The 72,089-nt window shown below is 42.5% G+C and overlaps 1 pseudogene; it reads right to left on the reverse strand.

Annotated features, from left to right (window-relative positions):
* Window positions 1-31,092: 31,092 nt before the first annotated feature.
* Window positions 31,093-31,181, reverse strand: LOC126008021 (uncharacterized; annotated as a pseudogene).
* Window positions 31,182-72,089: the final 40,908 nt, after the last annotated feature.

The raw sequence follows: 72,089 nt of genomic DNA on the forward strand, positions 1-72,089 counted from the left end.
GGGTCCCCCTCGTCATCCAGGAGCAATTTCTTTTTGCAGAGCCAGGAATAACTTCTGAGCACACACACACACACACACACACACACACACACAAATGACCAATTGTAAACAATTAGAATATGAAAAGGACTATGCTTTCTATGTACTCAAGGGTAATAGTGAATAATTATTTCCCTATACATTTTCACTGAAAATAATTTTCCATGAAGAATTCATTGCTACTCAATCCTAGAATTTGCCTCATTAAAAACCACACAGAAGTCTGTTCAGTCAACCAGGAGCTAGAATATATCATAAATTTCTCATTCTAGACTCTAGAGTCTAGACAATCAGAAAATGGAACTTGATTTACAAAGTTAAAATAGAAGTTGTAATAAATAATTACTACAAGAAATCTAAAAATAAATCTTACTCTTAATTACTATAAAAATAAGACAGGGAAATGTTGAGGTCCTTTTGTTTAGAACTTCCTGACTAGGCAAATGCCAAAGTGTCACTCGGCAACAGTTGGACAGTCTCGTATCAGTCAAAACAAAGCAACGGACAGTCCCTGAGATGCCTAAAGCAGAGGATGTGGGTGGAGGAAAGAAGCTGCTTTATGGGCAAGAGGATTGGACCTCTATCCTACTCAACTCTTTTACATTTATCCATTTTCCCAAAAGTTACTTGTTAATTTCCCATTAGGCTGAATCAAGAGGAAATGTTCTCAATAAGCATATGGTCATAATGTGAAAAATAAAAGTGTTGGTGAATCAGCACCTTTCTAAAATGGAGCTTGATCAATGAAGCAGACAGTCTAGAGAACTTTTGTGTTTAACAACATCTGTCATTAACGGAGAGATTTCCAACTGCTCTAAATATTCTATCTGCTCAATAGTTCCCAGATCACAAATAAATGCAATCTGACTTTACCAAACTAAATGCCCTTCTGTAGAATTATCTACTAAGTATGTGTTATCCGGCAGAATAAGGGATGCTGGGTTTGAACATTACCAGACTGCTCACAGCTCTATGTCCCTAGCCAAGCCACTCAGTCTGGCTGCAGCAATGGCAAGGTGAAGATGACAACAGAATCTATTTCATAAGGTGGCTCTGAGTTTTAAATAGCACAATGAGCATATAATGTGCTTGGCACGTTATCAGACATAATTGAAGAGACCAGGAAGTGTTGGTCATTGTTATGGTTATCATTGTTCTCTTACAATTGTTTTAGTTATTAATATTATTTCTATTGCAAAATTATGACTTCCTAAAATTCTGACTTCCTAAAATGAATGCCTTGTGACTTGCCCAAATGTAAATGTTTCACTAGAAGATTGCAATAATAAAAATCTACCTATTGAACTGGAGTACGTATTTGCAAGCAACTCATACAACTCAACAATAACAATAAAGCCCACCTGATTGAAAGATGGTCAAATATTCAACCAGCCATTTCAACAAAGATGATCAGAAGATCATGAAAAGGTGTCCATCATCACATATTATAAGGGAAGTGAAGTTAAATGAGTAAGATCTCACACTGGTTAAAATGGCTATTATTAAAAAGACAAACAGGGCTGGAGCAGTGGCGCAGAGCGGTAAGGCATCTGCTTTGGCGGCTCTAGCCTAGGACAGATCCCCCAGCGTCCCATGTGGTCCCCCAAGCCAGGAGTAACTTCTGAGCATCACCAGGTGTGCCCCCCCCAAAAAAAACCCAAAAAATAACTAAAAAGACAAACAACCTGAGTTGCTAAGGATGTGGAGAAAAGGAACCTTCCTTCATGCTAGGTAGGAATGGAAATTGGTGCTGCCGTTAAGAGAACCAGATAAAATGGATAAAAGGGGTTTAGTTCTTGGTAATGAGTGAAAATAATATTTTGAAGTCAAACTATAATGCTGTACCTAAAGCCTTCACATAACTATAAGCCAGTGTTATTTCTAATTAAATTTTAAAGTCACATTATCAAAAAGCACACTGCTCAGATCCATACATGTGTATGATTCGTCAATCTTTACTGAAGAACTACAACATAGGTGCTATGTTCTTGAAATCAAGCATACGGAATTTCTTGTTTCATTTGTATCAGGAAGTTGTTTCTCCCAATATTCTTTATAGATGATTTTACATATACTGTTACAACACATTCCGTCTTCTTTAAAATCAAGACTTCTATATTCTGCATAGTAATTTTCAACTTCTTCCGTGATAGAATTCACAGTTAAAGTGATGAAAAGAACTTTTAGAAACTTATCTCCAGAAAATGAAACCATCGCCAACAGGGATTTTATCATTTATGCAGGTCCTTATCCAAATTAAGATATGGAGATGCCAATAAAGGAAACCCCAGAAAGCTTTAGTTTAACTCTTCCAGAAGAAAAGAAAAAATGGAGGCTCTGAAATGAAGTCTTCAGAAAAGCTGCAGGGCAAGTCAGCTGATAGGTTTTTAATGGAGTAAAGTTTAATCCAGTTACATACTAAATTACACCCAAATCAAATCATGATCTCTCTTGCTTGCTATAAAAAGAACTTAAGAGAGTATTGTCATGTTGCCCTCTGTTTCCTAAGATATTCCTGCAGGGTTTCATCATAGTTCAATAAAATACTGAAATTATTTACAAGTGATTCTTAGAGTTAGGATTTACATTTAACCAAAGACTTTTTGATAACAAAAAAAATCTCTGATCCTTTTAGTATCAGGAATAACCCAAGACTCTTTAAAATAATATAAAGAAATTCTTTGTAAGAAAGTCATAGGAAATACAAAAAGTCTTCTATTTGCACTTGGCAAAAATTGCCGGTAAGTAATTGCCAGGCTTCATATTCTTTTTCTTTCTTTTTGGGCCACACCCAAAAAGGAGTTCCTCCTGGCTATGCGCTAAGAAATCGCTCCTGGCTTGGGAGACCATATGGGATGCAGGAATATAGACCCACGGTCTGTCCTAGGTTAGTGTGTGTGCCCTACTGCTTGTGCCCTATGCTTGATAGTCTTACATAACAAGATGACTGTCTACAAGATGGGTAGAAATCATCTGGTCATAATTTTTTTCAAAAGAACAATCATTTTCTAATCTTTCTTTAAACACCACGATTATAAACATTACTGTAGTTGGGTTTTAGTCACAAAAAGAATACCCCCCTTCACCAGTGCAACATTCCCATCACCAATTCACCCCATATCCCTCCACCCACACCTCCTGCCTGTATTAAACACAAGCATTCTACTTTTCTCACTCAATATTGTCATGGTAGTTGTCAGTGTTCTAACTGCACTCACCCTCCTTGAGGTGAGCTTCATATGTTGAGCCAGTCCTTCTGTCCCTCATCTCCAGGCATTATTACAATAATGACTTTTATTTTTCTTAAAACCCATAGATAAGCGAGACTATTCTGTGTCTCTCTCTCCCTTTGAATTATTTCACTCAGCATAATAGTTTCCATGTCCATCCATGTATAGGAAAATGTCATGACTTCATCTCTCCTGACGACTGCATAATATTCCATTGTGTATATGTACCACATTTTCTTTAGCCATTCATCTGTTGAAAGGCATCTTGTATGTTTCCAGAGTCTGGCTATTATAAATAGTGCTGCAATGAATATAGGTGTATTTTGTTTTTGTGTTTCTAGGGTATATCCCTAGAAGTGGTATAGCTGGATCATATGGGAGCTCACTTTCCAGTTTTTAGAGGAATCTCCATATTATTTTCCATAAGGCGGCATTCTCACGAGCAGTGAATAAGAGTTCCTTTCTCCCCACATCCCTGCCAGCACTGATTGCTCTTGGTCTTTGTGATGTGTGTCAGTCTCCGTGGCATGAGATGGAACCTCATCGAACAATTAATTTTTAATTGTTTTAATGATTTTTTTATTGTTTTTGGGTCACACCCGGCGTGCTCAGGAGTTACTCCTGGCTGTCTGCTCAGAAATAGCTCCTGGCAGGCACGAGGGACCATATGGGACGCCGGGATTTGAACCAGCCACCTTTGGTCCTGGATGGGCTGCTTGCAAGGCAAATGCCGCTGTGCTATCTCTCCGGGCCCTAATGATTAATTTTTAAGAGCTTAACAATAGTTTGAAATTAGAAAGTAGTCTATTTGCTCAAGTAATTTAGTAGACTAATTATTTACTCTTTAAGAAAGGCTAATGGTGAAAGCACTGCCACGCATTTGAAGGATAAAGGAAACCAATATCTAAGGAACTTAATTGACTTGTCCACAGTTACTAATGACCAACTTTACACACTGCCATTAACCTACAAATGTGTATGGCACATGTCTCCTCACCAAAAAAAAAATAAACTTTTCAACTACTTGTCCTTGCTCAAGGTACCCTTACAGTATCTCTGAAGAGGTCTACAGATATTCTTAGAACCCTTAAAGAAACTTTTCTTTTCCACTTCAGCCATCCAAAGGAGTTCTCATGTTCCCCAAAATTTGCCCTGTGGCACAGCATTTCTCAAGCTACCATGAGAAAATATTAAAGATTGAGTTCTACAATGAAGATTGAGCCTACACAATTCTCTTTCATTTGTTGCATTGATGGTTTGAGTTTTGGTTTGGGGAGCCATATCAGATAGTGCTCAGAAGGTATTTCCAGGTTAGCGTTTGGTGGTCACTCCTGGTAGTGTTCAGGAGACCATGTGGTACTACTGGGGTCTCACTGGAACATCTCTGTAGTCCCATTCTCACAGTGGTGGAGACTGGCAAGTCCAAGATAAATATGGTTGATTTCTTCTGGGCTGGTAAACAATTTTCTCATTTGTTCTCACTGGCAGTGGAGAGCTGGCTCTGCTCTCCTCATCTTCTTATAAAAATGCTAAATCTATGTGGTTTTACCACCACCACCATTTTTATAAGCCTCACTGACATAAAATTAGACCCCAAAGGTTCCACCTCCAAAGATCTTCAAAGCATAATCAAGTATCAACATAGCTTCATTCCCAACCACCAACCTCCAAAAAGTCACTTCTTCACCTACTGATCCCTTTAACTCTGAAGTTCTATGACTGGGACATAGTAGCAGCCAGTTCAAATGCTATGCTAATCTAAAAACATTCTCATCAGCACACCTACAAATCAAGTTAAATTTGCTATCCAGGCATCTTTTTCCAACACATAAATTGTATCCTGATACTCCACAAGTGGTTTCTAAATAAAGGAGTGATAAAGTGGAGGACTAAGTAATATAACAAACATGATGTCAAAGAAACTCCAGGAACCCACTGGGAGGGAAAACTAGACAACTAAAATGAAACTAGACAACTACCCTCACCAGGAGGAGGAGTTGCCAGACTCTGCTGCACTCTTCCAGCTTCACACACACAGCTTACTCTACACTCCCTACCTGCCATCTTGATTTACTGTTTCTGGAGTGCCCAGTTTGCCTCCTGATGTCTATGCTTGCCTCTTTCCATCTGATTTTCAGAAACCAGATTAGCCTCTTCTGATGGTATCACTTCACTCCCCTCAGAAACCTGAGCCAGTGGACAACCAGCACCTGGCCTGAATTTTCAAAGCTTCTGTTCTTTATTCTAGCCAAACTGGTTCCTCTCCCACACGTGCATGACCATTCCTGCCTCTGTGGCATGCTCCTTCCGTCTCCTGAGTACCAAACTGCCTCCCCATCATCCCACCACCACCTTGAAACTTTCCGTCCTTCCAGGTCAGTTAGATTCTGCTCTCTTTCTGGAAATCAATTCTGACAATTTCCCAATGGATTACCCCTTCTCTGCCTTTCAGTCATATATATTCCAAGCCACACAGTAATGATATATCTCAATGTACTTTCATCCCGTCTCTCAAATGAGATTGTCAACACCTGGCACCAAACCCATCACAGAGTTTCTCCAAGTCTTAAGTAAATAATAAAAAAAAGATGAATCATTGAACTGGTTGTATCATCATAATCTTGACCTCACTTGAAACAAGTCATCCAAGTAAATATCAATACACACATACACACACATATATATGTAAATATATATACATATATGTGTATATATACATATAAATATATATTTGGTTTTGGAGCCACACCCAGTGGTGCTCTGGACATACTCCTGGCTCTACTCTCAGGGATTACTCCTGGCAGGCTTGGGGACCCTCTGGGGTTCTGGGGATCAAATCTGATCAACAAGTGCCCTACCGCTGTACTATCTCTCTGGCCCTGTGAAACAGTATTTTTAACCTAAAGCAATCATAAAGTGTTTTTCCTGGTAGCACTTAGAGGAGCCCTGTATAATAATTGCCTTCCTTTCCAGAGCAGAGCAAACAAGTAAGAAAGAAAAGACCAAAAAATAGAAAAGGGTCTATTGAAAAGTCTGGCTCTTTAAAAGCTGGGAAGATCGGGCCAGAGTGATACACAGTGGAAAGGTGCTTGCCTTGCATGCAGCTGACTCAGGGTAGACCTGGGTTCAATCCCTGGTCTCCCAGATGGTCTCCCAAGCCAAGAGCGATTTCTGAATGCATAGCCAGGAGTAACCCCTGAGCATTACTGGGTGTGGCCCCCCCCCAAAAAAAAAAAACAAAAAAAGAAAAGAAAAGATGAAAAGATCATTGTCTTTATTGTGATCATTGTGAACTAATGGCTCACTACATAGGACAACAGAGTTTAAGGCAGACCTCAAGGTAGAGAAAACTGTCCACATCTCAGCTTGTATAAGAGAAGGGAAAGCAGAGAGCAAGGCTAGGAGGCACAAAACTTCAGCACAACTGAGCCCTCATGGAGATTGTCCCTCAGATAGAATTAATGAGCCTGTCCAAGGTGGAGGAGAAAGTAGGGGCTTGTTTATGAATGTGTTGATTGTAACTCACTGTATCTGACTATATAGTATCGATTCACTGATTCCAGGTGCAGTGTGTGGGATCTATGGGTGAGTCATTTGTTCATTTACTAGTTCATTAGGGACTAGCTATTTGTAAGATTCCCTGCCCAGTTTATGCTAAGGCTCGCAAAACACTGAATTGGCTCTCAAGATGCAAATAAGGTAGAAGAAAATGATGGTGCTAAACAAGCACATGAGGTCTTGAGGGCAGGACAGAAAGTCACCCTTCATGTGTCCAATAGAGAAGAGTGCTGGGGTGTTGTGGAAAGTGTTCTGAATAAACAGCTATTGAGCCAGCTCTTAAGAATACTCAATGTTTTGAGTTAAGTTGTCCATCTTATATGTTCTTGTGTTTGATATCCCAGTAAAAACAAATCCTTCAATGGCACTTACTGGATGCCAGAATACAGTCTACGTGCTCTGCAAATGCAGATTTCCTTACAGTGCCATGGGTGAGCTTGATTGATCGTCAGCACCATTTTACTTGATAAAATGGAGGGCCAGAGTCAAAGCCTTTGCCCAGGCCCAGGTCCAAAGGGTTTATCAAATGTCAAGTAGCTCTGATCATCCCAGGAAGAGGGACTTTGACCCTGTACACATAAGGGATCCATTGAAGGGATAAAAGACATGTGCACGGGGATAGGCCAACCTCAGACCCAATAAACCAGAGATGCATGTGATCAGTGAGGGCCCTGAAACCTAAGAAGATACGCAGTATCTGTAGATCCTATGTTGAGTTAGGTGTGATTTATTGAATTTTTACCCAGTTATGGCAGTTTGGGTGACTACCATGACCAGGGTTCTTAAGTAGGTTGCTAAGTAGCGATGAGGCCCAAGCTATGCCTCTATGACATGTTTCACTCAGAACTGGGATAATAGAGAAGGCCAAAAAGGAGCATCAGTTTTCACTTCAAAGCTCTTGCCTCAGGAAAGTTACTGGTCCCTCCGACTGGCACTCTACTGTCACTCAGCCGAATCATGCAATCTCTACACCCTCAGGTGTTTGGGATAAGAATAAGGCATAAAGGGATTCACACAGTATCTGGCACGTGGAGTGCATTAATAATCATTTCAGGACCTATACCGTATAAGGACAGTTCTCAGCCACCAATTCCAGGAAAATAAGCATCTTTAATGCTCTTAGGATAAACTCCAGTGCAGGGATCAAAACTTTCTCCCAGGTATTTTAAGCAAAAGTGGATTTAGTCCAGAGATGGGGGCTAACACTACTGGATAGGATCTGAGAGAATCTCCCCGGTGTAACAACCCAAGACAAGCATCCCTGGCTGATAGGCTGCTGCTGCAGCACAACTACAGCGCAGCCATACTCGGAGGTCTCTGTTGTAGCGGGAAGCAGACATGATCTTGGGATGCTGTGCTCACAGCTGAGAAGTCAGAACCAGAAGTCGTCCTACTACCACTGTCTCTCCACCTCTAGGGAGCTAGCGAAGATGGAGGCCAATGTAGGAAACCTAAAATCCTGCTGTTCCACAAAGACAGCCAGAATCCTTCCAAAAAGAAATCGGTTTTCCTTATTCTAAATCACCTGCAAAAACCACATTGATAGACAGCATCTTAGCTGCTAGGGAACCTGAGAAATGTCATTTCTAGGGAAGCAATCATCTCAAGCCAAAACTCTAGTATTATGAGATAATGGGCATTTCAACAAAGTGAAAATCCCTTTTGGTACAAAATGGGAGAAGGCATGTGTGAACAAGGAACAATGCCTCTGAAGACATTGTTCAGGAAAAGTAAATAGAAATAAGCAAGAATAGCTGAATAATACTGTGAAGGAAGAAAAGGACCTGCTAAATACCTATTAAAACTTGAGGCAGGGCTCCCTGTGTGTGACACCAGGCGGGGAAAATCCGCGAAAGTACACCGGCCCAGTGGGGCTCAGCTGTGAAAGACTGTGAGTGTGACCTGTCTATGTCTGTCTACTGTCCTCTTGCGTGAAACTCTTGCGAGTGGGGCAAAAAGAGGCTCAGAGGAGCACGGCCGCTCCGCTTCGCTACGCGGCCGTGCACTCTTTCTAAGGAAAGAACTCCATTGCAACAAGAAGGAAAAATCACACTAAGAACGGCACTATATCACAGAAGCAAACATTCCTCTCTGGACTGTCTTCTCTGTTGCATGCTCGGGCCTAAGATTTGACCCAGTGTGAGGCTTCATCCACGGAGGACTCCCCTCCCATAGAGGCAAGTCAGCCCATCCAGAAAGGGAGGAGCCAGAGGAGTGTGCTGCCTACATCATATAGACAATGAATACCACTACAACACGTAGAAAAACCCACAATACAAGTGTGACAATGGGGAAACAACGCAGGCCAGCATCAGACATAGAGAATGAAGATGACAATTCTGAGGACCAGATAATGACTGAACAACTAATCAACCTCTCAGATAAGGACTTTAGACTAGCAATATGGAAGGTGCTCAACAGACTCCAAGAAACCATGGATCGAGTTGAACAGAACACTAATAAGAACCAAGAAAATATGAAGGCAGAAATGACAAAACTCCAAACTGAAATAACATGTCAACTAACAGGACTGAAAAAGTCAGTAAACGAAGTGAATGACAAAATGGATAAGCTCTGGGACAGGGTATCAGAAGCTGAGAATAGACTTGGTGCTGTGGAAGATGAGATACATAACAATTCCATACAGCAGGAGAGATTGGACAAAAAACTTAAAGCAAATGAGCAGACAATGGAAAAATTAGTCAAAGAATGGGAACAGACGAAAATAGAAGTCTATGATAAGATCAACAGAAACAACTTAAGAATCATTGGAGTCCCAGAGACCCAGGAAGAAAATTTCCAGGAAGAATCAATGGTCAAGAACATCATTAAAGAGAAACTTCCAGAGCTAAAGAATATATGTGATCAAATCCTGCATGCCCGAAGAGTACCAACCAAAAGAGACCCCAGAAAAACCACCCCAAGACACATCCTAGTTACAATGACAAATCCCACAGATAGAGACAGAATTCTGAAAACAGCAAGATCAAAAGGGGAAATCATGTTCAAGCAAGCTTCCCTGAGATTTACAGCAGACCTGTCACCAGAAACGCTCAATGCCAGAAAGCAGTGGTGGGATATTGTGACAAGACTGAATGAAATGAATGCTTCACCCAGAATACTATACCCAGCAAAACTCACTTTCCGGTTTGATGGAAGAATACATGGTTTCACAGACAAAAAACAGCTCAGAAACTTCACAGACACAAAACCAGTCTTAAGAGAAAAACTGAAAGACCTAATCTAAGACAAGACTACCCAAAAGACACACCAAATTTTGAAATAAAGATGGCGTTAAATCCCAGGACAATTCTTTCTCTCAACGTCAATGGACTAAATGCACCAGTTAAGAGACACAGAGTGGCTAAATGGATCAAAAAACTCAATCCAACCTTCTGCTGCCTACAAGAAACGCACCTGAATAGTCAGAACAAACATAGACTCAAAATAAAAGGCTGGAGAAAAGTTATCCAAGCAAACAACACCCATAAAAAAGCTGGAGTGGCCATACTAATATCAGATAATGCAAACTTTATACTCAGGAAGGTTGTAAGGGACAAAGACGGACATTTTATATTAATCAAGGGGTACGTAGAGCAGGAAGAATTCACTCTCCTAAACATATATGCACCGAATGAGGGGCCAGCAAAATATTTAATACAACTGTTGACAAATCTGAAAAATAATATCAACAACAACACAATAATTGTGGGGGACCTTAACACGGCTTTGTCAACACTGGACAGGTCAACCAGACTGAAACCCAACAAGAATATACTAGACCTGAGGAGAGAAATGGAAGAAAGAGGCCTAGTGGATATATATAGGACACTCCATCCCCAGAAACCTGGATACACATTCTTCTCCAATGTACATGGGACATTCTCCAGGATAGACTACATGCTGGCACATAAAACATACCTCCATAAGATCAAGAGGATAGAAATTTTGCAGGCTACCTTCGCTGACCACAAGGCTCTGAAATTATTTGTGAACTCCAAAGGGACTCAGAAGAAACACTTTAACACCTGGAAGTTAAACAGCCTCATGCTCAATAACCAGTGGGTCCGAGATGAAATCAAGGAGGAAATCAAAAGGTTCCTGGAAACAAATGACAATAAAGACACAAACTCTCAGAACTTATGGGACACAGCAAAAGCAGTACTGAGAGGAAAATTTATAGCTTTGCAAGCACACATCAGGAAGGAAGAAGGAGCTTACCTGAGTAGCTTAATGACACAGCTAATAGAACTAGAAAATGCTCAACAAAAGGACCCAAGAATAGGAAGACAGAAGGAAATAACAAAGCTGAGAGCAGAAATCAACGAAGTGGAAACTCAAAAAACAATCCGAAAGATCAATGAAAGCAGAAGTTGGTTCTTTGAAAAAATAAACAAGATTGATAGACCACTGGCAAACCTAACAAAGAAAGAGAGAGAGAGAAACTTGATAACTCATATCAGGAATGAAAAAGGAGAGATCACTACTGATATGACAGAGATTCAAAGGGTAATCAGAAACTACTTTGAAAAACTCTACGCCACTAAAAATGAGAACCTGGAAGAAATGGATAAATTCTTGGACTCTTATAATCTTCCACGGTTGAAGGAAGAGGATGTAGCATATCTAAACACCCCCATCACCATTGATGAAATTAAAACAGTAATCAAATGTCTGCCGAAAAACAAAAGCCCAGGTCCAGATGGATTCACTAATGAATTCTATCAAACTTTCCAAGAGGAACTACTGCCAATCTTGGCAAGACTCTTTCATGAAATTGAACAAACAGAAACACTTCCAAATAGCTTTTATGAAGCCAACATCACCTTGATACCTAAACCAGACAGAGACGCTACCAAAAAAGAAAATTACAGACCAATATCACTGATGAATGCAGATGCAAAGATCCTCAACAAAATCCTGGCAAATAGGATTCAATGCCTCGTTAAGAAGATCATCCACTACGATCAAGTAGGTTTCATCCCAGGAATGCAAGGCTGGTTTAACATCCGTAAATCTATCAACATAATACACAACATCAATAACAAGAAAAATAAAAACCACATGATCATATCAATAGATGCAGAGAAAGCATTTGATAAGGTCCAACACCCATTCTTGATCAAAACTCTCAGCAAGATGGGAATGGAGGGAACCTTCCTCAATATAGTGAAGGCCATCTACCACAAGCCAGTGGCAAATATTATCCTCAATGGAGAAAAACTGAAAGCCTTTCCTCTAAATTCTGGCACAAGACAAGGCTGTCCTCTCTCACCACTCCTATTCAACATAGCACTGGAAGTACTTGCTATAGCGATTAGGCAAGAAAAGGATATCAAGGGAATCCAGATAGGAAAGGAAGAAGTCAAGCTCTCACTGTTTGCAGATGACATGATACTCTACTTAGAAAACCCTAAAGACTCTATCAAAAAGCTTCTAGAAACAATAGACTCATATAGCAAGGTGGCAGGCTACAAAATTAACACACAAAAATCAATGGCCTTTCTATATACCAATAGTAATAAGGATGAAATGGACATCAAGAAAACAACCCCATTCACAATAGTACCACACAAACTCAAATATCTTGGAATCAACTTGACTAAATATGTGAAGGACCTATACAAAGAAAACTATAAAACTCTGCTCCAAGAAATAAGAGAGGACACACGGAAATGGAAACACATACCCTGCTCATGGATTGGCAGGATTAACATCATCAAAATGTCAATACTCCCCAAGGCATTATACAGATTTAATGCCATCCCTCTAAAGATACCCATGACATTCTTCAAAGAAGTGGATCAGACACTTTTGAAATTCATTTGGAACAATAAACACCCTCGAATAGCTAAATCAATCATTGGGAAAAAGAATATGGGAGGAATTACTTTTCCCAACTTTAAACTGTACTACAAAGCAACAATTATCAAAACAGCATGGTATTGGAATAAGGATAGGTCCTCAGATCAGTGGAATAGGCTTGAATACTCAGAAAATGTTCCCCAGAGATACAACCATCTAATTTTTGATAAAGGAGCAGGAAATCCTAAATGGAGCAGGGAAAGCCTCTTCAACAAGTGGTGTTGGCACAATTGGATAGCCACTTGCAAAAAATTAAACTTAGACCCCCAGCTAACATCATGTACAAAGGTAAAATCCAAATGGATTAAAGACCTCGATATCAGCCCCAAAACCATAAGATATATAGAACAGCACATAGGCAAAACACTACAGGACATTACAGGCATCTTCAAGGAGGAAACTGCACTCTCCAAGCAAGTGAAAGCAGAGATTAACAGATGGGAATATATTAAGCTGAGAAGCTTCTGCACCTCAAAGGAAATAGTGCCCAGAATACAAGAGCCACCCACTGAGTGGGAGAAACTATTCACCCAATACCCATCAGATAAGGGGCTAATCTCCAAAATATACAAGGCACTGACAGAACTTTACAAGAAAAAAACATCTAACCCCATCAAAAAATGGGGAGAAGAAATGAACAGACACTTTGACAAAGAAGAAATACGCATGGCCAAAAGACACATGAAAAAATGTTCCACATCACTAATCATCAGGGAGATGCAAATCAAAACAACGATGAGATACCACCTCACACCCCAGAGAATGGCACACATCACAAAGAATGAGAATAAACAGTGTTGGCGGGGATGTGGAGAGAAAGGAACTCTTATCCACTGCTGGTGGGAATGCTGTCTAGTTCAACCTTTATGGAAAGCGATATGGAGATTCCTCCAAAAACTGGAAATCGAGCTCCCATACGATCCAGCTATACCACTCCTAGGAATATATCCTAGGAACACAAAAATACAATACAAAAAACCCTTCCTTACACCTATATTCATTGCAGCTCTATTTACCATAGCAAGACTCTGGAAACAACCAAGATGCCCTTCAACAGACGAATGGCTAAAGAAACTGTGGTACATATACACAATGGAATATTATGCAGCTGTCAGGAGAGATGAAGTCATGAAATTTTCCTATACATGGATGTACATGGAATCTATTATGCTGAGTGAAATAAGTCAGAGAGAGAGAGAAAAACGCAGAATGGTCTCACTCATCTATGGGTTTTAAGAAAAATGAAAGACACCCTTGTAATAATAATTTTCAGACACAAAAGAGAAAAGAGCTGGAAGTTCCAGCTCACCTCAGGAAGCTCACCACAAAGAGTGATGAGTTTAGTTAGAGAAATAACTACATTTTGAACTGTCCTAATATTGAGAATGTATGAGGGAAATGTAGAGCCTGTTTAGGGTACAGGCGGGGGTTGGGGGGGGGAGGAGGGAGATTTGGGACTTGGGTGATGGGAATGTTGCACTGGTGATGGGTGGTGTTCCTTTTATGACTGAAACCCAAACACAATCATGTATGTAATCAAGGTGTTTAAATAAAAAAAAAAATTAAAAAAAAAATAAAAAAAAAAAACTTGAGGCAGGAGAGATAGAGGTGGGTTAGGTGCTTGCTTGTACACAATTATCCCAGGTGTGATCTCTGGCACAGCATGTGGTTCTCTGAGAAACACCAGGAATGATTCTTGAGCAAGATCCAGGAATAAGTTCTGAGCATAATCATCAGGTGTGACCCAAACAACATCCCCCACACAGAAAAGGGAGCAAACAACTGAAGGCCAGAGCAATAACACAGTGGATTACACTTGCCTTGCATGAAGCTGACCTGGGTTCCATCCCCAGCACCACAAATGGTTCCCTGAGACCTGCTAGAAATGATCCCTGAGCTCAGAGCTAGAGCAACACTGGGCATGGCCCTAAAATCTATTTCAAAACAATGTTCGAAACTAGACATCTGAGCTAACAAATGCAATACAATCACCTTCTTTCCCACTTTTCCTCTTCCTACTTTTTCCTCCTGATTTAGACAAAGGAGTACAAGAAAGGACACAGATAGCAGATGACAACTCTATGCTGCAAGGCAACTGATCAACATATAATCTCTCTCCAAGTGCAACCTTTGAAGGCTGCAGTCCTTTTCCTTAGTCCTATAGTGCCAGGCAAGCTCTGATTCCATAGTAAAAATGGGTAACAGAAGCAAGTAAAAAAAAAAAGACAGTATCCTTTTTATTTTGCACTAAGGTCCTATACAGAAGCACGCATTTCTAACATTTGCTTTCTCAAGGCTGTTATTGTCTTCACTTCCTGTTAAAAATCAAGCTCGTGAGGTCAGACCCATGAGATTCCATTAGAAGACTGAAAGCTGTGTCTTACAGTACCAGGCAGGAGAGAGGAATCAGACAATAAGTATAATAAGGAAGGATTTACCCACAATGAAATCAACATATGCTATAAGCAATGACCATTGCAGAGATTTCACTATAGCCACATTGAAAATATGCATAGCAGAGAAAGTGTTCCACAAGCAAAACAGGAGAAAGTGAGGATACATAGAGAGCAAGCAGAAACAATAAGGACATCTAGCTCTGTCCCAGCCAGTAATCCCTGTCTCTCCAATTTAATTCAGTCCTGCACCACTAGGCACAAACTTAGTTAGCACCATAGAACAGTTTTGAATAAAGCTACTTTTAAAAAAATGCCCTGGATCCTTCAAATAGGTAAACGGGTTTCAAATCTTTGGCCATGTTAATGCATTTCTCTGTATTATGACCAGGATGACATCTCAAGATAATACCATCAAATGCCTAAGCTCTTCAACTATAAAATAACCTGTCAGGGCTGCAGTGATAGTGTAGCAGGCAGGGCATTTGTCTGGCATGCTGCTAATCTAGATTCAATTCCTGGCATCCCATATAGTTCCAGAAGCCCACCAGGAGTGACTCCTAAGGAATAATCCCTGAGCACTTCTAGGTGTGGTCCCCCCAAATAAATAAATAAAATAACAAGTAGGGCTGGAGTGATAGTATAGGGCATTTGCCTTGCATTCAGTTGACCTGAGTTTGATCACTAGCATCCCATATAGTTCCCCAAGCCCACCAGCAGTAATTATTGAGTGCAGAACCAAAAGTAACTAACCCCTGACTAAACAAACTAAAAAATAACTTTAATACTATTATAAACCTTGATGTCTCGATAAAAAAATTAAAAATTATTTAAAATTAAAACTTATTTTTAAAATAAAATAATAAGCAACTCTGGTCAGGGTGGGGCAAGAAAAGAATCTTTCAAAAACATAGATGAACTTTAGCATCAGTTCATAAGTATCAATAGCTAGATTCCTTGACCCTAAAACAAATTTAAGGCTAAAATAAGACCAGCAAGTAGATAAACATGCAGGTAAGTGATTCCTCAGCTAGAAAAACTGTGCTGGGTTATTTTCTAGTAATTATGGATTGCCATCAACACATCCCCCTATTTGCCATAAGCCTTGTCATAGAGAAGGCTGCCATTACTTCTAGAAAGAAAGCTTAGAATTAATCTTTGCATAAAGATATTTATCCCAAGAAAAGTTAGCCTTTCCCACATCCTCTGCTTTGTACAAGTGATGGTAGGCCTTTCAAAAAATGTATCTTAATGATCTATGGCATACAAACCTCAAAATTATCAGAAGCTGAAACAGAGAAGGTAGTTCTATTTACTCATTTTTATTGGTCAGTGAGTGGAAACTATGAGATAATGCAATTCAAATAAAATACTTTTGCCGAAAGATATATGGAAATGAAAGCATTTTTGTCTTTTTTTGGGGGGGGGGGTCACACCCGGCAGTGCTCATGGGTTCCTCCTGGCTCCATGCTCAGAAATTGCTCCTGGCAAGCACGGGGGACCATATGGGACACCGGGATTCAAACCGATGACCTTCTGCATGAAAGGCAAACTCCTTTCATGCTATCTCTCCGGCCCTCATTTTTGTCTTTTGATATTTTTAGATTTTTAAATAAATTTATTAAAAGAAAGTGTATCATAGTTGACATAGCTTATCATAATACATTTGTTTCAGGATGACAAGTAGCAAAATTATCAAAAAATATAAAGAAAATAGATCTAAAATAAAAAAAATAAAGAATTGGAAAAAGAAAAGGAGAGCTCATTAGAAGATATATTAGTGACAATCATTGTATCATCAATAAAGTAGTTAATACAATAGCAGAATCGTTTTTGTTTTTTCTCAGGTAGTAGATGGACTAGATAAAAAGAAAGATGTGTGTGTGGCAGTAGTTGTTTGCATAGGCACAGGAAAATATGGGAGAAATTGGGAGGAGAAACCTTTGGCCTAAAAACAGGGAGACCTCACTCCTGAAGCATTTTGGCATAAGACCAACTCCAGACTCCAGGACCACTAAATTGTCAGACCCCTTCGACATTTTTTGTGGTCCCAGAAACAGTTCTACACCATCACAGTTGTTGCTGTCTGGTTTCTGTAGTTATAGATCCTGGTTTCTGTGCAGGTCCTATGTTGAAGGCTGCGTGGTGTATGGCATCTTCTGGTTTCGTCTCACCATTAGGAAGCATTGCAGAGACTCCTGCCCTAAAAGCAGACTGTTGTTGTTCCTAGGTTGTCATTGTGTCATCAGTACCATCTTTGGAGTAAGTCAATGCCATGACGGTAGTGGGGCCTTCTTTGTTAAGAGTTCTTATTCCTGGTGATGGTGTAAGAAACCATGTTTGTTTCCGCAGATGGTGTTCACAGTTCAGGGGTGAATGGTCAATGTCGATCAGCTGAAGTCTAAGCCAAGTTACTATGCCGGGAGTTCAGGGTGTAAGGCCCCATTGCAGTTTAAAATGTGCTTCCCCCTCTATTAGATAAGAATTTGTTTGCATGTGCATTCTTTTTCCATTTTAATGTGCCTATGCAGAAAAGGAAGAACGACAAAGGATATTATTGGTGCATATGGGGCCGAGGTATCAAGACCAACAAACCCCATAAACTTTTACTTACATGCCTAGACTTGCTTACTAGAATTCTGTACTAAACAGATTCCGAGGATGGGGGAAATTGTCACTACGTGAGAAGATATTCGGTCACGGATATGCTTATTGGAGGAGTGTAATTCAAGAGGTAGTCAAAGGAGATTTGTGTGTCCTTTTTGCGTCTTTTGAAATAGGCAGGGAAGGGGTAAGATCCGGAACCCAGCTTCAACCTATGAGTTGTTTCTTGGAGTCTTGAGAAGATGGCGCCCAGGACTCACATACCAGTGAGTGTCCTCAAGCACAGGGCTTCTCGGCCGCCTAATCCAGTTACCAGTTGCGAGAGGAATGGTGAAATCTTGATATCTGGGGTCTGCAGAGCAGGTCCGACAGTTTTAGATTTTTAACATTTATTTTATTTAAACATCGTGGTTTACAAGGTTTTACAGTTATTTTTTACAGTTACGAAGTTGTTCATAATTGAATTAGTGTACATTACCCACCAACAGTGTTCTCTCCTCCCCTGCCCTTCTCTGTGGCAAATATTTCTCCTTTCTTCTTTCTTCCCCTTCTTCGATCTTTCTTCTTCTTTTTCTTCTTCTTTTCTCCTTTCCCTCTTCTTTTTTCCTTCTTTCCTTCTTCCTTTTCTTCTTCCTTACTTCTTTCTCCTTTATTCTCCTTCCTTTTTCCTTATTTCTTTCTTCTTCCTTATTTCTTCTTTCTCCTTTTTCTTCCCTTCTTTCTCCTTTTCTTCTTTCTTCTTCTTTCTTCCATATTTTATCTTCTTTCTCCTTCACTTATTCTTTCTTCTTCCCTTCTTCCTTCTTCTTTACTTTTCTCCTTTTTTCTTCCCTTTTTTCTCCTTTTGTTCTTTTCTTTCTTCCTTACTTAATCTTTCTCCTTTCTCTTCTTTCCTCCCTTCTTTCTCCTTCTTCCCTTCTTCTTCCTTCTTCACTTCCTTCTCCTTCTACCTTTCCTTGAAAATGAAATCTTAAAACTTTACCAAGGAATAGTACAGAAGATTGTGATAAATTGGAAGGGCATGACATAGAGTGAGGTAAGTAGGGTGCGTCACAAAATAAAGGTCAATTCGTTCCAGAGTGATCTGTAAATTCAATGTAATCTTAAATTAGACTTCAACAGTCTCTATCATGGAACTGCCACAGTAAGTTCTCTGGATTTCTGTGGAAAAGAAAATGTACAAAACAGAGAATAGCTAAAGAGTAAATGCTATAGAGTAGCTTCCAACTTAACCCCTTGCTTAGAATTTGCCCTAAAACCTCTAGGAGCTTGGGAGGGGGGAATCTTCATGTCAAGGAGATTTTCTCACTCCTAAATCAGAGGCAAAAGTCCCATCCTGGATAGGATCTTCCAGGTTCCAAAGGCTGATTCCTGACCCAACCTTCTGGGTTTATCTGCCATTGTGTCCAACATTCCCTGGGTGTCAAGTGTGCCTCTGCAAAAGTATTGATGCTCCCTCCTAGCATCATGCTTTTATTAGGTTCCTGGAAAGCCCAATAGCTCTTATCTTCTAAGTTCCTTCACCCTCATCTTTCCTAGTGCCATCTAGATTCTGAATTTCCTGGAAATTCAGACTCAGGGCCAGCTTTGTCCCTTGGGGAAACCTCTCATGACATCTTGGATTAAGCCCTTCCCTCTAATAGGTCTTCTACTCTGGACCTTTCCTTCCTATACTTTGCCTCATACCTATGCTTTTGGCATGTGATTCTCTCCTGTAGAGTTACTGCACCCCCTGAGGGGAAAGAAAATGTCAGCATTTATTCACGGGGCATTACTTTTGCAGGAACGGAGCTGGGTAGTGGTTAATAATGAAATTTTCTCTAAAAATATTTATTGGCGGAGCTAGACACACAGCACAGGGGTTAAACTGCTTGCCTTGCATGTAGCCTACACTGGTTTCTCACCACACAGAGGTCCGCAAAGCACTGCCAACAGTGAGTGACCTGAGACTTCAGATGTGACCTAAACTTCCCCACCCCATCATCAGATTTATTTGTACTTTTCAGGCTGGAGCATAGCAGGGAAAGAATTTATTTGCCTTGCACACTGCCCACCCAGATTTGAACCCGGTATCCCAGATGGTCTCCCGAGCACTACCGGGGATGAAGCCTAAGCACTAGAGTCAAGAGTAACCCTAAGCACCTCCTGGTATGGCCCAAAATTCAAAAAAATATATATTTATCTGTAGTTTTTCATCTATATTTTTGTTTCACATAAAAATTTCTAGAATGATAAAAGCTGACTTTTAAGCAAACATTTTTCTAGCACTTGGGAGAATTTTTTACTTTATTTGAATTTTAACAGTGAGTATCCATTGCTTCTATTATCTAATAACATTTTTTTTTCTTTTTCGGCCACACCTGGTGGCGCTCACTGGTTACTCCTGGCTCTGTGCTCAGAAATCACTCCTGGCAGGCTCTGGGAACCATTTGGGATGCTGGAAATTGAACCTGGGTTCGTCCCGGGTTAGCCACATACAAGGCACATGCCCTACCGCTGTGTTATCTCTCTGGCCCTCAGCTAAAAAATATGTTTAAGTTATTGTCCTTTGGAAAAATAGTGCTACAAATCAGAACCTCTCTCTATATTTATAAACTATATCAACACTGGGATAACAATGATTCTATTTCCTTTATGTCAGTGACCAAGAAACATAAGAAGCTTAGGAAGCTTCCTGACACCTTAGCATTTCCAGGTCATCTGATGCTTCCAGACTTAGCTCATTCTACATTGCCTTAGTTCTCCGTCCTTGGTTATTGTTTTTATTCTTCTTATTATTATTTTATAGTTACTAATTATCCTTCAAAATTCTGTGAAGTACATTTTAATTGCTACATGGCAAATTCCACCCACCTACCTGGCAAAAAAAAAAAAGCCATTCTTACTCAGTTTAGAATAACAGCCTAATTAAAAATGATGCAAACAAACAAGAGGGGAGAGGGGAGAAAAAGCAATGGAAAGAATAACAGAGAGAAATGACTTTCAGCCACTCGTGGCAAAGATGGCTCTTAGTTTTGAGCAGCTGTCCTACTTCAGAAAGGTGGTGAGGCTCAGGTAATGACCAGCCTGCCATGGTGAGGGCATCTCCTCGAATTCAGAGAAGCAGAAGGTGGAAGGAGGGACAGTGCGGATTTCCCCATTCTAGGTGCACAGTGATTTTCAACCAAGAAGGAACAGGACTGTGATTAGTGAAAGAGAAGGCAATCAGAACTGTAGGTGAAAATTTTTAGATTTCCTCCCCAGCTTTTGTAAGATTTTGTTCTTGAAACACTAAAAACCTAGTGCTACATCTTAATAAAAATAAAACCATGTAGCAATATCATGCCACTGAGATTCTTAGATATACAAACGCTTGCTCTCATTTTTATAGCTATTATGAAATTAGGGCAAATCTCACCTTAAACATTAATAAGTGACACTATACATGCATAATTGCATTGTTCATCTTTTCATAATCCTTAATTCCCCTGCAAGTAATAACCTGAGCACTCCTTGTTGCCCAGCTGTTTCAAATAATTGCTTGCTGTCCTACTGAGAAAACTTTCACAGCACGCCAAGAAGTGCAACTTCATTCTCAGGGCCACAGAATCAGAAGTGGCCTTTACCCAGATTGTAGACTTTCCTTTACCCATTTGAACAATAATAACTCATTGGGTGGGTTAGGAATGAGAAGGGATTAGAAAATTTTCATTAGAAGCCCCATAGTTCTTTGGGAATATGACCAAGATTTTACCACCAACTGAAGCAACAAATAACATGTGTCTTTCCTTTAGCAGCTCTTATTTTTTTTCATAGACTGTTCTCCCAGCAACTTTTAAGAGATGCTTCCCCTTGAAATATGACATCACATAACAGGCCCATCTGAGATGGCAGTTTTGCACACAAACTCAGTTCATTCAGAGTCAGAAAAACATTTTTTGTTTTTTTTTCCCCTAGGGCTAATCACATTAATAAACTACCACAACATCTCTGTATGTTACCACCACTGCAAGGGAGCAAAACTTCTTAGAGACAGGGCACTCAAATTCTTGAAAAGGCTTTGATATTTACAGTAAATTAAAAAAAATGTAATGTAGGGGCCAGAGCAATAGCACAGCAGTAGAGTGTTTGCTTGGCATGCCGCTGACCCAGGACATACCGGGGGTCAATTTGCCAGAGTTCCATATGGTCCCCCGAACCAGGAACGATTTTTGAGCACATAGCCAGGAGTAACCCCTGAGCATCACAGCATGTGGCCCCAAAACAAAACAAAACTAACAAAATAAAGCAGTAAATGTCTATTCAAACTGAAAATTTTTTACTTTTTGTTTGGTGAGTGGTGGTGGCACAGCCGGTGGCACTTAGAGCTTACTCCTGGCTCTGCGCTCAGAAATCACTCCTGGAAATGCTGGAGGGACCATCTGGAATGCCAGGAATCGAACCCAGGTGTCCATGTGGAAGGTAAACACCCTCCCCACTGTGTTATAACACTCCAGTCCCCACGTTTGACTTCTTTTTTTTTTTTTAAAGATATCCCTTTGGAATAACATCTGACCTTTCTAACTCCGTCATATCTAAATTAATTTCTTATTGAAAGATGAAAGTTTTCCTTTAAGTCAAATACCACAGTGGAAAGGCAGCCTCTGAAGACTCCTACTGGCATAAACAGCCTGGAGAAAGTGTGAGAATGCAATATATTGAAACCTATTAAAAAGTTTTAACTCTGAAGAGCAGCTGAATATATTCCTTAAGTAGCCATGTTCCATATCTAAACTCAAAGGCTCATGAAAAATGTAGGAATCATTCAAAACACTGGGTACTTTGTAAAACAGAAAAGCCAAACCCTGAGGCTCAAACAAACGATGAGCCCCCAAGACGGGCCTGGAAAGAAGCCGTAACTTAATATATGGTGAGGTAACCATTCTCTGGAAAATTCAAGAGGGTTTCCTTATCCTGTGTAGCAAAAGGACTTAAATGGCAAAGTCTGGTGAAATATCAATTATCTGATATGTTGTGTGTGTGTGTGTGTGTGTGTGTGTGTGTGTGTGTGTGTGTGTGTGTGTGTGTGTGTGTGTGTGTGTGTGAGTAATGAGATCTTGTAAAATTCTACTCCTGCTTAGAATTGTGCTGGTCACTACAACAATCACAAGTCAGTTTTTGCTTTGCTTTTCAGTCCACTCAAAGGGATCAAACCTGGCGAACCCTATCTCAACCTGCTCTGCACTTTCCATTAGTTCTCTCTTAGGACATGATGCTAAATCAACAGTTTCTCATCCAAGTTTAGCTACATTTTTTGTCCTTAAACATCCAAAATAAGTATGTTTCCTGGCAAATGAAAGAGTGTGGAGGGGAATGACTTTAATTAAAATACAGAACCTAAAAGTGACATGAAAGTATTGGGTAATAGGTTTGCTCTGTCATTAGCTCAGAGGGTCTTCATTGAACCAATGATTGTCAATGACAGAATAAGAAGTCCTTTCTTTGACAGTCTTCAGGGCTGTTGAAATGTGAATCTTACTACAATGCCTACATGTGGAGGAGATAGCAAGTGTCTTCCATAATAAAAATGGTTACTACACTCAAGGAACATTCAAAGGAGACTATGATATTTGCGGAATGTTACGGGCTATTTATCTTTTTATAATAATAACATTTTGGACACAAAAATCACTACTTTGCAATAGGAATACCTGAAAGTCAATCTGCCTCTGTCAACATATGTCAGTGCTTCTCAATTATTTTCTGTCATGCCCCCCTAGGAAGAAGAAAACATTTTTGCACCCCCCCACGCAACTGTAAATATTATCTTTATTAAAAAAAACTTTAACCTGCAAAACAAAAATATATAAAGTAATTTGAGCTGATTTTTTAATCAGAGTTGATGTCTGGATTAACGGCTACAATGAGCACAGGTCGCAATGCATAGCTTTTTTGAAGCAGGGTTGAAGCAGGACTCAGCAACTCTCAGTTCCAGAGACATACAGAGACATAAACACGGGGCTTAGCTTGTTATGACATTGTTTGCTGATGTCAAACGCGCCCCCTTTATGGAGCCACTATTTGAGAAGCACTGATATGTTTAGAAAGCATGGTTGCTTCTTATTTCATTAAATCACTCCATCTGAAATCGGGCACATTATGCTATCACACAGGTCTTCTTCTAGCCTAATGTTCTCCATAAGTGCTGACATTCATTCTTGTTTGTTTGTTTGTTTTGTTTTTGAGCCACAGCCAGTGATGCTCAGGAGTTACTCCTGGCTATTTGCTCAGAAATTGCTCCTGGCTTGGGGGACCATATGGGACACTGGGAATTGAACCGTGGTCCATCCTAGGTTAGTGCATGCAAGGCAGATGCCCTACTGGTTGCGCCACTGCTCTGGCTTCATTTTAGTCCTCTCTCCCATTTCCCTTCATCAAGGCAATTACCTATGATAGTCAAAATCGCCTGGGTGGTGTCATTTTATAATCCAAGAATATAAGAGATCACACAAACGCTTTACAGTCAACTTTGGGAGAGGAGATCACAACCACGACACTCTCTTGGAACCAACAGTCACTATCACAGAAATAAGGCAGTTAACTTTCTTGACTGGTAGGAAACTTAATGAGCAGAAATGCCTTCACTTGCCTGTGGTTGAGATCCTTGCATGAGGTGGTCCAGCAGCCAATTGAAAGTTCCCCAAAGCACCCTCCCCCCACCAGTGGTACGTCCCAAAGGATCTTTGGGAGGCACAGCATCCTTGCTGAATAATGTGCCACATCCCTGGAAAACTCGGGCTTCCTGTTCAGAGTGGTGACTGAGCCCTTTCAGGGAAAGGAAAGCTAGATCTGCAGAATGAAGGCTTTGCAAAGGCCTCCTTGCAAAGGGAGGGGAGGGTCACACACAATACAAGCATTTTCTCTCTCACACACACACACGTGCGCCCACAGACACACAGACTCACACACACACAACACACACACAGACACACACAGACACCATACTGTTCTGATTTGGATTCACCCAGAGCATAAACAACTGACAAGCAGAGCACATTAGCAAGCTCCTCTGAGGCTTGATTAAAGGCAGTTTGCACTTTCACTAAAATCTTCATGGTGTGCCACATTCTCTGGCACATCCTCTACCCTGTCATTTTGTTCCTTGATTCGACAACACTCAGAGACCTGCACCCCCAGGGCCATGGTCCTGGCTCTCAAAAACCCACATGATGTCCCCAACTCTGGTTCATTCGAGACGCTCTGCTTGTGCGCCTTGATTCTCAGTGTGCCTTTTAAGTTGCTCAGCAAGCTGACAAATGGAAAGAGGGAGTGACGGGTTGGCTGATGGGAAGTGAACGAAGGTGTCCGGTTCTCCCTGGCTGACTGGAGTTTTTCAAGACAGCTCTTAAATGACTTCCTAGATCAATGCAATGAGATGTATGAAAAGGGACAGGAACAGTGGATGTTTTCCTGATGATTGTTTTAGACAGCTCACCATTTCTGTCGAATTCACAGAAATAATTCCTCCGCCCACCCTTTGCCCCTTTGTTCAGCGAAACAGAACCCAGCTATATTGCAAGGCAGCTGGGCAGAAGCTAAGGATTTCATTGAGTAGCTTATTTAAAATTATAGGGAGACATAATGAACCTGATTGTGTTATGAGAGTTTAACCCTGACTGATGCAGGAATATTAGTGGCAGGTAAATATACCATACTATATAAGTAGTGGAAGATCATTTTGCGGTGGGGGAGGGAGTACAACCAGCTGTGCTCAGGACTTACTCCTGGCTCTGTGCTCAGGAATCATTCCTGGTGGGTTCAGGGAATCATGTGGCTCACATGAGGTTCCAGGGATCAAACCCAATCAGTCATGTGCAAGGCAAGAGCCCTACCTGCTGTACAATCACTCAGGTAGTTTATTTTTTAAGCATCTCAAGGAAAATTCCTTGTTTGACAAACAGGATCAGGGTTCCATCCACCACAAGGGCTGGAGTAGTGATGAACTGGTAGAAATCGAAACTCACTTCTCATGGCTCCTGTGTAGGATTAGGTATGGAGCAAGAAGACAGAGTGGGGAGAGGGGTTTGGAAGTAGAGTCTTCTCAGCCCCTTGGAGACATGTGGTCCTAAGGAAATTCTCAGCCAGGCATGGGGAACACAATTTCATGGCAGAGGCCGACATGTGCAAACACTCATGTAAGCTCAGGATTTCCTAAACCAGTGACCACTGCCTCAAGTCAACTCTACTTCCACACCTCAGTACTCCAGCCCAACACTGACCTCCAAGGTATACACAAGGCAGCATTTTGGGGGGCTGTGTGATGCCAAGAGACCACTAAAAGTAATTTTTTAAGAAAGAAATCCAGGGCCAGAGAGCTAGCACGGAGGTAGGGCATTTGCCTTGCTTGCAGAAGGTCCGTGGTTCGAATCTTGGCATCCCATATGGCCCCCGAGCCTGCCAGGAGCAATTTCTGAGCATAGAGCCAGGAGGAACCCCTGAGCGTGGCCGAGTGTGATCCATAAACCAAAAAAAAAAAAAGAAAGAAAGAAGAAAGAAAGAAAGAAAGAAAGAAAGAAAGAAAGAAAGAAAGAAAGAAAGAAAGAAAGAAAGAAAGAAAGAAAGAAAGAAAGAAAGAAAGAAAGAAAGAAAGAAAGAAAGAAAGAAAGAAAGAAAGAAAGAAAGAAAGAAAGAAAGAAAGAAAGAAAGAAAGAAAGAAAGAAAGAAAGAAAGAAAGAAAGAAAGAAAGAAAGAAAAAAGTAAGAAAGAAATCCAGGGCCCAGAGTGACAGCACAGCAGTAGGGCATTTACCTTGCACGTAGCTGACCCAGGATGGACCTGGGTTCGATCCCCCGGATCCTGTACACCCCCCCCCCCAGCCAGGAGCAATTTCTGAGTGCATGGCCAGGAGTAACCCCTGACCGTCACCTGGTGTGGCCCCCCCCCCAAAAAAAAAAGTAGAAAAGAAAAAGAAAAAAAGAAATAAACACAAAGACAGAAAACATGAGAAGGCACAAAACTGCAGACAATCTGGGAAATCCACAAAAATCTCAGAGCCACATGCATGAGACCACGGAATCATCCTGGATTCCCAGGGCACAGAAGGTCTCAGTGGCATCAGAACTATAACTTTCCCCTCTCCCACTATTTACACATCTCTCTACTTTTGTGTCTTTTTTGTGTACAGAAAGATAGTTACATACATGCAGACTATCAAAATCAACAAAATTAATTGGAGGTAGTTTCTGTTCCCCCTATATTATACACACACAATTGGGGTTTGGGGGTCTTCATTTCCTTGCTTTCAAAGGAAGTGTTTATTTTCAGATAAATCTGCCTTTTAAAGCTAAATGAGTGGGACTGGAGAGCAAGAACAGGGCGTAGGGTGTTTGCCTAACTTGCCTGATTGAATTCAGTCCCCGGCACTGTGTTTGGTCTACCAGGCATGACTCCTAAGCGCAAAGTTAGGAGTAAGCCCTGAGCACATCCAGGTGTTCCCTCCAATTCACCTCCCACCCCCCAAAAATACACTGACCCTGGATCCATAGAGTGAGAAAACAGCAAATATCAATAAACCAATATGGAAAGTGATCAACAGTGCTTGGTAGTGGCCAGCATGTAGGATAGCCATCAGCCCTTGTCAGACAGTAGCCAAAGCTCACCCTTACTGGGCACTAAGAATGAGGGGACTTGTATCACGCAATCCTTCAGCCTATGAACATGTGTTCGATGAGCCCCCTGAACACACTGCGTTTCCAAAGCAAGTGCCTAAAGTGATTTTTCAATGAATCCAATTAACAGCCAAGTAAAAATGTTTCTATACCAAGAATAATCTCCCATTAAACGTTTGTTTTTAGCCATCTAAATTTAGCCAGCGGGGATTCTTTTTATAGATGCTATTTTATTCACCCTTTAAAAAGGAATTTGATTTTCATGCGAAATCTGCATTTCATCAAAGCTGGGACATGGTGTCCTTGGCTTACTGATTCACTGGAAATCGAACACCTTCACTGCTGAATGCTTAACAGGTAGCAAGACAAGCAAATGGCAGGAAATGAGCTTGACGTTTGAAAGCTAAATCCCAGGCTCCTCTCTGCACCGCTCGGTCAATGGGCAAGCGTAGGCTCAACCTTACGCTCACTCTTGCATCATTACAAGTATGGTCGTGGTGGTCCGTGACAGCATCTCCGCATAATGCAAACAAGGAAGCAGAGAATGGAGAGCAGGAACAAGCCAAATCTTCTTTTCTCTACTGAGTCTTCTATGAGATCGTGTATTTACTGTTTTGAACAATCTTACATTGGTGGTTTATAAGAAAAATTCTTGTAGTTCAGTTTATGCCATTGTCAACTTTTTTGTGTCAGTTACTATTTAAGATCTCAGTTCTGCTAACACAGCCCCACAGGACTCACTCTATCCCAACCCATCATAAATGTTCTGGAATTTAATAAATGTCTAGAGCTGTTTCCACAAAAGTGTGTTAAACACCTGAATACTAAATGGAAAAGAGAAATTCTGAAAACTTCCTACATAATTAAAAATAAAAATAACCAGCCTCTCGTTGCATTATCTAAATTCTGCCTTGGTCTTTGTGTTCCCCCTCTAGGAAATCTGTTCTGATGATGTTTGCTACTCAGCAAAGCCTCTAAGCTTCGGAGCCATAAATGCACTGTCCCGTTGTGTGCAGTGAATTTGGATCCAGGCACACTGGGAGTAGAGCAGTATTGTTTGACTTTGTTTTATCAGGGCCAGATCTGGGGCCCTGGTACCTTCTCCTTAGCTTCTTTCTGGATACTCTCTCCTTTATCCCTTACTGCTGGGTGTCCCTGGCTCAGACCTTCTCTCTCTCTCTCTCTCTCTCTCTCTCTCTCTCTCTCTCTCTCTCTCTCTCTCTCTCTCTCTCTCTCTCTCTCTTTCGATTTCTCTCTCCCCTCTCTCCTTCTCTCTCCTTCTCTCTCCCTCTCTCCCCCTCTCTCCCTCTCTTTCCCTCTCTCTCTCTCTCTCCCTCTCTCTCCCTCTCTTTCTCTTTTTCTCTTCCTCTCTCTCTGTCTCTCTCAACCTCTCTCTTTGTTTTGTTTTTGTTTTTGTTTTTCAGCCATACCTGATGACACTCAGGGGTTACTCCTGGCTAAGTGCTCAGAAATCGCTTCTGACTTGGGGGAACCATATGGGATGCAAGGCAGACTCCTTACGGCCTGCGCCACCACTCTGGCCCATCACTCTCTCTCTTTTTCTCTCCCTTCCACCCCCCCCCCATCTCATCATTTTAAATGCCATTGATTTATGAAAAGCAATACCCACATACATCTCCTTCTAGAACATTCACCCAAATTTCTCTCTGCATCTCTACTTTGAAAGTTCAGTGGAAAGCTCATACACTCCAAACTTAGTCTTCATTTGTTCTCTCACCTACCCATTTTCTACCTACACACTTCTGCTCTAATCCAGTAGAATATCAAGTTCATTCCATCCCAAACCTTGTTCTCACTCTTTCTCTTACAGATAGCCCAAATCCCTGCTAGCAGGAAGTCCTGCATTCAAACTCTGACCACAACCCCTGCAGAGTTTCAAGCTATGGCCACTGATTGCCTATGTAGCTGAAATTGCCTGCTCCCTTCCTCCCACTTCTTCTACTCCTCTCCTGCCATATCTCAACAGTGTAACCAAATTATCCCTTACAATGCTAGTCATATCATCTCTTCTCTGGGAAAAACCTGGCAAGGTCACCCATTTCAATTCCAGAAAAATGAGAGGCTTCATACATTTAGGTACTTTTAGATAGACAAGTTGCTACATGGTTTGACTCTGGGTTTCTCCTGTGACCTCACCCTCTATTGTTCTCTTCCTTTGCTGGCTTTGGACTGCAAACATTCCAGGCATGCTCCTACACAGAGGCCTTTGTCTTAGCTTGACCTCCTGTGGACTGAGCCTCATCCTGATATCTGAGAGGCGTATTCTCCTATTGCCATCCTGCCCTTACTTCTAGCCCATCTCCATCCTCCTCTCAACCCGTGTGAACTGCCTATTCCTCATTTTTCTCAACCTGTTTTCTAGAATGTATTCTCACATCATCTAACAGATTATCCACTTGTCATTTTCATTTCATATCTACTGCTTATTCTCTCTTATTCCCTGCTTAGAAGGTAGGCCTCACCAAGAAGCTCATGGGTATTGGTTTCCTTTGTTCATAGATGTGTCCTCTGGTTCTGGTGGTAGGAAAAAATGCTTAACATAAATACTATATCAAGACAATGACAAAGACAATGAATCATTGGAGGAGTGGGTTAAATCTAGTGGTGCTCAAGGACTATTCCTGGTTCTGTGGTCAAGAGTAAGCCCTAGTGGTATTCAGGAACCATATGCGGTATCAGAGATTGAACTGGGGTGGGAAGAATGCAAAATGAGTAAACCCCCTCCCATCACCATACTAAACTCCCTGGCCCCACAAGGAATCATTTTTTAACAAATGAATGATGTGGAGACAAGATATGTGCAGAAATGGAGCTAAGAAAAACTTAGCTGAAATGACTATAAGGATTTCAGAGAAGTTAGGGAGGCTACTTGTCCCAAAGGACACTTCCCACTTATGTCAAGGCACCACCCATCCTCCCTGGCCCACCTGATTACTCTCCCTTTACAGGTTCAGAAGAGTGAAATGCACACTGACTCAGAGAGGTCAGCAGGAGCTCAGAGAAAAATTGGGTCAGGACTTGACATGAAAAGATGAGGGAGGCAAGAGATAGAATAATCAACTTGAAAGGGTATTGGGGCTTGAAGAAGTCGGCTAATATTCATTTCCCATCCAAAAAATTAAAAGGAAAGGGCTCTTGTCGCCAGGTTTTATCCACGCAATGAAATAGAATGAATAATTATGAGATTGGAAATCAGAGAGCAGAACCCAAATCCTAGTTTTCTCATGTAGTAGCTTGACAACACACCCTTTCACATCTATTCTAAATACTGAGTAACGCAGTAATACACAAATACCCAAACACACACATAAACACACTCTGAATCTAAAAGAAAATGCTCTTAAAAACAGAAGGGGTATTGTTTTTTATTCGAGGAAACATGAGATTACAAAGTGTAAATGTGGGGCCGTAGGATAGCACAGTGGTAGGGCATTTGCCTTGCCTGTAGAAGGACAGTGGTTCGAATCCCGTCATCCCATAAGGTTCCCCAAGCCTGCTGGTGGCCATTTCTGAACTTAGAGCCAGGAGTAGCCCCTGAGCGTTGCCGGGTGTTACCCAAAAAACAAACAAAAACAAAAAAAGTGTAAATGTTTTTACATTTACACAGTACTGACTTATCACATCACACCCACCACCTAAATACCACTATCACTTCATTACAGACCATTGGCCATTTAGGTACACACACACATATACACACACACACACACACACACACACACACAACTCTGTGGTCAGAGTCTGAGGGAGTGTTAGCTACTTCAAATATAAATACCCTTTACTGTACCTCCTCTTTCTATACAGTCAGTGTAAAGAACACAGCCTGTGGTAAGAATTGGGAGGCCTGGGCCCGGAGAGATAGCACAGTGGCGTTTGCCTTGAAAGCAGCTGATCCAGGACCAAAGGTAGTTGGTTCAAATCCTGGTGTCCCATATGATCCCCCATGCCTGCCAGGAGCTATTTCTGAGCAGACAGCCAGGAGTAACCCCTGAGCACCGCCTGGTGTGGCCCCCCAAAAAAAAACAAACAAAAAAAAAGGAATTGGGAGGCCTTATCTTTTCTTTTCTTTTCTTTTTTATCTTTTAAAATATATATATATATATATATATATATATATATATATATATATATATATATAAACTTTCACCAGTGCAACATTCCCATGACCAACATCCCAAGTGTTCTTCCTCCCCACCCCACACCGGCCTGCACTCTAGACAGGCTTTCCACCTGTCTACACAGGCCCTTTGCCTGGTCTGTATTGTGAATTGGGGGAGAAAAAATAAAAGAACTGAGAGTAAAAAGGGTAAATAGGGAAAAATAACAGATCAGGGTGAGAGAATAAAAGGATAGAAAAGGACTTAAAAGTAATGAGTTGTGGAGGGGGAAAAAAGAAAAAAAATCAAATATAAATACCATCATCTTGAAAATGTCCTTGTTTCAAAGAGGAGGATGAGGATAACTGGGTTCTAGGAAGGCAATCTGGTGGAGGGTGTGGTGTTGCAATGTTGTCTGCAGCGAAAACCCTATTATTAGCAGCATTCTATATCATGGTTCCTAAAATTTTACCCCCCAAAATTTAAGAGCATGAGTCACATTTATTGAAAATACAAGACTATATAGGAAACACAAAAGGAGTCTTAACAGTATTCAGTTAGACCCATTTCCTGGGGGATCCCATGATTCAGGGCCCTCAGAACCTCGTAATGCACTGCACAGACAAAGCAAGTAGGCTCAGAGCTTTTATTTGTTTTTGATTGTTTGTTTTGGGGTCATACCTGGGTTACTCCTGGTTCTGTACCCAGAAATTGCTCCTGGCAGGCTCAGGGGACCATATGGGATTCCAGTGACCAAACATGTGTTGGCTGCATGCAAGGCAAATGCTCTACCCACTGTGATTTTGCTCCAGCTCCAGTTCAAAGATTTTTTTACTGTCAATTTTCTCATTTAAACAAGGTTTTAGATACTCAGGGACTGGTTATTATAGCTTGTGTGCAGTCTTCAAAACCTTGCATGGGGTATTTCACTTTCAGAGTAGCTACAGACAAATGATCCTCCCAAACACTCTGTCTCTCTACCTCCTTCCTTCCCTGTCTCCTTTCTTTTGGGTGATTGGCTACAAAACCATCACAATGTGGTTTTCAGAATCACTGGGATTCTGAAATTGGGAGGGGAGAAGGGGTGTCAGGGAGTTCATTCAAAGAAACCAGACACTACCAAGTGCACACTTCGTGACTGCATTAGGAGTATAACACTCAGCAAAACTAATGCACAAGGCGAGAAGTCAAGGTCAGAAGTGACTTTGGTGGGGACAGCAATGAAGAGCACCTGGAAAGAAACTGGAGCATGGAAGGACAGTGACTAGTTATGTTCTCTCTTCGTCTGGGAGCATAATAAAGTACTTTTCCATATATTTGCTTTCCTTTATTTAAAAAAAATGTGAGGTGCTTTTGAAGGAACAGGTTCATTTCAGCATCAGCAAGCCAAAAAGTCAATTACACAAATGAATATTTGTGTAATATTTGCCATTCCAAAATTCAGTATGCAGCCTAAAGAAGGAGCCTAACAATAATAACAAGAACAACAAAAAAAGGTGAAAAATCTATTATATCTATACACTTTTAAAATTTAGCGTGAAGGCCTAGAATATCCTATCAAATTATTCAAACATCTCTAATAGCAACTCTCAAATATACACATTGATATGGCAGCTCTTGCCTACTAAAATACTGAATATAAACAATGCATGCATTTCATTAGCATTTTAATTGTTTGGCAATGTCCAAACATGATGTGTGTTAAGGGAAAATTTATAAAAATAGAAATTAAGATAATTCAGATAGGTAATAGATGTTTGTTAAGCCTTTCTCTACCCCACCTTCTTGATCCCCTTGATCTGGAATTTCACCTTGAGACATCAGTGGCCTGCTCTCTGTCCATCAGCCAACATCCCTCCTAAGAGGAACTTGACATATTTGGGCAAAAGAATGGATTCACTTTGAGATGTCAAAGGCCTGCCCTGGTAACCATCCGCCAACATCCCTCCCAAAAGGAACTTGACATATTTGGGCAAAAGAATGAACCTCTGCTCGTCCCTCCTAAGATTCTCATCTTATTTGAAAAAGGACAAGCTCACCATCTGAGTGAACATTGCGTTTAAACTTGGACAAGGGATCGGTGCATTTTACAAGCCCTACTTTCCATATTGACCCTCCTCCTAAAGTTCTTTAAACCTGTAAAAGACACCTTCCTAGATTACCTGGGGCTTCCGGTTTTACTCTTTATGGCACATTCCGGCGACCCAGCTAGCTGGACAATAAATCTGATCTTGCTAATTGCATTCTCTGAAGATTCTTGTGGTCTTTATTTGAGGCGATGAGCTTTCTCAGATCCCTAACAAGTTCTAAGGAGAAATTGAATTGTAATAGATCATCTGAGGGAAACTGTGGATAGGACAGTCTCTAGCTGGACTAGATCTTAATAGAGTATGAAACAGAGCATGACTTCCCCCAGGTTCTGAATCCTCAGTATGAGGAGTGGTCTCTTCTGCCACTAAAGAACCATAGGCTTCATACAAATCACGAGAGAAGAAAGAACAAAGATAAACTCACCAAACAGATCACTTTAAATCCTCCTCTTTTCCCTGAAGAGGAGTAAGAGCCAAAAAATCAAAATATGGGGCCGTTTCATCCCCACAGAAGAAAGCACCAGAGATGGGGTCTAAAGGTCTTTCTTCATTTCATTCCTATAGCAAAAGATAACTTTTTTTCTGATGTAGTTCTTACTAAAATAACACTGTGAGGCCTAAGAATAGCTATTTAGTTCACATCTCAGACCACCTCACATACAGAAGTGGGGGGGCCAGTCTCAAATCTGTTTTATCCTATTCTGGATCCCAGGCCATTCTGGGTCACATTCAGAATAAGAGCATGCATGCGCGCACAGACACACACACACACACACATGCACACACACACACACAGACCAGCATTAACATTTCCTTTTGCATTCTGCAATGGAAACAGTCAATCTGCAGAACTAATACGCCCCTCAGTACCAGTTAGTGGGTCTTCTGTTTGCAAAAGATCATAACCACTCTGCCTTGGTACCAATGATGTGTCAAAGAGAAAATGAGGAGATGGTGTAAAGGTGAGTTTAGTGTGGGTGGAATGAAAACCCTCTTTGGGAAGATGGTAAAATCATTTTTCTCAATTAGCCTTCAGGAACAGTAGCTAAAAAGAAAGCTGATTTGTATCAAAGTGAGATTTTCTATGCTAAGGCTGATAAGGGAAGAGAATAATGTCAGGCTGTCTGCCTGAAGTCAGCATTCCAAGCAGCAGAATGCAGAAACACACTAAAGCTATTGCCCTAAGATTTGAAATAACTCAAGTGCCCAGCAACAGATGAGTGGATTAAGAAAACTCTGCTATATAGGTCGAATGGAATATTAGTCAGCTATAAGATAAGATGAAATCCTGCAGTTGGCTGTCATGCTGGCAGATTTGGAGGGTATCCGGCCGAATGCAATGAATCAGAGGGAGAGAGACAAATACAGAATGTAGGATATAAAGGAACATAGTAAGAAAATAAGTGGAAACACCTTGAAAGTTGGCCTAGAAGACAGAGGTTGGTGAGTGAGCCACAGAAAGGGAGATTAGGAAAGACGAAAATGGACCTAGAGTTATTAGTGGAAGGATGTTGACTGAGAAGGAAGCCTGAGGCTCCAAAACCAGGACACTAAAGAGACTCTGGTCTGGAAGCAAACTCCAATGCAGGAAATAATCCACAGGTAAAATGGGGTAAAAACAGGTTCAGGAACTCCAACATGCAAGTCAGGATCTCCAACACAAAAGCCTTCCACTCCTGAGTCAGGTAGCTCAGTGAAGGAAGATAGGAGAATGCAAGAGAGAGTTCTCCTAAGACCTGGGCTTTTATTAGCACGTGCCAGACTAAACCCTAGGGTGGAGACTTATACTGAATCAGGCGCAATCCAGTAATCCAAACCAGATCATACCCAGGGGTGGAGAATACAAACTGAGTAGGAAAAGACCCAGTTAATCCAACAGTTGACATTCTAGTAGTAGATACGGCACAGTGGCATTCTGTTTCTGAAATAGTGTATGAATGTTATTATAAATCATAGTGTCTAAATAAAATTTCCAAATGTATTTGAAGTTAATTTTAGAAGTAACCACCATGTTTAAATAAAGAAATTATTATTTAATTTTTTTTTGTTTTTGGGCCACACCCAGCAGTCAGAGATTGCTCCTGACTCTGCACTCAGAAATCACTCCTGTCAGGCACGGGGGACCATATGGGATGCTGGGGATCAAACTCATTGTCATCCTGGGTTGGCTGCATGGAAGGCAAATGCCCTACTGATGTGCTATTTCTGGCCCCTATCATTTAAACATTTTAAAAAGTAGATCCAAAAAGACCTGCTACTGGATGAAGATTGGTTGGCTGGATGGTCAGTTGGTTGGTAGGTCAGGTTAAAAAAGATCATTAAGGGGTCTGAGCACAGTGGTAGGGCATTTGCTTTTCACTTGGCCGATCCAAGACAGACCTTGGTTCTATCCCCAGGGTCCCATATGGTCTCCCACGCCAAGAGTGATTTCCGAGCACATAGCCAGGAGTAAACCCTGAATGTCATCGCGTGTCGCCCAAAAAAAACCCAAAAAACAAAATAAAACAAACAAACAAACAAACAAACAAAAAAGAAATCCGGTATAGCAGGAAAGATGAGAGCCAGTGAAGGGCCTTGACTATGCACCAGATCAACCCGATTAGAAGGGTTAGCCAATCCAATTCAGACTTGAAACTAACGCTTTGCATTTCTCTGGTTCCCCATTTGCAAAATGGGATGAACATAGTCTTAGAGTCTACCTAAAAGTTTAAATGAGGGGGCCGGAGAGATAGCATGGAGGTAAGGCGTTTGCCTTTCATGCAGGAGGTCATCGGTTCGAATCCCGGCGCCCCATATGGTCCCCCGTGCCTGCCAGGAGCAATTTCTGAGCCTGGAGCCAGGAATAACCCCTGAGCACTGCCGGGTGTGACCCAAAAACCACAAAAAAAAAAAAAAAAAAAAAAGTTTAAATGAGTTGCCAAGTTAAAAAAATTTGATGTATTCAAAATATCATATAGGCTTTAAGTATAATCAATAAATAATAAATTATAAATAATAGACAATGTAAAAATTCTACTATCTTACATAAGATAAAGATAAGGCAAATTTAGAAACAAGGAAGTATACATGTTTCGTTGTTTTGATTTGAGGCAAAGCATAAAATGTTACCTAAAAATAATATCACTGGGACATTGTTTACACCCTGCTTTTACCCAAAACAAAGGCATTCCCCCAACTTCCTCTTCCTTTTCACCAAGCCCTTTGGCTTGTAAAATTTCATCTCAATATGTACTTTTGTTCTCACTCGACCCTCCCCATTCTGATTGGCTAATAAAGAGATTTTGCGTTTTGGTTTGCCTTGGCTTGCAGAGAGGGGCCATGAGGAGAGGAACCAACCAACTCCGTGATTCTCTCCTGACCGGCTTGGTTTTATTAATTCTTTACAGTTACCTTGCTTCAGACCCGTTTACCCAAGGTTAGAAATATGGTGCATGGAGTGACTTCACAGGACATTATGAGTTTGCCTTTTAAATTTTCATTTGGCCTCTATGATAGTGATTTCAGGGAATTCTACTATTCTTTGTTATTGTTGTTGTTGTTGTTGTTGTTGTTGTTTTTGTGCCAAACCCAGCTGTGCCCAGGAATTCCTCCTGTTGGTGCTCAAAGGGACCATATGGGTGCAGGAAATTGAAACTGGGTTGAATTTATGCAAGGCAAATGCCCTACCCAGTGAATTATCACTCTGGCCTTCGGGTTTTTTTTTTATTATTATTTCAATACTTGTATTATTTCAATACAAGGTTGTTCTTAATACAGGGTTTTTTTCTCCAGAGATTAACATTGTTCATGATTGAGTTACAGACATACAATGTACAATAACCATCACCGCTGAGCATTTTCCACCACAATATCAATAGTTTCTTGCCCACTCACCCTCCCCCACCTGCTCTTTGGGCAGGCATTTTACTTCTTTCTCTCTCTCTCCCCCTTTTCTTTTTTGACACGGTAGTTTGCACTCACTACTGTTAATAAAAGGGTGTCATGCATGTCACTTTCATAGTAGACTCTTCTCTACTCTAACTGTACTCTTTGATGTCAATTCTTAAAAAGAAAATTAAAAGTTGTGTTTTCTGGTTGTTTAAACTGCCCAGGTTTGCCTGAAATTTGAGACCCATAATTACATGTAGTTCGGTATCATATTACCTCATATCCCTCTGGTGTCTATTCCCCCATGCTCCAGCAACTTGGGAGCTGGGGACACCAGGCTTGGAGCATCTGTCTTCTCACTGTGCTGTGAACAGCCAGGAAGCAAAGAATACCTGTTCCCATCACCTCAGCAACCGACCCACTAATGAAGTTGTTCTCGCCTTTAAACTAAAGGAAGTATGAGTTGGCCACCTCTGACACTTCATCAAAGTTCCAGTTAAGGTGACTCCCTAGCTTGCTTCAAAGAGCTATTATTTTGAAAGTCTGTCCTTAAAAGTATAAAATAAGGGGCCGAAGAGATAGCATGAAGGTAAAGCGTTTGCCTTGCATGCAGAAGGACGGTGGTTCGAATCTCAGCATTCCATATGGTCCCCCCAGCCTGCCAGGATCGATTTCTGAGCGTAGAGCCAGGAGTAACACCTGAGCGCTGCTGGGTGTGTCCCTCCCCCCCAAAAAAAAAGAGTATAAAATAAATGCTCTCTTCTTCGCAGTTCCTCAATCAATAAGCCTATTCCCTAAAATAATGGCTCCTTAGGTGTCTAAGAACAGCAAGAAGCACGAGTATGGGAAACCACTGGGCTTTGTGAGCTTCCCTGAGGGGTTCAGATTGGCTTAGGGGACAAAGGTGGGATATGACAGGCTATATGCTGTGAGCAACCACAGTTCTACCACAGAAGAAACGAGAAGGTTCCAGGGTTAGAAGAAAAAAATGTTCAACTTGATTGCACCAATGTGACTCTAATTTTTAAAAATTGTTTCTTATTTTTGTACCATTCTGGTTTGGGCTATTATGCAAGTGGTTCAAATTTTCTCTCTGACTTAGGGATGCCCAGGTTTGTTTTTTGTTTTTTGTTTGTTTGTGTTTTTTTGGTTTTTGGGTCACACCTGGCAGTGCTCAAGGGTTACTCCTGGCTATACACTTTGAAATCGCTCCTGGCAGGCACGGGGGACCATATGGGATGCTGGAATTCTAACCACTATCCATCATAAATTGGTTGCTTGGTTGCAAGGCAAACACCCTACCGTGGTGCTATCTCTCCAGCCCCCCAAGTTTGTTTTTTGATTGTTTTTTTGATTTTTTTTGGTTTATGGCTCACACCTGGCAGTACTCAGGGCTACTCCTGGCTCTGCACTCAGAAATCATTCCTGGTGGTGCTCGGGGGACCAATGGGATGCAGAGAATTGAATTCAAGTCTTTCACAAGCAAGGCAAATGTCCCACCCACTGTGCTATCACTCTGGCCCCTTAGGGGCACTCAATTTTTGAACTGTAGTTCATTGCAAATATGCCCCATAGTTCAGGATACCTTTTTTAAGAGTGTCATGTTTAGCGTCATGAAGGGAATTTATATAATCAATAATGTTCCCAAATGTTCCCAAGCACAAACTACACATAAACCCTGAAAGGACTCAGACCCACGTCAGTGGGAAGGACACATGCTGCACATGACTTTTCTTTTCTTTCTTTTTTTTTTTTTCAGGCCACACCCATTTGATGCTCAGGGGTTACTCCTGGCTAAGTGCTCAGAAATTGCCCCTGGCTTGGGGAGACCATATGGGACGCCGGGGGATCGAACGGCGGTCACGATCTTTCCTTGGCTAGCGCTTGCAAGGCAGACACCTTACCTCTAGCGCCACCTTGCCGGCCCCTGCACATGACTTTTTATTTTGCAGCTTTTGCAGTAAAAGTAGATCTCTTCTGCAATGTGTCTCAGTGAGCAAATGCAGGCACAAAGGTTTGGTGGCAGGCAAATGCCAAGACCTTGTATGAAAAACGTGTCCAGGCCTTATACATAGCTGACCTAAATTCAATCCCAGCATTTCATATGGTCCCCAGAGCATCGCCAGGAGTGATTCCTGAGCATTGCCAGGTGTGGCCATAAAACACTTTTAACCCTTCCCCAAAAGAAAATGGTGTCCTTGCTTGATTTAATAGATAATCCTCCTCGAGTCAAAAGCTTTTGGCATCATTTAGGTTAGAGTAGCAAGGGAAAGGAGCATGCCGAAGAATGTCCTCTGGAGTGGCTATGACATTATTTGTTAAGTATTTCAACCAAGATGTATTGGAGCTGCAGAGATAGTACAAGGGTTCTGGCCCTTGCCTTATAGGAGGCCAACCTAGTTTGATTCCTCATCCAGGAGTGAACTGTCTTTTGGGGTATAGACTTAAAACACAATCAAATCATATCTTAGGTGGATTTAACCAATTAAACAAGTAAAAATATAGGGGACCCAGTCAAATATAAATTTCAAGAAAGTGGGGCTAGAGAGATAGCACAGGGTAGGACTTTTGCCTTGCACGCAGCCAATCCAGGATGGCAGTAGTTCGAATCCCGGCATCCCATATGGTCCCCCAAGCCTGCCAGGAGCGATTTCTAACTGCAAAGCCAGGAGTAACCCCTGAGCGCTGTCAGGTGTGACCCAAAAACCAAATAAATAAATAAATTTCAGAAAAGTAATAAATAATTCTTAATATCCTCATTTAGAATTTTGGTGTTATTGTACTTCTAAAGTGATGATTTTGATGACGATGATTACTATTTTATGACTGGAGTTAACCCAGAGCAAGCATTGCTGAAGTTCTACTTCTAAGTTGGGGCCTGTGGTGCCCAGGGGAACCTGATGGGATCTGGGGTTCCAACATGCAGAGCCTATATACCAACTTGCGTGATCTTTCCTGCCCCTCAGAGTAATGAGAATTTTAAATTCAAATTTCACTAGATGTCCTGTATGTGTCTGGTACTACTACTCATTCTTGGAAATCTTCTTTTAGCTGAAATGTACACTTCTTATAGCCATTTCTAATAGGATTTCATTTCCAGATGATCCTCTAGCATTTGGTTTTCCTTAAACTCTGACACAGTTCCAGGTCTGCTTCATCCTGCCAGCAACCATTTCCATCCATCCCGTAAACACAGACCTATGAGTAAGAGAGCAGGTTACTTAGATCCTGCCATGCCACTGAGAGATGGGAATGCTCCTAAAGTAAAGGACAATGAACATCTGTTCTGCTATAAAATGTGTCATCACAGAGCAGCTGAAATGGAAGTGCTGCTTCGGTAACTCACTTCCTCAGGCCACCCACTGTTCCCTGCATGAAGAAATCACCAGGCCATAATTCTTTTTTTTTTTTTTTTTTGTGGTTTTTGGGTCACACCCGGCAGTGCTCAGGGGTTATTCCTGGCTCCAGGCTCAGAAATTGCTCCTGGCAGGCACGGGAGGACCATATATGGGACGCCGGGATTCGAACCGATGACCTCCTGCATGAGAGGCAAACGCCTTACCTCCATGCTATCTCTCCGGCCCCAGGCCATAATTCTTGGATTCAAATCATCTACAGGCTCTCACATTCTCAACTACAATGCTCTATGCACTTTCTTTAATGCAAACTCTAGACTTTCATTCTCCAACCCCGTATCACTTTTCGTAACTTTGTCCAAAGGTTTAGCTTTGAAGCTTGTGAAGCTTGTAGAAGCCAAAGCAGGAAGGTTTCCATATCACACATCAGATTGCAGCTCAATTAATTATTCATCTACTTGATCATGTGAGCCAGAGTGCAGGCAATGGATCCATTTATTTTGACACTTTAACTACTAGTTGGATTGGCCATGTTGCTAATCAACTGAATTTGAGTGGTTGTTAATGAGCGCAAACAACAACAGCTCATCATAGATGGAATCGGCTCCAATTGTAACCCATGAAAAGAAGTGATTAAAGAAGGCAAGAATGAGGAGTGAGAGGAGAGGCAGAAATGATGCAGGAAAATAGGAAAAAGTGGCTCTGGAATCAGAGCATCGAGGAATGACTTGCCCACTCCCCTTTCTAATTCTCCTCTTTCCCTAACCCGGGCTACACTCTTAGAACTGCCCTGAAAAATGAAATCACAGCACAGTCACCATTCTGTACCTTCACTTTTTTTACACTTCATCTCCTAAAGATTTCCTTCAAGTTAGCCCTCAAAGCTCCACCTCCATCTTTTAACATCTTGATGAAACACCATTATAAAAAGGGGGTAAAATAGATTTAGACCCTAGTTCACTGGTTTGCTTTCATTGCGACTATGAGCGACAGTTCAGGAGACGTTCAGGTTGGTTCTTTCACATGCTCATTCAAGGTGTTTTCTTCCACATAACCATTAAAGAGTAGAATTCCCAAGATGAAAGAAAATACAGACGTTCAAGTTTGAATAGATACAACCAATCTGGTAAAGGTCTGGAAGGTGATACCACATGTCCTTTGGAGAGCAGCCTGGGAGAACATCTATAATATCACTATATTTTTTTAGATAGAGAATTAATTCATTTCTTGATAATATAATACAAATAATTTTAAAAGAAAGATTTTATACACAGACTATATCAGGGCTTAAATAACCTTGAAAACCAAAGAGATGCAATCAACCTTTCCATACCACTTGGTCCACCATAAAAAGGCAAAGTAGCTATCTGAGTGCCCTTACACAAACACATATATACAATCACACTCACATTTCTATACTCTCACTCACACTCACACACAGTCTATTTTACATCACATGCACACAGTCACACATACTTAAACCCAAATTACACACTCAATCATACATCCTCACCTCCCATTCACACGTGCTCATAGACTCTCATATATGCACCACACACTCACACACAGCCCATACACTTATGAACATGCCACTTACACATGCTCACAAGATCTCTCATGATACACATATTGAATATTCAACAGACCACATATTTTCCATTCAAATCCAGAGCAAATCACGCATGATGTGGCTGGAATTTATACACCCAGGAGTAACTCCCCCACTTACATTCTAAAGAAACTGAACACACACACAGTTCTGGAGGCTTAGATGTCTTTCTAAAGCTAGTTTTTCTATGTTGAGTGTAGACACCAGTAGTTAGCCTTAGATCACTCTCTGCTTTCCCTTTCTTTCTCATACTGTTCTGGCGATAAAAACCCACCCAGGCTTTATTAGGGATCCACCTAGGTTTAATTAATTTAAGTACCCTTAATTCTGTCCATACTGCCCCGTAAGTTAATTACCTCTGTTTTGTTAACTTTGACTACTAAAGATGGTAAGGAGATACAGGGGGAGCTGGCTGGTTCAGTTTGATCCAAGAGGCTGCTCAAGCCCCTGACCCTATGCTCTTTCTCCATGAATCTGTTTGTTTCTTGTATGACATCCTTGCTGCTAACCTGTCCATTCCAGGGTTGGAGGAAATACAGACTGCAATTGCTGACAACCAACACTACACAGTTGAGCATGCAAATTCTCTGTGCCCACCTCCCCCCAAGCATGCAAATTCTGTGAAGAGCCAGTCTTACCAATGCTGACAATTCTGATCACTGGGCAGAATTATCCACTGTTAGTGCTTTTACTGAGCAAAATCACAAAAGGAAACTTAGTGATATGCATTGGCACCCTGGTACTGCTCTCCATGTCCACAAATACATTTTTTTGTCATACCTGGGGATCCTCAGAGTACTCCTGGCTCTACAGTCAGGAACTATTTCTGGCAGTTCTCAGGGTACCATATGGGATGTTGAAGATCAAACCCAGGTTGGCACATTACCCTGCCCACTGAACTATTGCTCCAACGCAGGTTCACAGAAACACATCTTATCTTTCCTCTGCCACCCATTCTCATTCCCTGCACCCATGCCAGCACTCCATTAACAAGATGATTTGAGCCCTGGTCACCCTGCCCTTCTTGGGCCACAACATCTACCTTTACTTGTATGTTGTCAAAAGTGAATGACTCAGCTCCTATAGACTATCTGGTGTTCCAGAAGTCCTGCAACCCCTGATTACTAAAGTCAATTATTTCTCCTAAGATGGAAGCAACTTCCCCATAGACTCTGTAAAAGAGAGACCCAATGGACACAGCTCAAGCCTAGTGGGAGCTGCAGCAACTCCTCCTAGTAGAAACACTATCCTAGAAAGGGCTACCTCTACACCCCACAGCCTGTATTTGCAGCCACAAGAAGAACCAGTTTCCTAAAATGAATCACAGGGGAGTCATGCCTATTGGTGTCCTTGCTGCCCACTGGCTACCCCCTACTTAAGGATTGGAGAAGTAGGATGCAGTGGGGAGGGGATTGTGCCTTCCCCTTAACATGTTACTCTGAAACAGATCCTGGAAGGCTGTTCAAAGTGATTTTCTCTCAGCGTGGCTGGGAAGGGCTGAGGACACAATGTGTGCTAAGGTGACCTGAGACTGCAAAATCTTGGGTAGCCAGTGTCTTTCTCTCTTTTCTTCTTGATGAGATTCTCAGTACAGGTACTAAGTGCTCAGTGAACCATTCAGCAATCATGCTGCAAAAACCTTTGGAGGAAAGAGCAGGCTGATAATCATTCCTTTCAGGATAGGAAACTGAAGGCACCATTGGCTACCCAGTGCTAGCTGGACTTCAGAGAGAACAGGCACCTTGGATAGATCTAGCTCAGGATTGGCCTCTGTGCTGAGAGTTGAACATCCAGCAGGGATAGAGTAACCTGGCTCAGTGGGACCCCATACTGCTATGCCTAGCTATGCCTAGCTTCCCCAGGGCTAGAGTGATAGTATAGTAAGCAGGGCACAGCCCTACATGGGAATGACCTAAACTCAACCTCCCTAACCCCATATGATCCTCTGAACCCCAACAGGAGTAGTTCCTGAGTGTAGAGCCAGGAGTAGCAGGTGTGACAAAAAAATGAGAACACAACAACAACAAAATAAAAGCATCGTTTCCTTTCTTCCCAACATGCAGGAAATCCATGTTATCAGTACTGGAGTGACTGACATCACTCTGCTGAGTCACTTTGTCAACTTGGCTCTTCAGTACCTCTCTTGTGGGGCCTGCTTTTAGCTGAGTATCAATATTTCATGCTGAATGTCTCAAGCTTTAGCCTCCCTTTCCCACACACTTCCACTCACCTCTTCCCAGACCTCCTTGGGCCTCATTCTTTCTCTTTCCATGCCCCAATCAACCAGGTAAGACACTGATTATTCACCCATAAATCAGCTCCTACACATTTTAATTTTAGGCTGTTTGTTTGTTTGTTTTTGAAGACCACATTTAGCTATGCTCAGGACCTATTCTTGGCCCTGTGCTCAGAGATCTCTCCTGAGGGGCTCAGTGGGCCATATAGGTGCTGAGAATCTGATGTCAGTGGAGATCCCTGGATGAATTATGTGAAGTGGGAGGGAAAGGGGTGGCAGGCCCAGAAGGAGAACTACCACTTTTTCTCTTTCTATCTCTGCCATCCTTTGGACCCCTCATGACACAGACACCAAATTCTTTCCTGCCAGCCCCATGAGGCAGCCATGAAGCTATACCTGGTGCCCACTTGTTCCATCCGGCATGGGACTTAATCTCTACCACTCAGTTTCTCAAGATGGCATAGACTTAGACTGGAACGAGGAAAGGAAAGTCAATCCTAGATCTTGCCCGTGTCTTTCAGGTCTATCACCTTCCCTCACAGAAAAAGATTTCAGGAGATAAGCAGTGAAAACAGATTTTATTTTGGAATTCTGAGGAAGAGAGAGGAGAGGAGAAGAAAGAGAATGTAGATTTCTCCAAAGGTGAAAAGAACCTTGGTAGACATCCCAGCATGAAAGTAGAAAGGTACACATCTCAAGAGGAGAATGCAAGTAACATGTGTGGGTGGCAACACATATGTGTGCAGCTGAGAAATATGAGTCCAGGGCCCAGAGAGATAGCACAGCAGCGTTTGCCTTGCAAGCAGCTGATCCACAGGAACAAAGATGGTTGGTTTGAATCCCTATGGTCCCCCGTGCCTGCCAGGAGCTATTTCTGAGCAGACAGCCAGGAGTAACCCCTGAGCACCGCCGGGTGTGTGTGGCCGGGTGTGGCCCGAAAACCAAAGAAGAAGAAGAAAGAAGAAGAAGAAGAAGAAGAAGAAGAAGAAGAAGAAGAAGAAGAAGAAGAAGAAGAAGAAGAAGAAGAAGAAGAAGAAGAAGAAGAAGAAGAAGAAGAAGAAGAAGAAGAAGAAGAAGAAGAAGAAGAAGAAGAAGAAGAAGAAGAAGAAGAAAGAAGAAGAAGAAAGAAGAAATATGAGTCCAGGGAGTAATGTCTCCATTTCCTTTGTTCCAAGTTGGTTTACATCGGGTTTCAACTTAGTCCTTTGCTAGAGTGGTTGACAAAGGGAGGGGTTGTCATCAATCTTCTTTGACCTTTTCCTGACTTTTGTTCCTGCTGAAGTTTCTCTTATCAGACCTTAGTTTCAGTATTCCTAAGGTGTTCCTTAGTTGCCTTAGGGCTAGGGACATAAGTACCTTCTTCAAATTCTATTTCTTGACTTTAATATGTCCCAAGAACTTTCATTACATCCCAAGAATTCATTGCCATGAGGGAGGGTCCTTCTCTTTCTACTTGCCTGTCTCAGAATCAAACCAAGTTGGTCCCATGCATGACTAACATGTTCTCTGCTTTACTGTCTCTTGTTGCATTAAGCCCTTAGGATGGGCTTGGATGGTGGATGGATGGACCTTTCTCTGCCATCCCAGGCCCCATGGCTCTGCAACCCCCTTCAGCCGGTGGGTCTCTGGGTCCAGGAAATCGGCGGGTATAGAACTCACTCACAGGCAGGCTTCCAGAGAGATAACATCTTTATTGGCCCTGGCCCACGTGTGTGGCCTATATCATAACCATTTATGCTGCATATCTATTCAGCCCTGCATTGCACTTGTCTCTCAGCCATCTCTGCTTCTGCTACCTCTCCATGCTGGCAAAATCCCTTCATCTAGGTAAGTGCAAATCCCTCCTCATGTGGCCCTGAGGCCTCCCTTTCCTGGGAGGGCTTTGCAGGTAACAGTAATGATGCACGTAATATCCGCCCAAGACGCCTCCCAGAAATTGGCGGGCCTTGCAGGTAGTTACACGTAAATCCAGGATGGAGTCACAGTCTCTCAGCTTCCATATTCTTCTTTTCATATTGCTTTGCTGCCCAGTGCAAGTGAGTGACCAGGTGCCTCTACAAGCCTTCTGTCTGTTTAAATGAATATTTTCTTTCACTCTCAGAGGCATTCCTGAAAGGAACTTCAATGCACAAACTTCATTCTGAAAGGAACTTCAACTCCCATTTCAGCTGAAAACCACACTTCAAGGGCCAAATGATCTAGACGGGGAAGTAGCTCAAGTGGTAGAACATATACTTTGCAAGTGTGAGGCCCTAGGTTTGACCCCTAGCACTTCATGGAACCCAAATCCTACCAAATGTGCCCTTCCAACTCCTCAGTGCCACCATGACAAACACACACAAAAAGAACAAACCAATATGTGTGCCCAGTTTGATCTGTGACTTTTGTTAGCTAGTCACAGGGACTTCAGTGTTCCTGCAGTGTGAGCTGAGGAAAGCCTTGAGGAAGAGAGAGCTGAGGAAATGGGTTAGTGATGCCTGGGAATATGCTCACCCACAGATGGACTCTAGGCCTCTGGGAGCAGATGATATTCTGCACGTTGAGTCACACAGACTCAGAAGGTTTCACTGAGGTGGATCATGGCATCCTCCTCCTGGGACCCACAGCAATAAGAAGGACAGAAAGGAGATTTCTAGTACAAAAGAAGATATTCAGGTCACCCCAGGTCAAGGCTCGGAGGTGTGGGGAAACAAAGGCTGCATCCTTCCAGATTATACGTTCAAAATGAAACACTCTTTAAAGCAGCTCCTCCTTGCAGAAGCAGAATGAGAAAGTGGACAAAGGGGGGGGGGTCAAATACTTGTCCAGGGAATACTCCACCCCCAGATAATGGCAGAGAGGGCAATATTCCTGTTCTAAGGAGCAGAGTGGGGTCATCTCTCCAGGCTCAGAGGATAAAGTGTTGTTTGAAAGAGATGGTCCCATTCACAGCCAGAAAGTCTCGTCTCCAGTTTTGCCTCGGAACTTTCCGTGGAGAGGGAAATAAATCAGGAGTGCAGAAAGAGCCACGGGGCATGTCCTGGCAGACCTGGCAAGGTTTTGGCCATGATCCTAAGGGACTTAGGGTTTCAATGGCATAGAACAGAAGGTTTTACATGCTTTCCTTTGACCGCATTATTGGATGGGCCAACATGCTTGATCTGGAAGAGGCACTGAAGCTTGGCAGGCCAAGTCCACTCTGTGCCATTTCAGCTCAATACCTTCCTGAGACCTGGAATGCGATTCAGAATTCCTCAGCAAGGTCATTGTGGATATGAGGTGAGTGCACCTCTGTAAGGACCTGCTTCACAGGGGCCATCTCATTATTGCATCTAGTGATGCAATTGCCCACTTCAGCACCTGCCCCTTTGTTCTGCCCTTCTTCAGTTCACCCCCAGTGTATCAGCCCAGCTCTTAGTTTTCAGTTCTCCCCTAAGCAAGCCAGCAAGTCATTTGCTGTAGACCTCTGAGAAGAGGGGTTGGATTCTGCTAGAGTCAAAGTGCAGGGCAATTCAGTTACTTGGGGAAGGGTGATGTGAAGAGGGGACAAGTGGAATTTATTATTAATGGGCATTTCCTTCACACCCTCCCAACTCCACCAATAACAATATTACTAGGACAATGCAATGCAGCATGTATGAAAACTAGATTTGCACTTTTTTCTCATTTTTTTTTATATTAGACATAAGTACGTAAAGACGTAAATCAGAAATCTTCAGTGCAGAGGGAGGGCCCTCATCTGAGTATGACATCACTCCTAAAGAGCAAACAGCCAAGACTCAAATCTGGCAATTTACCAGGGTTTACTGCAGGCTGATTTGGACTCTTGTTTGGCTGTTTGGCACGTTGCTTTTGTTTTGGTTTGGGAGGTTGGGAGTGATGTTTTGAGCTGGGAAAGGATTCTCAGGTTGGCCCCTTTGCCAGCTGTTGGGAGAGAGGAAAGAGCTTGCTTTGTTGGGGGAGCTCGGTAATGATCTTGTTATTTCTATGGTGGGAGGTATCTGGGAAGTTCAAAGGCTCCATTTTAATCTATTGAGATGCAGGTTTGAAAGTTTCTTATTCTTGCCTCACTATCAGCCAGCTTATAAATAAATGAACACATAAATAAAATGCATGATGCTGGCCTAGTGATTTCAAGCTGAGAAGCCCTGCTAACTTTTAGAACCCTGTTTTAAAGCTACTCACCACCCAGGTTTATGTTTTTGTTTTGTTTTATTATATTACCTATGCAAAGCCTCTTAATGAAGGAACAAAGTGGGTCAATCTCAGCTGCGCCAAAACAGAACAGTGAAGGAATTCCAAAAGAAATAAAGCAGTCTGCTGAGGCTACTGACGGTGCAGGCTTCTAGAGTGTTTCTTTCGGGGAAAATCCTGCAGGTCAAACACAAGCCTGTACACTGGGTTGGCCATTGTACAAGAGCAACCAGCAGTCTACATACTCAGCAAAGGTTGTGAGTCCCAGTCCTGATCATTATAAGCTGTGGAAAGTATAGAGAAACGTCTATACCTACTTTGATGCTATTTCAACAGTATTTTCTGGTGTGTGTGTGTGTGTGTGTGTGTGTGTGTGTGTGTGTGTAATTTTGTTTTCCTTTCAATGATAAGGGGCCAGGAAGCTGACTCACAGGATTAGAGTATAGATTGTGTGTGCCCAATCCCAGATTTGATCCATGTGGTACCCCAGGCACTACTGGGAATGGCCACCAAAGAAAATAAATTAAGAATACGTTTTAAAATTAAAGAAATAAGAAAGCAACTTTAATGGGGTTCCTCTGAACCCCTGAAAGCTATTTTGTTCTCTTCTAGGAGGGGGGATGAGTGTAGAAATTTATGCCTGAATAGAATGCATTGCCAACATTTTTTCAGATCACCTGTATTTAAATTGCATTCTCAGTTTACAAACCTTCCTCCTAAGAATGAAAAAAGTAAATGGTTTGGGCAATTTGCCATCTTGATGAATTAAAGCAAAATCCCTGGAGACAATGAAAAAGTGGGGTTAATTACAGTCCCAAAATCTAAAGAGACAAATGTAATGAATGAAGGCACAGAGCAAGCAAAAAGAAAAGAAACTATGTTAGAACTAATTGAGAGGTTTTCTTCCTTGTAGACTGGTAGAAAACATTCATTGCACGGAAATGGTTTGAGTAGAACCTCAGAGGGAGCATAAGGCAGCTCTGGGCAGGGAACAGTAGACTTGAGTGTGCCATGAGCAGGCACCTGGACATTGGTGTTGGTTCTGGGGGTCCAGGGAAGAAAGGCAGGTTGGGGCTACCGAATTCATATCAGCTGCTGTAAATTTTTTCCACCTTACCTACTTCTCGCATTCTTTATGGGCCACCTTGCACCAAAACCACATGAAAGAGACACCTAAAGAAAGTGCATCCTAGGGAGCACCCTAGCCTAGGGCCAGGAAACAATGGCCACATTTTAGTGACTGCCCAACAGGCAGCAAGAGGGTCTAAATGCCAAATCCCCTCACTCCCCAGCCTCACTCATTTTCCTGAAGCACCAATGCCACTATCATGCAGCCTATGGAGGCCCTAACATAACACCTTTACAAGAACCTTCTCTCTCCAGGACCATTGCAAAGGAGAAACAAATCTTCAAAGTGGAAAGGAGAGAGGTTGATAGTTAGAATGTGCAGCTATACTATGCAAAGCGTGAAAGATGCCTACGTGAGGCAAGGTCTTATAGGAACAGCCCCATGAACAGCCTTGACCCCACCCAGCAGGCATCAGGTGCATGCCATGGAAGGCAAGGAACTGGTCCCCACCAGGCTCTCACTCAGTAGGGACTGCACAGCTTTCCAACACTGAGGGCCAAAAGGGCACCTCTCTGCTGCCCCCCCCCCCCATTCATACACTGTGAGATCACTCATGGATCTGGTCCCAGAACACCCCAAACATGCAATCTGGAGCTAGCAGCTTAACTTCACTGGTTTTCATATGCTAGATGTGGGAAATAGCCTTATTCACAAAGCTGCCAGGATGCTCAAATACAACCATATGTCAAGAGCTTCTAGTCTGGCACTTGGTCAGGCTCAGTAAATACCAATGTGCTCTCTTGGTCTCTCAGGCTCTCCAATATACGCACAAGCACATATACATTAACCAGCTAAAAACAGGAGGAGTCGGGGAGGAACATACAAGGTGTATGCCTAGCATGTACCTAATACAGGTCTGATTATGGCCACCATAATGGTCCCCAGAGCATTACCAGTTGCAGTCAGTCCGAGAGGTCCTTGAGCACTGCAGGTATGACCTTGGGGGTCTCCAAGCACCACCAGGTATAGCTGTACATGCAGTGTATAGAAATATAATACATGATGTATAGATAGCAAACATCTCCAAGGGGTGGCCATTTCAGAATCCAGCTGTTCATCATGCACTAGAGCCACAGGCCAAGTTTCACCTCATTTCAGGCCAAGTTTCACTGAGGCAACTTGTCTGGAACACTTTTCCTTTTTTTTAACCTCAATTGATCCTTTCTCTTGCAGCTGACACAAGGGAGAGAGAAAGGGCTGAAGAAAAAATACAGCGGTCAGGACACTTGGCCGAAGTTTGATTCCCTAGCACTCCATATGGTTCCCTAAGTTTACCAGGAATGATCCCTGAGTGCAGAGCCAGAAGTACACCCTGAGCACCTTCTGGTGTGCCTCCCCCACCAAAAAAAGGGAGGGGAGAGAAACATAGGGTAGAGATGTCGCAACCACTTAGAGAGGAATAAAACAAAAAAGGTTATTAGTGGTCAATGTAGGCTTAGTCACCGGACTCCCCAGGGTACCCCAGGGACCACCTAAGACTGTGAAGAATAAGTCTTCGTACTTCCATCCCTAAGGGAATGGAGTCTCCCTTAGGAGTCTCTGGGCCTCCAGCCTTCTCTGAGTAATTAATGTATATGAGACAATGGCTATCTCCAGCCGGCTGGAAGTAAATGCTTTGAGGAAATTCTTTGAGGAAACTCTTCAAAGAAAAGAAAAGAAAGAGAAAAAGAAAAGAAGAGAAGAGAAAAGGAAAGAAAAGAAAAAAGAAGAGAAAAGAAATAAAAAGAAAAAAGAAAAGAAAAAAGAAACACACACCTCAGGTGTCTTTTTTTCTTTTTTATCTTATTTTATATTTTTTAAATAAATTAAGTGAATCACTATGAGATCACAAAGTTGTTCATGATTGAGTTTCAGTCATCTCGTGTACAATACCCTTCACCTACAAAGTACATTTCCTACCACCAATGCTCCCAGTTCCCCTCCCAGCTTTCAAGTCCTCTCCCCTGCCTGATCTGGAGCAGACATTTTTTTTCTCTCCCTCTTCCCTTTTTTTTTCCCTTTAGACACTGTGGTTTGCAATATTGTTACTGAAGGGTTATTATGCATATCAGCTTATCTCTTTTCAGCACCCAGTCCTCGGCTAGACTAATCATTTCCAACTATTATAGTCATAGTGGTCCCTTCTGTGCCCTAACTACACTCCCCTACTATTTGGGCCAAGCTTTATACCATGGACTGATTCTCTTGCCCTTCATCTCTATTGTCTTTAGATATTAATCCCATTCTCTCTTTTTATATCCCACAAATGAGTGTGATCATTCTATGTCCCTTTCTTCTTTGACTCATTTCATTCAGCGTGATATTTAGTCCCCATATCCCTCTTATACATATATAAGCAAATTTCCTGACTTCATATTTCCTAATAGCTGTGTAGTATTCCATTATGCAAATGCACCCGTTTTCTTTTTTTTATCCACTCATCTGTCTGTCCTCAGGCACTTGGGTTGTCTCCAGATTCTGGTTATTGCGAATAATGCTGCAATGAATATAGGAGTGCAGAGGCCTTTTCTGCATTGTGTTTTTGGGCCCCTAAGGTATGTTCCTAGGAATGGTATTGCTGAGTCATATGGGAGCTCAATTTCTAGTTTTTTGAGGAATATTTTGATTGTTTTCCACAGAGGCTGGAGCAGTCAGCATTCCCACCAGCAGTGAATAAGAGTTCTTTTCTTCTTACATCTGATGATTGCTGTTCTTTGTGATGTGTGCCAGTCTCTGTGGTATGAGCTGAAATCTCATCGTTGTTTTGATTTGCATCTCTTTGATGATTTATGATGTGGAACATTTTTCTTTTCAGGTGTCTTTTGGGATAGGTGTTGCTCCTTCCTCCACAGCTGGAACCAGAAAAGCCCTGGGTGGGACTCTAAACTGGGTGGTCCGAGAGAACCACCAGCGACCCGCCCATCCGAGTGTATCTTCCATGGACTAAGCCAGCAAATTATTTACATTTCTGGAAAGGGTGTTGGCGTTTGCTGCAAACTTAGATCAGTTCAACAACATTCTTTCTCTGTGTCTTGTCATGTCCTCAAGAGAATTGTCTGACCTTGAGAGAATTAAAGATTCACTGTGGGACCTTTAGACAGACATTCAAAGGAATAGGGTTGCTGTGGGGTGGTTTCCTGACGCTAGGCATTGTAGGCATTTGTCCTATACATGGGAGAGCCAAGGAAACCATACTGTAAGCATTCAGCCCTGAGATACACAGACTCAGAGGCTCTATGCACCCCAATAAATGCTGGACACTGTAGCCAAGATCACATGAAATAGAGCCAAACGTTTTTTCACTTGCAGGGAATGAGAGAGGAAAGAGCAGAGAGGATTAGGATGAAAATGTGTTTCAGTCTCTTCTTCCCTATTGGAGTTCTCTGCTTTCACCCCAATAAAGTAGCTGAACTTACATTATAAAAAATGCAGGAGGGGAGGAAAATACAGACATGTGGAATGATAAGTAACAGAGCAAATTCTGCCCCAGCCCTTGCAGCTATGAAAAGAAATAAAACGGGGCCCGGAGAGATAGCGCAGAGGCGTTTGCCTTGCAAACAGCCGATCCAGAACCAAAGGTGGTTGGTTCGAATCCCAGTGTCCCATAGGGTCCCCCGTGCCTGCCAGGAGCTATTTCTGAGCAGACAGCCAGGAGGAACCCCTGAGCACCGCCGGGTGTGGCCCAAAAACCAAAAAAGAAAAAAAAGGAAAAAAGAAAAGAAATAAAACATGTTTGATACTCCTCACACACTCTACTTCTGAGGAAGCTAATGTGTCACACATGAGACCCCTCCCCTTCTCACTCTATACAGGTGACAGGAACCCTGATGTCACACTGGACGCTGGAAGGACAGGACTTTGTAGCAAAGCCAGTGGTCTGAGTTTCTGCAATGCAAATTAAATAAAAGGAGAGGTCTTGAAGGGAACCCAGATTCCACAATCAAAGAACCAGGATAGGGTGCCCCAGACATCCCTGCATGCCCCCATGGATATGTAGAAGAAACATCTGTCTTTGCCACTCCAACATTCCGTGCAGGAAGTCTCAGCACCCTCCCCAAATAGATCTATCCTGTTGGATGAAAGCTGATTAGAATAGCAAGGACCAGCTAGAAGCTCTCAGCTAAAAGTGATGCCAACTCACAGAAGTAACTTAGAGGACAGAGAGGTTCCAGCCTCTGGAGCCTGGGGAGCTTGTAGGATTTAGAGAGGCCTCCATCTGATCCTTTTCATTGTTTCCTGGCAGAATGAATTGGGCTTTTTAGAAAGCCAGTCAGACTGTAATTTGCTCCTCTTTGTCATTTAAAATGAGCTATGCTAAGGCCATTGATAGCAAAGCATAAATTCAAGTGGTTGTTTCCTTAGGATGCCCTTGGATTAAGGTGAGTTCTAATGTCATCTCTATCTGGGTCTCTGGAAATTAGATCATGTCTGTGCCTATCATATTGATCACCTACTCATCAGGTGAAGGGAACCCCGAAACTAATGAGAAAGATGAGAATGGCTTGGATTGTGTTTAGATTTCACCGAGGGACAATGCTATTGTGGAGAGTGCTTCTATTACCAAAGCCTTTATTTGGCTGCCCACCTTCATCTTCTAGATTTTTCACTGTTCCTTGGACCACTTTGGGTGTGGGGGTAGGGACAGGGAATACTGCATACCTGGCAGTATTTGGGCATACTTCTGGTTCTGTACTCAGGGATCAATACTGGAGTGCTCAGAGAACCATAAAAGGTGCTGGGGATTAAACCTGGGTTGACCATGTGCAAGGAAAATACCATACTTATTGTGTTTTTGCTTTGGTCCCTTGATGGGTCACTTTTTAAGGGCCATATTTGCAAATATGATTTATGGAGTCCACAAAAAAATCTGTAAAAAAAAAAAATACAGATCTTGAGGAAATCCTGTCCTATTCCACTGAATCAGGATTTAAGTGTGGAAGGAAGATTCCCAAACATTCATGTGTATTTGAGAAACCATCCTAAATGGGAGATAAGGGAACACTGATGGGGATCTTTCAAAGTCAAAGAGAGAAGTTAGTTGAAAACGACAAAGGAAGAGGAAGCTGTGGTGTAGAGGCTTGAAGCGACACCATCCTCACTATTTCTGTCCCTTCCAGCTAAGCACAAAGGTCCCTGTCTGAGTGGATAAGGTCCAAGGTCAAGACCACAGTCTCTAGGCCTGGATTCTCCATCACTTGATCTCAGTCTCCTCTTTCTTAAACCCATTCCTCTCTAGCCAGCTGACGCCTCTGGTCCTCCTACAGAGCCATGTTTATGTCAGTCTCCAAGTCTTTCCCCCTTTTATAGAAATTCTCTACTCTGTTGGGGTCGGGGATCAGTCCCCCTCTCTCGAGCGGCGTCCCGAGCGTTTCGAGGAGAGGTGGAAGCCATGCAAATTTGCAAAGGTTATTTATTTCTGGTGCCAGGGTGGCATCAGGGTCAATGCCCAGGGATGAACCTCAGAGCAAAGACTCCGAACCATTACTTAAGCAGTGTTTCTATAGATCACTTTTCCAAAGGGACAACATATCTCACGGTGTAGTTGTGCATTCCGTTTGTTACATATTGCTTAGGAAAACAGTACAAAAAGTTAGTTAAAAGAAAGAGATATTGGGCCCGGAGAGAGAGCACAGCGGCGTTTGCCTTGCAAGCAGCCGATCCAGGACCCAAGGTGGTTGGTTCGAATCCCGGTGTCCCATAGGGTCCCCCGTGCCTGCCAGGAGCTATTTCTGAGCAGACAGCCAGGAGTAACCCCTGAGCACCGCCGGGTGTGGCCCAAAAACCAAAGAGAGAGAGAGAGAGAGAGAGAGAGAGAGAGAGAGAGAGAGAGAGAGAGAGAGAGAGAGAGAGAGAGAGAGAGAGAGAGAGAGAGAGAGAGAGAGAGAGAGAGAGATTTAGCAAACAAAGAAACAGTCGTTAAAACTTAACAGACCACCACTAAAAGTTACATTTTTATCCTACAGGAGAATATTAAACTTAAGGTTACATTTGTTTACCTTAAAGAATGGAGGTGGGATGGCTACCTTATTCACTTTACTGAAAGTTTTGCAAGCAGAGATAACAGAAAGCTTGAGCAAATTGGGAGTACACTGTCCTTCTCGAGTAGAGCCAGGTTTTGTTTTGTTTTTTTAATCTCTTTCAGCCAATGCTAGCCTGTGGCTTTGAAGGTCAGGAAACAGGAGGCCTTGGGAACTCAAACTTAAACTATATGGACTTATAAAAAGCAAAAACTTCTTGTCCCTTTCATCTCAACCTCCACTCCAGCCCAATCTTGCACCTCTTTCCTGCCTGAATCCTGACTGCAGCTGTACCTTTCCTATCCACACCAGGTCTCATATATGTGTCTCTCCCTCTATGCTCTGAATCTTTGTCTCCATCAGTCGCATCCTTTTCTTTTAGCATTTATTTGTGACATGAATATGACTCGTCTTGCCTGCTAGATTTTTTTCCCCTTCATATTCTCCTTCCATTTTCCTTCATTGTTGTTGCTGTTACAATGATCAGGGATTCACACATGCTTGGCTCTGCACGTACATTTATTTATAATCATTACTATTATTGATTTTAGCTGCATTCTTTTAGTTGCAAGGTCTTCAGATCCACTCACCAGGGAGCCCCTTCAGACGGAGGCCTGCAGGTTATGGCTGTAGTGGTCTCTGGAGTCCACTGCAGTGCTCACATATATGCTCTCCAGGAGTCTCATTTCCTGGCCATGGAACTCAGGGGTTGAACCTTCTTTGCTGTGTCTATACACACACCTGGCTGTGGCACGGTTGGAAGTCACTTGGAACACTAGGAACTGCAGACAAAGACGCGAGGGGTCATACTTGTCACATAGGCAACACTAGGGATTCAAACTGCTTAACCCTTGCAAATGCTTCGATGCTTGCAAAAGAGGTGCTCTAAGCACCATTCCTCTAGTTCCACCAGTTCCATTTTAAAGACCACGTCTCCGCTTCCGTTTCACACCAGGGCCCAGTCAGCAGCAACAAGAGAGGGTGTCCTATCAGAGAGGACCCAGAGAATTAGCCCCAGGAACTTGTTGAGAGACGAGCACTCTCAACCAGTCATTCGGCTTGAGCAGAAGACAGACTCTTCAGGCCATCATAAATGTGAATATTCCACTTCTCTTTACTTTTTTTTGTTTGTTTGTTTGTTTTTGGGCCACACCCCGTGATGCTCAGGGGTTATTCCTGGCTATGCACTCAGAAATCGCTCCTGGCTTGGGGCCCATATGGGTTGCCAAGATCAAACTGAGGTCTGTCCTGGGACAGTTGCGTGCTACTGCTGTGCTACGACTTCAGCCCCTCCTCTTTACATTTTAACAGGAAATAGAATGCAGAGACTCTGAAAGGGAGGTACAGAAAGGCCAGACCTATGCTGTGGAAGAACTCAGAATGTCCAGGTGAAAACTATAAACTAGGAACTTTCCCCCTCCATCCCTATTGCTCCCACTAGCTAACATGGCCCTCCCAGTGTCTGAGGAGGGGGGGAGGTGTTCTCAAATATTTGAGAATATTCTGCCCGAATCCACATGATTAAATTGTGAATATCAGGTGATAAGTTTTATGCCAAGATGGTTCAATTCTCTAGAATTCTGTCCTAGGTATTCATAAATCAAGGAAAGATTGTGAGACATTTGAACATGCATGACGAAGCAATTCTGGCCCTAATTCAGCAGAGTTTAATCCCACATTCATTAATTTACCCACCTCAGGAAAGAATTGATGAAATGAGGGATGAGGAGTGCGAAAGCTTGTGTGTATGTGTGTCTGTGCATTTTACATGTGATTGTTATGTGTGTGTCCCTTGTGTGTGTCTAAATAAGTATGTAATAAATAAATTTCAGTTACCCAGTTCAGCAGTTCTCTTATGACTTTCTGTAGGAGACAACAATGGGACATTTTAGGGAGTTTCAAAAGAGCCCTTAGGGAAATTTGGCTGCCTATCAAACAACAAGGGCATTGTTTATCCCTGAATAGCTTTGTCAGCAATAGACAAACCTAACAAGATAGTTACCCTGAAACTTAGTATAGAAAAAGCAATACCAGATGGATACGAGGATGTGTTTTTATTGTTTGGCTTTTCTGCAGAGCTTACATAAAATGTGCTACATGTCCCTCTTGAGAATATGTGGGAAGGTGGGGGTGAGGGGAGCTGGGGAGCCACCCAAAAGGCAGACTGGCCACTTTCTATAGCCCTATTCAGTCAGATGGCTTATATTATGCAAACGCACATGTTGAAGATGTTTCTCCTCAAACTTTAAAAATGAAATTTAAAATAGCACTGTCATAGACCCAGAAGACTTAAATAGATCATGTGTCCCATTGTACTTAACAGAAACCAAAACACTAAGCTTAAAAAAACACCTTTGTATTAATTCTGTTCTATTTTTAAGTCAGTAGTTAACCAAAGCATGAAAGCAAAGATGTCTGTTTTTACAAATAAATGCTTTCTTGCCCTATCTGTACCTCTCTCTTCCTGATATGTTCATCTACCATATAACAAGACAGGAAAACGGAACTGAATAAGAAGGTACTTAGGTTATCTAGAGGGGGGACACCCAGTGGCACTCTTGACTCTGCTGTCAGAACCATATTCAGGCTCTTGAACCATATGGGATGCCAGGGATCAAACCTAGGTTGGCATGTACAAGACAAACACCTAACTGTTGTGCTATCGCTCTGGCTCTGGTGCTTAGATGTTTGCTTTCTATGTTAAGCACCTTTCTGACATTTTTGTGCATTTTAAGTTTGACTTGCAATATAACTACCAGGAAGGCCTAAGTTCAGCTGAAGAAATTGAGGCACAGAGAGAAGTGTTAGCAACTAGCCCCAAACCCCAGAACCGAGAAGTAGGGAAGGGTATAGTTTAAAGTCAAGTACACGGATCATGGGACACACATTCTCATCCTTTCTAAGATCATGAGGAGAGATAGCCGGAATACTTAGAAGTCTTTTAGAGAGGGTTACAAATATATGTGGCTTTTCATGATTCATTTTTAACATTCTTATTTAGATAAACAGTAAATCATAAAGTAAGTCACAGGTTACATACAGTAACTCAGGTGACATGCAGAAATCAAAAGTGACTGATTTGTACCACCTAAGTTCAAATTTGTGACTGATGCTGGAAGCAAGGGAGAGATGTTTGCGCAAACTACCTTCCAAGTGGGGGTTGGAGTAATAAGTTAAAATTGTCTCCCATGTAAAGACTCTACTTTTTGCAATTTACCCACATGCTTGGAGGTGACTTAACAATTCCCAGCCTACGCTCACATCTGAGCTTTTTAAAATGCTTCTTTTAGCAGTTCTTGCAGGATAAATTATGACTTCAAAGCTGAAATGTCTTCATTCACAAAATGGGTCACTGACAAGAGCTCCAGGGGGGGGTTCAGAGAAACTATAACAAGCTAAGAAATATGGCAACAAGAAAAATGAATTCCTACCCTCATTTCTATGTCCTTTTAATATATTTCATACTGTGTTACTAGAGCACCTCATTCTCCCTCTCATCAGATTGGGAAACCAGAGAATGGAACAACTTAGAGAAAGATGGTGGGCATGGAAGAGTCTTGTCTACTTCTGAAGTTCTGAGCAGCCTTTCTGGTGGTCACTGCTATCCTGGGCTGAGTGACAGAAGTACCCTTGACAGCTTCTCATGAAGCCCCTCTGAAACTAGAGATCCCAATAAGTGTGGGTCCAAAGAGTCATTTTTGTGTCTAAACATAGGGGAAGAGCTTCCAGCTTTAGCTATTCTAAAATTGCACAAACAGAAGTGATTTGGAAATGCAGGAGTAATAAAAACATTGTCTTTGTTTTTATTTTTGTTGAAGGGTTTCTTCCATGCACAGTTAAAACACCCAGGTCCCACAAATTCCCTGTGACACAATTTTACCTGGTCTGTAGGTAGAGGGTTCAAAGCTCTACCCGTGTGATGTGAAGTTGGGGATCAAACGTGGCCTTCTGCATGCGCAAGAGCACAAGCTCCAACCCTTTGAGCCATTTCACTAGCCTAAAACTTTTATTCTTTAGATGTGGAAAGCCATGTGCTTGGGAACTGGAACATCCAGTGGTATGGGGATGGAAGCAGAAATGTAGAAATGACATGCAATGAGAATGTCAGTGTGACTTGCTTAGGGAATGCCCTTACTCCATTGGTTCTGTGTTGTTTGACAAGATGCTTCAGCTCCAGAAATACTCCTTAGCTCTGGAACTAGTCCTTAGCTTCATCTGTGAGGCAACTATATCCAGTGGTAACAAAAGACTGAAGAAGCCTTTGTTTGGCGTGGGTCTCTGGGCTTTGCCTCAGCTTTCAGCCTGGCAGAGCAGTCCTTTGAAGAGATTTCTCAGCTGGGGCACTGAGTGTTCTGAGTATCTAAAGAAATTCTGCCTCCCTTCTCCCTGAAATGTGACATCATTCTCATTGGGAAGAAAACATGTTGCCATTAGCTCTATTTCTTTTTCTTTTGTGTGTGTATGGGGGGTCACACCCGGCAGCGCTCAGGGATTACTCCTGGCTTTATGCTCAGAAATCGCTCCTGGCAGGCTCGGGGGACCATATGGGATACCGGGATTTGAACCACCGACCTTCTGTATGCAAGGCAAATGCCTTACCTCCGTGCTATCTCTCCAGCCCATCTATTTCTTGAGCTCTTTGTTTAGGGAGAATTTGTGAATGTTCTCCAAAAAAGGTACTCTACCTTTGTTGGTGCCCTTCAACTTATCTCAGCTAATTTTAGGACAAGCTGTGCACCAAGAGATGGTTTGACTTCATTTTAATGGCTAGACTGGCCTCCCAGTCATTTTGCAGAAGAGAATGGGAAGAACTCCTTCTCCTGGGCCTGTCTTGGAAACAAGAAGAGCCAGATTTTGATGATCTTCTTCTGTGGTTAATTCATGTCATCCAAGACATTCTGGGAGAACTAGAGCCTCCCTGTTGGGTCAGGCATCCTTCCCAGCAGATGCTCCCAGTGCATGAGGGCCTCACATGTACCTATGAAACTGTCTCTTACCCCAAAAGAGAGAAGAGGGTTGGAAGCCCGTGGCAAGATACTTTGCTTAGCATGTGTCAGGGCCTGGACTCTATTCTGGCACTGCAAAAGTAAAAACAAATCCAAAAAGTGTACAAAAGAAAAATAACTGTTTCTTACCATTGGTTTCTGTTTTTATTTTGGGGTCATACCCAGTAGTGTTCAGGGGCATGATATTTGATGCTAAGATTCAAATTGAGTTTGAATCTTACTTCCTGCCCTACCTCTCTAACTTTTTCTTACTGTTATCAAGATTTTCCTCCACATTACTCCGCCTTCTTGACTTCTAAAGCAACATAAGGATCAAGACAAAATTATCTAATTCTCTCTATTATCTTAGTTTAGCCAGAAAGCTGCAAATAATAGACTCAGTTTCTGTAGAACCAAAGACTTTCAAAGAATAAAATGGAAAGTGTTGCTAATGTCCTAGGGAGGATTGGGTCTGAGAAGGGAAATTTCACAGGGATTGAGCCACATTCACTGCACCCTGACTTCTATCTGCAGCATCACATGACTCCCAGGCATAGGGTTAGGATGTGAGGATGATCTGGCTGCAACATCTGTCATCCCACTGATCACCAGGGTTGATTCAGCTGATCTGACTGGCTTCGTAGGTGTCCCCTTCCTTGTTAGGTCTCTATGTGTCTCCCTCTCAAAGCTACTGTGCTCAGTCAAAGAGGACAGCCGTTCTTGAATAGAGACAGACCCATTCTTCAGTCAAGAGTATAATAGTAGCTGCGCACCCCTGCTAGAACAAGTTCCCAATCACAGGGTGTAAACCCTGATGTCTCTCCAAGTACTCCTAGGGTTGTCCTGACAATCTACCGCACAACAGGTCCAGGGAACAACTCACTTTTGGCCTCTCATGTCAAACCACCCAGCCTGGTTGGATGAGTAGCACACAGATGGCCTCTGGAGCACTTGGCAAAAATATTTTGGAGAGATACACAGTCCCCCTGCCCAGCCCCCATCAAAATAGTTCACTGAGTCCCCTCTGGGGACAAGGAGAAAATAAATTTATCAAGAGAGATTACAAATGAAACCAAAAATACGTTCTTGTTATACTGCCCATAATAGTGTCAAAATCAGGTGACTAGAGAGAAAAGTGGTGAAAAGCGTCCAGAAAAGGGGCATGGTCAGGTAGTTGTGTCTCATACTGTAGGAATAATAGAGATGTCAGTGCCCGGTCTCCCAGGGATGCTCAGACTACATTTTACAGCTCCTTTTACTGCCTCTAGGCCAAGGTGTTGCAGCCAGGATCCAAACATGGGTCCAGAGCTATAGTATGACAAGTATCAGCTTGCCTTGTGTGGTTGCCTCAGGTTTGATTCCTGTTACCTTATATATGGTTCCTCAAGCACCATCAAGAGTGATCCCTGAGTGCAGTCACCAATAAGCCCTGAATACCTCTAAGTGTGGCTCCAAAACCAAAACACATGTACTATCAACACACCAGTGACATGTTCCTATGATTTTCATGCTCATAATATATAGAGCACAAAATAATATCCAGGATTAATTAAAAGTCAGACTATAATGTTACTATCTGCATTCTCCCAGAGATAGCTTCATTTCACTATTCTCATGAATTACTTTAAAAGACTACATTATATGTTGTCATACATGCTTTTTCAGAGTTATTTTCTCCCCAACTTTGTTTGCACTGACATTCCAAAACAAAATAGTGAGTGATACACTGTGAAAGTAATCTGGCTGTGTTTTGATTTTTGTCATCATTAAATGAAGTCAGGCAAGATACAAACAAAACGAAGTACATTGGCTTTCAGAAATTTTCTCTTTTTAATATTGCCTATTTTACCTCTCCAGGAAGAGTGAAATCCTTTTCTGCAGGTAAGACAATGTCTCAAGGATTTATCTTGCTCTTTTCTCCATTTCCAAAAGTTAGTAAATAATATATACATGATCGTCAGATTGGAGGCTATTGTTTTCAGAATTATCTCTTACCTAATGAGACTCTCTCCCACATTTTAAAATGTTAATACACACAGTATTCTAGATGTTCAATACATCTAGGGTCCAAAGAGACATTTTATTTTAAACTTTACTTTATTTTTTTAATATATTTATTGGTTGTGGGGGCACACCAAGTGGCGCTCGGGGGCCAGTCCTGTCTGTGCACTCAGAAATCATCCCTGACAGGCTGGAGGACCATAGAGGATGCCGGAAATCAAACCAGGTCCCTTCTAGGTCAGCCTCATGCAAGGCAAACGCCCTACTGCTGTGCCATCTCTCCAGCCCCTTAGCAAAGCAGTATTTTGAAACAGAATTAGTCTTTTAATAGTTACTGTGAACTCTGGAAAGTCTCTTCACTGTGATTAATTTCTAATGAGAGCAGAAAACTTGAGAATAGTAGACAATGTGTGAAAGAGTTATCCCAAGAAAACGGCCAACCTCTCCCACTGTCACCTTAAATGCTAAGTGTGAAACACAGCCATCACTTCTAACCTTTGCAATGACATGCTCTTTATTTAATGCCTCAGCTATTTAATTAGGATGCCAATATAAATCTTTAAAAAACTGTGTGCAAAGTCAGCAAGGGGTCCGGGCCCTGGTGTTATTTCCCCCACAGCTGAATAAATGATTCCCACTACCACACTCATCCATGTATCCTCATTAGTATGTATGAACTGAGTGGGATAAGCATTGGGAGATTTATACTGTACCATATCCATATTAATAAGAAAGGGAGTCGATTTCTAGAGGAGGAAGGAAATGCCCTACATACAGACAGGTCCCTGCACACCTCTTTTTAATTAATGACATAAATCCATCCCTAGGAGGAAACTTTACTCCATCTATTAGAACTATTAAGTAAGCTTCTTGGGCACTTAGAGATAGTGAGAGGCCATGGTCTTTAGGAAGGTCTACAATGCATTGTAACCCCAAATACACTCCTGCACATTCAAAATGGACATGGAGAGACAGTGTGCATGGCCCACTGGACACAGGAAGCCAGGCAGACCCCAAATTCCAAGTCACCCCACAGTTCGATAGAAGAGACAAGAAAGTGAGCAAGTGTGAAAAGAGAAATTTGGGGGGAAATTGTCTCCCAAACAGTAATCAGGAGCCCAAGGAGCCCTTCCTGGTGATTCTTGACCAACTGGGCCAGTGGAGAATGAACTGTTGATCTAATTATAAGATGACAGAACTACCCAGACCACCCCAGTAGTGCTGTTCTAGGGGCCTCCTGGGCTAAGTGGTATTTGAGAAACCATGTGTTGCTGGAAAATGAGTCAGGATCAGTCACATGTAAGGCATGTGCCTTAAGGTCTATACTATCTCTCTGCACCCTGAGAGGTTTCTTCAGGGGATGAGGGAGGCAGACAGTTGATTCCTGAACAACATAGACTTGAACTGCACAGATCCACTCAGGCAGACTGGTTCATCTACAAAAACTTTTGCTACTAATAAGAGTCAAATTTCAATTAAGAAGTGTCTCTTTCTGGAATGCCTGTCTTGAAGACAGGCAGGGTGGGGGAGGAGGTAGATAGGGTCATTGGTGGTCGGAAGGTTGCACTGGTAAAGGGGGTGTACTTTTCTTTTTTTTAATATATCTTTTATTTAAGTAACATGATCTTAGTTGGGTTACAGTCATAACCAGAACACCCCCCTTCACCAGTGTAACATTACCCCCTCCCCCCTTCCCATCCCCTACCTGTATTGGAGACAGGCATTCTACTACAGTTATTTGGTTTTTTTTTTGGGGGGGGGGTTTGGGTCACACCCGGTGGTGCTCAGGGGTTACTCCTGGCTATCTGCTCAGAAATAGCTCCTGGCAAGCATGTGGAATCATATGGGACACCGGGATTCGAACCAACCGCCTTTAGTCCTGGATTGGCTGCTTGCAAGGCAAATGCCGCTGTGCTATCTGTCTGGGCCCCAGTTATTTGTTTTTAAGTTCAGTTAGTTGTATTTTTTTTTCCTTAAAGGATAAGAGTAAAAAAATACAGTAAAGGTGTGGTAGTGGCAATCGTCATTGTTTGCAGAGGTCCAGAAAAATGGAAAAATGGAAAAAAGTCCTTGACCTGATTACAAAAAGGCCTCATCCCAGAAGTTTATTGGCATAAGATTGACTCTGGGTTCCAGGCATACCAGTCCGTCCAACTCGAGTCATTCTCAAGGTCCCGGTGAAACTTTTTCACACTTTAGCTATTGTTGGTTTCAGATTCTTGTATTTAAAGACTCTGGATTCTGTGCATTTCTTTCATCGATGTCAGGCTGATGTGGAGCATCCTCTAGTTTCAGCATACCATTAAATGCGAAGCATTTAATGCCCTGCATGCAGGGCAGACTGTTGCTGAGTCGTCTGGGTGTTGGGAGCACTCTTTGGAGTAAGTCAATGCCAAAGCAGTGGTAGGTCTTCCCTGGTAGAGGCTTGGATCCTGGTAATATTAAAGACAATTGTGGTTGTTTCCATAGATGGTATCCATTGTTCAGGTGTGTGTGGGCGATGCCCGTTCTTCTGAGGCCTGAGCCAAATCATTATGCCAATGTTCAGGGTAAAAGGCCTAATTACATTACCAAATATGTGTTCCCATCTCTATTAGATAGGAACTTGTTTGCATATGTATTATTTTCCCATTTTAATGTGCCTATGCAAAAGAGAAGCAATGCCACAAGATATTGTTGGTGCATCTGGGGGCCGACGAATAAAGTCCAACATTCCCCATAACTTGGTTCAAATATGAAATCTATACAGAGATACTCTTCTACCAGTATTGCTTATAGAACAGATCTCAAAGGGGGAAAATCAAACAATCAAATAACAAATCCAGTGGGCAAAATTGTCACTATATGAGGATGTTCGAAAAGAGTTATAGATGTTAAGGGAATATATCTGAGATATACAAAGGAGATACACATGTCCCTTTTATGTTTTAAAAATAGTCAAGAGGGAGGGGGTGTTTCTGAGACACCACTTTGGTCTGTGATTTGAACAAGCGAAGAGAACATGGAGCCATGTCCTCCCCTTGTTGCCTGCTGAAGCTTCCGACTCCCCAAGAGGCGTTTGCTTCCTAATTGCTGGAAGTTGAAAGTTCACCAGTCCCCTCCTAGCCCCTTGCAGGAGCAAGGAAGCCTGGGGTCTCTTTTAAATTGCACCTCACTGGAACCCACTTGCTGGGACCCTGAGCAGGTGTCCAGAAATAACCCTGGGGATGGGGAGGAAGGAGAGAGAAGGCTGTGGGGGGCAGCTGAGGCTGCATCTTCACCTTATCTTGGCCAAAAAAGCCTACAGCATGGAACCTTGCCATGACGCTTTGCCTGCTGAAGTTTCAGACTCCACCCAAAAAATTACTGTGAAAGATATGTAATCCACCTTGGCCAAAACAAAAATCATTAGTACAGAAAAATGTTTAAATGTGGGGTAACAAGAGATGGGAGTGAGGGAATAAAGGAATAAAACGAGCTCCTGGATGGCGTTCAGATAATGACAAGCAATGAAACACAATGATATCCATATATTTGTCATAATGTTCCGCATGGAACACAATGCACAGGTTTAATAAGGAAACTTCCCTGATAAGTCCTATTGCCAGAACCTATTGTGCTGCTATTCCTCCCGGCTCCCAGCAAGGAAGGAGATCCTTCCCGAGCTAGAAGGCCGGAAGGTCAGAGCCCCCACCCCCAACCCCTCCCTTTGGAGCCGGGAGGGAAATGGGGAAAGCCTAGGAAAACCAATAAACTCCTCCAAGGGACCCACCTCGCTGGCTTGCCCAGCCATGTGGCCAGGAAAAGCCCTGGAGCACCAGAGGAAGGAGGTAGAGGGATGCTGGGGTGACCCATGTCCTGCACCCCTTCCTAGGCCCGGTTAAAGAGGCCCTTGACATGGTGGAGGGCTGCCAAATGCCATGCTGGCAGAACCTCCCTGCTCCCAGGAAGGAAGGACGGGTGTACTTTTCTTATGATTGAAATCCAACTACAAACATGTTTATAATCATGGTGCTTAATTAAAAATATTATTTAAAAAAAAAGAAAAATAGGGGCCCGGAGAGATAGCACAGCGGTGTTTGCCTTGCAAGCAGCCAATCCAGGACCAAAGGTGGTTAGTTCGAATCCCGGTATCCCATATGGTCCCCCGTGCCTGCCAGGAGCTATTTCTGAGCAGACAGCCAGGAGGAACCCCTGAGCACCGCTGGGTGTGGCCCAAAAACCAAAAAAAAAAAAAAAAGAAGAAGAAAAAGAAAAATAGACAAAGAATGCAAAAAACGTGTCAATATATTTATAGTAAATATATATCAATAATTTTCATATGTAAAATTTATAAAACTATAATTTAAATGAGATAATAAGGATGTATAAAAATAAGTTTCCCTTTCTCAGGATAGTCTTAATAGCATTGTCTTTCTTCTAGTTTACTTTCTTGTACAAATACAACCCACAGTGACACTGCAGATAGAAAAGACATGTTTATGGATATTCTCAGCCAGGCAGCTGGTCTGCCCCAGCATTTCAGGGGAGACTTGGGGGTCAAGTGGTCTTGGCACATCCTGATAACCACAAATATCTTCTTACAACAGGGAGTCTGTGGTTTGAACAAGGAAGTGGTAAAAGGTAAGGCTGGAAAGGGATCATGAAAATCCTGATTTATAAAACTGGTTAAAACAAATGGCTGACCTCCGAGAATTTTTTCTCTACAACTTGGAAGCTTATTGGAGTACATGTCAACTCATATATAAATACAACCCATTAGTAGTGGTGCCTTGATAACTGAGACTTGCTTACAATGAAAAAAAAGAGAAAAGCCAGGTGTCTAGACAATGACAACGTATTTCTTCCAGTTTGAAATAATGGAAAAGTTCTGAATATGATAATATTGCCAGTTGCACAACATCAAAACCATGAATGGCACTGACTTTAAAATGATAAAGTGCATATTGAAAAATTTACCCTATTTAAGACCTTTTTTTGATTATGTATCTTTTGTTTCAAGAATAATATCTTTATTTAAGAACCATGGTTACAAATATATTTGTAGTTGGGTTTCAGTCATAAAAATGAACACCTCTCTTCACCAGTGCAACATTTCCACCACCAATGCCCTCAGTCTCCCTTCCCCTTCTTCCCCTGCCTGTACTGGAGACAGCATTCTATTTCTCTCACTCACTACCATTGTGAGACCATATTTTAAACACTTCCATATACCAGACTTTCAGATCTTACAATGAAGGATTTTGAGAATGAATGGCATTGAGCTCACTTTTCATCCCTCCCTGGCTCTTTAAGTCAGAATTTGGGGTTGGTGACACAGGAGCTGCCCCTTTCTGGGATGGCTCTGAGCGCTCTGACATGAGCTACATCAGCTGAGTCCTTGGTTGCCTATAGTGGGCAGGGCACTCTCTCCACTGTAAGCACCCTCCGAGGGAGATAGAAGACTGTGCTAGGCCACCCAAAGCGGTGTCTCGCAGCAGCATCTGCCTGACCTGAGACACAAAACTAAAACTCAAGAATAATGTTTCTCTGCTGATACATTAGAGCAGAATCAGGTTCATACGCACTTACATACCTCTTGCCTGTCCTTTTGTGCAAAAGGGAAAGTTGGGGCTCTGAAGTGCATACAGGAACCTGATCTCAGTGTGAACATCTCCCTTTGTGGGTGACCTGGTAGAAGAAATGTTGAGAAGCACCACTGGGTACTCCCGACAGCCCATTCTTTAGGGTAGTGAGGAACTGAGTCTGGATGGATCTAAACATAGATCCAAGGTATGAAACTCTAGACCCACTAAAATTCTCCTGGAAAAAGTAGAACCTATGACTTAAAAATAGCTATGAATAAGCTGTGTAGGCACTTCATCTCTTAAAGTCAAGTGTAATAGAAATTGGCCCAGGGTCGAACTTTCTGACACACTCAAGCCTCTGTGAAAATGGCACAGACCATCATGCATTTGCTGCTAAAACACAAATAAAATCAACAAGCAAACAAAAACCAAGTAGGGCTGTGAAGTAAGATCTGAAAGGAGATTTTGAGCAGTGAGCAGACAAAAGTGCTAGTGTCCGACCAGGTAGCACAGTAATTGGATTGGGCGCTCCTCTGGGTACCGCTCCAATATCTTCTTTCCAGCTACACAGTCCTCTCCTGGACAACGTTTGCCAGTGAATCACGGCAAGGAATGAGGTAAACGGGGAAGAGCTCGTGCCACCTCCTCCTCTGTGGGTGTCACTGAGAGCCTGCCAACGGTCTTCTACTTCCCACTCCTCCAACTGGAGATGGGAGGGGACGCAAAGGGACAGGGGAAAGCATCTATTTGGAAGAGGTACTTTTCAATGCAGGTAGATATGCAAGCAGGGAGACCTGCTGAAGCAGACTGGGGACAATAGTCTCTGAAACCTAAACCAGGCCAAAGGCACAGAGGCCTTAGACACAAAAGACCCATCTCAGGAGCCCGGAAAACCATTGAAATGCGAAATTCTGATCCCTAGCATGGATGAATTCCGGGGAGAAAGGTGGCTGAACCCCCTGGGAGGAAGCTCCAGAGCTGGAACAAAAGCCGTGTAAGACCATCCAAAGAAGGGGCTCTTCACAGATTTTCATCAGTCCTAAATCTCCCTGGCACTTCCCCAGATGACAGAGGTGGGTAGGAAAAAATGGTATATTTCCTCTATTTCCTTCTCAAGACTGCCACCTCTCTCTTCCTACTTCACTTTAGCCATGTGGGGAACCTCCACAGGCAGCATCACGTTAGGGGCTTAAATGGCAAACAGAACCCGATTAAAACAGAAAGCAAGCAAGGGGCAAGGCCAGAGAGTACAGCAGGTTGGACGCTTGCCTTACAAGTGGCTCACTCAGCAGGGGTCAATTCCCACCACCCCATTTATCCTCCAAGCTCAACAGGAGCTCGAAGAAAGCCCTAAACTTTGCCAGGTGTGGGAAATAACCACCCACCCTGCCCCGCAAAAGGGAAATGAGCTGTCAGATTAAAGGAGCCAAAACATCTGAAGAAGTATATGGAGGTGGCTAGGGGTGGAGAAGGAGCTGCTGTTGTTTTCACGGTAATTAGCATTCCCCAGGCTCAGAGTGCAACGCAACCTTCATGGAAATCCTTTGCACTGTCACCCAGAGCAACCCACCGCCCCAAAGTGCCCTTCGCCAGCTCTCCTTATAAAATATTTACTCGCTTCTTGGTATTTCTCAGTTCGACTTGGCTGTTGTTGTTTTTTTTTCTTTCCCTAATAAACATCTCCCACCTCACCCCTCTCCAGCTCGCCACACTCCCAGGAGAGGCACACAAAGGAATGGAAAACAGCACAAACCACAAGCCTTTGTGTCTTTGTTCAACAAAAGCCTAAATCCTCAGGGAAAGAGACACTATTCACAGCTTCAAGAAGCAGGAACAGAGAAGTGAGAAGCGACTCAGCTGGCTCCCAGCTACCTCCGGGGGGCCTAGGGCAGGGACAAAGCTGTGGAAGCCTCGGAGTCTGCCTGGAGCAGAGAGCTGGGTCCTCTTTCAGCAGCCCTAGCTAGCTTTCCGAGGGCTGGCAACGTTGTGCTCACTGCAGCCCTAGGCAAAAAAAAAAAAAAAAAATCCAGGGCTCCCGTAGGACCTGCGAAGTGGAGAAGAGCAGGAAAATGCCAGACAGAAGTGACAAGCTCTCTGGTTGACCATGTCATGAACAGTGACAGGAGATTCAGGATATGCTACCTGCCTCCTGACTCTTAGTTTGGAGGGAAGATCTCAGAACTGTGGGAAGTAGCAAGAGAGGCCCAAGAAGAACCAAAATTGAGGTCTTTTTTGCTCCTCAACTGGTTTTGCAAAGAGGCCCCGGAGAATGGACAAAACCTAGGAAGACCTGGCATTGGGCTAGTGAATGTGGAGAGAGGAAGGTCCACTACTGAGCAGTTAAGGCCACCAGAAGAACATGCAACTCTGCTGTAAGGTTCTCAACTGCACGCCAAAAGAGACAGATGAAAGGGAAGGAGCTTGTGCCTTGCATACACAGAGCCGGAAGTTTGATCCTTCATGCCACATGTGTCCTCTTCCCCCCAACACACACACCCCTGGCACCATCAGGTGTAGGCCTAGTCTGCTGGATTTGAGCAGTGCCAAATGACCAGGCCCAGGTCTACACACCACTATGCTAAACATCTCTAGAAATAGCTTCACCCCAATGAACACATCTGGGGAGGCCCTATGATCTTACATTAAAACATTCATAATCTTCTAGTATATGAAATACAGCAATGAAATGACTCTGAGGATGACAAACACAGAAAGAAGCCCAATGTAGAATATGCCAGAGGAGACACCAGCCGTGAGCTGGAGCCAAGAAAGAACATTCTCAGGAAAAGGATCATTTCATACACAGAGTGCACAAAAAAAGGAGCACATCCAGAGAGTAGAGACTGTCCAAGTCATGAGTTAGCATGGCCCTCAGAGTGAAAAGAACAGGGACAGTCTGAGCTGAGGGTTAAGGACTGAACAAATACATAAAGCCAAGTCCTCCTAAGTGCCTGTCTCAGAAATCTGAATTAGGGCCAGGGAAAGAGCTCAACTGTAGAGCACTACTTTGCATGTACAAAGTCCTGTGTTCAATCACACACACACACTTTTTTTAAAATTTTTAATTATGTGAACAATGATGCAAAGAAAGAGGATAAGGTAAAGTTACAGTGGAAGGACAATCGCCCAAAAACAGAGTTCTCAGAAGAAATCCCCCTGCTGACCCCCTAATTTTGAACCCACAGTCAAAGAACATTAAGAAAAATATATATACACACACATTTATATTGGCCCTGATATAAGCAACAAGACATCCCATAGAATATCTCAAACTAGGCCATGAAATGAGTTTTAGGAAACAATATTCCAAGACTATCATGAAGTGGGCATATCTGGTTATTGATAGCTAGTGAAATTGGACTTCAATTTCAATGCAAGAAATTGCATACGGGATACCATTTCAGAAGTCTGGAAAAAGGGAGAGTGATTCCTACCTGAGGGTTTGGGCAGGTGGGGGTGAGGATAAAGGGAATAAGTGAGAGAAATCATGAGAGAAAACACCTTAAAGAGTGGCATGCATTTTAGCAAGCTTGAACTCTGACTTGAGCATTCTCATTAGCTGAATTCATGATCAACAGATCACACAGGGCTGAGGCCACTTAAATGCTTTGCTATCCCAAGCCACTGGTCACTAGGGTCCTGTGATAATGTGGTGTCTTGGTTGCCCA

The sequence above is a fragment of the Suncus etruscus genome, chromosome 4 (genome assembly GCF_024139225.1).
Source record: "Suncus etruscus isolate mSunEtr1 chromosome 4, mSunEtr1.pri.cur, whole genome shotgun sequence".
Classification (NCBI taxonomy): Eukaryota; Metazoa; Chordata; class Mammalia; order Eulipotyphla; family Soricidae; genus Suncus; species Suncus etruscus.